The following is a 60,948-nucleotide window of genomic DNA, read 5'->3' as shown; positions in this document are numbered from 1 at the left end:
CCCTGTGGAGTGAACCCCTGACCTATGAGGACTGGGAGCAGTGGGTGCAATTCATACACTTCTCAGGGTGCAGCCCCACAGACCCAGCAGGCCCTCTTGATCATAGGCAGCCCACTCAGGAACACTGTCCCCCACTGGCTCTGCCTCCTTTCCCACCTGACTCACCCACCCCTCACTCCTCCCCTAGGAAGGGGCCCTTTACGCAGCCCTGCCAGGAGTCCTCTGCCACAAGCTTCACTTTCTGTGGTTGAAATGTGGGAGTTAGATTATTCACTAAAATAACAGCAATAAAAACACTATTATAAACAATGAGGTCCTACTGTATGGCACAGGGGACTATATTCGACATGCTGAGATAAGCCATCATGGAAAAGATACTTTTAAAATGTGATTAGGTCATCTGAGAGCCCCCATGACTGGGATCAGTGCCCAGATAAAGGACATCCCAGGGATTTCCCTGGTGGTCCAGTGGCTAAGACTCCACAAAGCAGGGGGCCTGGGTTCAATCACTGGTCAGGGAACTAGATCCCACATGCCGCAACCAAGAATTTGCATGCCGCAACTAAAGAACTAAGAGTTCTTATGCTGCAGCTAAAGACACTGTACAACAGCAACAAATATCCCAAGTGCCACAAGACTTCATGCAGCCAAACAAATAAATTACTTAAATAATAAAATATTTTTAAAAAATAAGTAAAGGAAACCCTAGAGAGCTCTCTTGTGCCTTTTGCCTTGTGAGGACACAGAGGAGAAAACAGCCATTTATGAATCAGGAATCTGGCCCTCAGCAGACACCAAATCTGAAAGAAAAAAATTGAAGTTCACTGGAGCAAACAAAAAGTTCAGAGGAAGACAGTTACTCATTGGCTGAGCTCGTTGCCTTGCTGCTGGGGTAGTTGGGTAGTTACATTTCCTGTTTGGGAATACTTCTCTCCATCTCCCAGTTAAGAACTGATATCTTCCTGTTGGGGTAGTTAATTGTGAGGGGCAGGGTGGGAGAGCTCGCTCTGCAGGCCTTCCTAACTCCAATTTTAGTTGAGGTTTCCTTTTATTATTAATTTTCAGTTATCATATTAAAAATAATAATAAAAATCAAAAAGTAACAAGTAAAATTAATAATACCTGCATTTACTTAGCCCGATATATCTAAAATATTATCTTTTCAACATGGAGTCAATATAAAATGTTAATGAGCTATTTTACATTATTTTTTCATTCCAAGTTTTGGGATCTGATGTATAATTTACACTTACAGCATATCACATCTTAATTCAACTACTCACATTTCAAGTGCTGTAAAGCTGCACATAGCTAGTGGCTACCATGTTGGACAGTACAGGTCCAAAGAACCCTTCATTGTCTGGATGTTCTGCAGAACATCCCACTGGGGCACTGTTGATGACATCATGCTATCTACACCCAGTGAGCAAGAAATCACAGGTATTCTCGATGCCATGGTAAGACACATACACGCCAGAAGGCGAGATCTAAGCCCTACAAAGATTCAGGAGCCTGCTACGCTGGTGAAAATTTTAAACCTGTTAGACATTTGTACTGAAAATAATTTAACTTGCCCAAAGGAAAGTCTGACCTTAACCCTGGGCTGCTGGGAAGTCATCTCTTGCCCTTGGAATGTCGTGTCTGATAGGAGTGTTCTGTTTTGTTTGGCCTTTGGCCAGTCGTATAATAACAAATGATTTGAGGTAGGGACTTTGGGTCATGTGATGTCAGTGTGATCTCTTGAGGATCTGGAGACTGAGATCAACCACAAGGGCAATAACCATGCTTATGTGATGGAACCCCCCCCAGAAAAGCTTTCAACACCAAGGCTTGGGTAAGCTCCCCTCATTGGCAGTCCTCCACGAATATCATTATAATTTAAAGCTGGAAGTCATGCTGTCCGACTTCCTGGGGAGAGGATAAACCGGAGCTCTGTGTTTGGTACCTCCCTGGATTCTGCCCTTGGCATTTCTTCCCTTGTTGATCCTAGTATGCATCTTTTAGCAGTAATAAGCTACAGCCATGAGTATGTAACAGCTCTCAGTGTTTTGCAAGTCCTTCTAGCAAGTTATCAAACCAAAGGGTGCTTGATATAGACAGTTACATGCGTTTGAATATTTGTTGTAGAACACAGTTCACTCAATTTGTAAAGAGTATTTATTTCTTGATTTCGATGGGTCTTCCCTGCTCTGAGCAGGTTTAGTTGCACTGCAGCAAGTGGGATCTTAGTTCCTCGACCAGGGATTGGACCCACATCCCCAGCATTGGAAGGCGAATTCTTAACCACTGGACCACCAGGGAAGTCCTCTGTAAATAGTATTTGTCATAGAAGATTGGTTTTATGCACTGGCTTTGTGATAATTAACTTGCTGATTTTACCTCACTGGCTTGTTGTATAATTAATACAACTGGTATAAAAAGCCTGTAAGGGTTCTCTTAAAATTAGGAACATAATGAAAGAAATTCCTTCTGGTAAAACTCAATTTTGTTTCACAAAAATTAAATTTGTTTTACGTGTAAGTTAAAGTGGCTCTAACAAATTAACTTAGAAATGCAAAGTATCAATTTGTCACAACTGGGCATTTGGGCCAGTGGAATTTTCTTGTTTATTTCTATATTCTTGTTTTAACTCTGTTCCTATGTGGATCATCACATTCCAGAAGATTAAATGATAATACCCTTAAAGCTTCCTTAAGCGTATAAACACTTTAAGGGGTGATGATTCAGAAAGCATCTGCTCTGCTAAATAGCATTCATCCCCTTATGCTTGCCCAATAAATAGACATCTTAACTAGAACTTGGGATAAATGGGAATTAGCAGCAGATTAGGGGTGTGGGGGAGACAGGAGGAAGTGCTACAAGCAAATAGTTTTGGAGTCAGAGGGACAGTGACTGAAATCCTACCCCTACCCCTTACTAGCCTTGTGATCCTGGGTGGGTTTCATTGAGCCTCTGACTTATCCTCTGTAAATTGGGGGTAATGATGGTAGCCACCTCACAGGGTCTTTGGTAGGGGAGAAGGAGAAGGATTGGTGAGACTGTGATTATCCATCACTTAGACCCTTGAAAGCACATGATAAGCACTTTATAAATAACGACAGGTATTATTAACTGACTGGGATGCTTTCCGTAGAAGGCAATGGCACCCCACTCCAGTACTCTTGCCTGGAAAATCCCATGGACGGAGGAGCCTGGTAGGCTGCAGTCCGTGGGGCCGCACAGAGTCAGACACGACTGAAGTGACTTACCAGCAGCAGGGATGCTTTCTGGTCCCGGGAATAAAAGTGGCAGAATTTCTGTTGGGGCGGGGTGGGATGGGGCCTCCAGAGCAGATATCACACTGGAAGGCGCGGAGTTGGAGAAAAGAGGAAGGAGATTTAGAGGGACCGGAGCGCTACCCCCACATCCCTCGTGCTCCCCTCGCAGAGATATTGGGGGCATGCCTTGCAATCCTCGATTTGGACTCCCGAGAGAGGGCGCCGCACTTTCCTACTTGGAGCGCAGCCGCCTCGCACTCAGACTCCTGATGGAAGTCCCTCACCGCTTACACCGACCAAGCAGGGAACCTAGAGACCCACCCCCGCCCCACTGGCCCTGGACGTCAGCCCAACTCCCCTTCCCGGAAGAGGGGGCAGGAACCCGGGTTTCACCCACCACAGACCTTAGAGAGTGGTTCCCCTGCGCCAGGCTGGGGTCAGCGCCCTTCTGATCAGTGGGGGAGCCGCTCGGACCCCTTGAAGACTCCGCGGTCAGACAGAGGTCCATTCCTAGCACCTGCTCAGGTCAGGGAGGACACACTCGGACGCCCGGAGCCGCGGCAGCCTCTTGCTCCCGCCCGGACACTGTCCTTACCCAGGAAGAGGTTTGACCTTGGCTCTGGAGCCAACTCTCTAGGTCTGAGATCCCACACACTTCGCCTCTGGTTAGGCCGTGACCTTGGGCAGGTTATCTATCTGCGCCTGGTTCTCCCACCGAGACTTCCAAACGGTCGTCATGCGTCGGGAGGGTTTTGGCACCTGCGCACAGTGATCTTTCCATACATATCCGCTATCGCTACCGCACATGCCCCTGTGGTTTGGTCGCTCAGTCGTGTCCAACTTTGCGACCTTTCGGACTGCAGCCCGCCTGGCTCCTCTGTCCATGGGATTCTCCAGGCAAGAATACTGGAGTGGGTTGCCATGCCCTCCTCCAGGGGATTTTCCCTACCCAGGGACCAAACCCTGACAAATCTACTAACCTGCTTTGATTATATTGTGACTAGATCCCGGGTTCTGGTTATAGTCTCAACACCCACACCCTGAATAACCTTGGACCAGTTGCCTCTTCTCTCTGGACCTCCGTTGCTCTGTCCATCACTTGATGGACTTCACAGACTGAAAAACCCATTTATTGATTTGCTACTTTCTTTCAGGCTCCTCCACCGCACACGAGCGAGGCTAAAGGGATTCCCAGTCCTGTGGGAGAGGACCCACGGGTGGGAGGTTCGCTCTGCTTCTAGGGTCGAGGGAGGTCAGAGGTTCCTAGGAAAATGGCATTTGAAGAAGGCTGGAAGGATGACCCTTGGAGTCCGCCCGGTAAATACTGGCGAGGTTTTAATGTTGCTGTCCTTTCAGAGCTGAGCGTTCTCAGCGATCGCGTCTTATAATAAGCCCAACGCACCTCCTCCACGGCCGAAGTCGCGGGGACAGGGGGTGCCTCGAGTCCGCATCCCGGGACCCAGTCCGCCACGCCAGGGTCCGATCCCTGAGAGCGCGGGGTGCGGGTCACACTCGGCCGGCTCTCCAGGGGCCACCCTCGCATCGCCCAGGAACAGGAGAGCCGCGGGGTCCAGGGCTGGGTGCAGGTAGAGCGCGAGCCCCTCGGGCGGCGCGGGTGCCGGCCCCGCCGCGGAAGGAGGCGAGGAGGCGAGGAGGCGTGGCGGGGGGCGGGGCCGGCGCGCGGCCTCCCGTGAAGCCCCGCGCGGCGAAGAACCGGAACTCCGGGCGGGCGGCTTGGTAACATGGCGGCAGGAGCTACCCGCGCGTCTCGAGGAGGCGGCGGGGCCCACACCCGGAAGACGAGTCTCCTTTCGGGCTAGCGCGGCGGCTGCTGCGGACCCGGAAGTCCGGGCCGGTTGCTGAATGAGGGGAGCCGGGCCCTCCCCGCGGCAGTCCCCCCGCGCCCTCCGCCCCGACCCGGGCCCCGCCATGTCCTTCTTCCGGCGGAAAGGTAGCGAGGGGCGCGGGGCCGGGCTTGGGGCGGCGGGCGGCGGGCCCTCGGACAGCGAGGCCTCGGCTTCCGCGCGGTGGGACGGCCTGCGTGCCCGGCCAGCGGGCTTGTGGGAGGGAGCTGGGCCTCCGCGCGGGCCAACGCCGGCCGCTCCTGAAGTGTGTGCCGGGACCCGCTTGGGGCATGCCTTCTGCAGAGACACAGCTCTTTCGCGGGGAGTGGGGTGGGGCTAGTGCGTTGATCGCAGAAAATGGAAATTTCTTCAGTATTACGGAAGTCTCCGACTTTGCAGAATATCGAGGGGTTTGTGTCTAAAAGCAACACGTGAAGAAATTGTTTTCTTCAACGAGTGCTCTTTTCCAGTTTCCCCTTTATGGGGGGAGGGGGATTCTGCTGTTCCTAAAATGACATTACTTGACTTAGGGCTAGAAGTTCCCTAATGAAGAAGAGTCCTTCTTTTGATGACTTTGCAAGTTTACTTGCTACGGGAATCCTAACTTTATAGACAAACTGCTTATATTGATATTTCTAGTTTTCAGTAGTAGAACTGCCCAGTTTTTTGAGTAGAGGCAACTTTCTTTTGAGTCTGGGTAAGGTTTTTGGCATTTCGTTACGGGTACGTATCCAGGGTGGACGAGTGTGGATCTTTTAGGATGATAGTGATTCTTGTATCGATTCTTGTTGCTTCAGGGAAAATTTCCCAGACAAGTGCAGGTTTGGGGAAAGCACTGAACTAAATCAGACTTGGGTTTATGTGACAGCTCTGCTACTAACTCTGTCATCTGGGACGGAAAAATGTTGACCCACTTTCCTCTCAGCTGAGAATTCGATGATTCCTAAAGACCCCATTCAACTCTATAAAGAATTCCTTTTAAGTACACAGGGAGTTTTAGTAACTGATGCCATGTGATCAGTGAATGAAACCATGATGAATGAATGAAAACCTCTCTGAATGAATGAAAATGGTAAAATGGTACAAGGAAGCTGTGTTGGTAAGGTACTTTGGTATGGTTGATAGCTCTCTAATTTGTTTGACAGTGTTGAAATGGTTGGTGGTTTTTTTTTTAGGGTAAGGAGTGTTCTGTGTATAATGGTATAATGAGGCAAATTGCTTTGCTCATAGCCTGTTGTCTCTTCAGCAAATACTTCTGAATGTCTGCTCTTTGCCAGGCACTGTTTTAGGCCCTCAGTATTGAGCACTGCACAAGACAAAATCTGTATTTCCAAGGAGCTTGTTGTCTGCTGGGGTAGACAATAAACCTCTCTCTCTCTCTGTTTACAAATTGAGTAAAGAGTTATGAAAGAGAGAGCTTGAGAGAAGAGACATATTTTGATTTGATGTTAGTCAAAGGCCTCAGCAGACGACCTTGAAACTTAGGGCTGAAGAAAAGCAAGAGGTAATGTATAGAGGCCAGGGAAGAGCATTCCAGGCACAGGGAATAGTGTTCAAAGGCTGGGTGGTAAGAGTTTGGTGTCCTTCAAGAGAGAAAAGAAGCCCACTGTGACTGCGGTTCTGAGAGGTACACAAGGATCAGATGATTCAGAGCTTTGTAGGTCACGGCAAGGTGTTATTCCAAGTGCAGAGACAATATTTTAAAATTTTAAAGAGGAGTGATTTGATCTCATTTTGCTTTGAAAAGATCATTCTAGATGTTTTTTGGAGACTGAATGTAGCAAGAATAGAAACTGGAGATGGTCCTATTTAGAGCTCCCATCCAGTTTCTAAATACCATTTTTAAATACCACATATCTGCTGATGACTCCCAGATTTACGTCTCCAGCTTGGATTCTCTTCCCTGAATCTAGACTCCATATCCAACTGTTGGTCCACTTTTTACCTCTACGCATAGATGTCTGGGCTTCCCAGGTGGCTCAGCAGTAAAGAATTCACCTGCAGTGCAGGAGATACGGCTTCAATCCCTGGGTCAGGAAGATCCCCTGGAGGAGGAAATGGCAACCTACGCCAGTATTCTTGCCTGGGGAATCTCATGGACAGGGGAGCCTGGTGGGCTACAGTCCTTGGGGTTGCAAAGAGTCAGACATGACCAAGCGACTAAACAACAACAACAACAATAGATGTCTAAGAGGTCAACTAATAAACAACTTACTGCATCTAAAGTTTCACTTTAGATTTAGCCTTCCTTCATCTGTTTTTGAGTATCTTGATAAATTGCATTTCTGGTCTTTTAATTGCTCAGGCCAAAACTTTAGTACTTTCTTCAACCTCTTTCTCTCCTACTCTATGTCTGATCCATCAACAAATCTGTTAGGTTCACGCCAGAATATAGCTCAAATCCAGTCACTTTTCACCATTCCTGACCATGAACACCCTGGCATCTCTATTTAGTTTGGGTGGTTAATGAAGTCCTCTGAGGGGATGTCATTCAGATCTCAGCTTAAGTGTCAAGATGAAGCCGGTTTTATGAAGATCAAGGAAACAGTGTTGTTTTGCATTAGGCTTCAATTTGGTTTCCCTTCCTCCATTTTTGATTCCCCTGGTGTGTTTTCAAACTGCATTATACCACATCTCTGTTCAGATGCCCTCAGTGGTTTCCTGTATATGGCCCTACACAATCTATGTCCTGTTTCTCCTCTGTTTTCATCTGTTCCCTTTCTCCAGCACTCTTCCTTGTTTGTTGGCCACCTTGTTGTCAAATAGATTCCCACCTCAGGGCCTTTGCACTTGTTCCCTCTGACTGGAAACCTCTTCTTACAGATGCAAGCCTATTTTCTTCCCCCTTCTCCTCCAGGGTTTTGATTAACTGACATCTTAGTGAAGGGTTCTCTGACCAGCCTGCTGAAGATTGCAGCCCCCAGCCCCGGCACTCCTTACTGTGGCCCTGCTTTTTTATTTTTTTCTTGCAGTGTTTATCACCATCTGCTGACTCATGTGTTTTGTTAGGAAGGAAGCTTATGTTTGTTCATGGCCGTATCTTCGAGTCCTGATCAGTGCTTGGGATATAGTTAGGAATTTAGTAAATATCTGTTGAGTAAGTGAATGAAAATAAGAAAAATTCCAGAAGGTATTAAGTGCTGTGCAGGGAATTTAACAATGATATAGGAGCAGCTTAGCAGATGGCAGTTTGTATTTGGATAGAGAGGAAAGGCTTGTCTAGGAAGATGGTATTTAAACAGGTCTCAATGAGGAAAGAGCCAACCTTGAAAAGGTGAAAGGAACTGTATTCTTGCTGGAGGGAACTGGTAGTACAAATGTCCTGAGGTAGGAATGAGCTGGCTTTGTTCAAGGACGGAGAGAAGGCTGCAGTTTACTGGGAGTAGAGGGCAATGGGATTGTCTTGGAGTTAGAGAAAGCATGGCTTGAGTAAGTGACTGGAGTGAAGGAAAACTGGGAAAGCTGTGGAAAACTGAGAGTTTGGGGTAGGAAGACTCCACAGTTCTCCTTTGGTGGATGTGAGTCCATGTGGATCTGCCAAGGAGGCAGTTGGATGTACTAGTCTGTAGTTCAGGAAAGAGCTCAGAACTTGAGTTCTCTATCTGAATTTAAAAGTATTTTGCATAAATAATGATTAAAGACATAGGACTGGGTGACATCATCTAGGGAAGGCATACAATATATGAATTAGTTAACGTTGAAAGGCTAAGCTTCCATGACAGAGAGACACAGAGTACAATAGCTCAAACAAGATAGGCCTTTATTTCTCTCTTGTGTAACAGTCCAGGTCCCTGGTCATCAGGTGGCTTTCCTTCATGATCATTCAGGGATCATTTTCCTACTGTTGTCTTATTCCTCTTTCTCAAGGTATATTGCATGTTATAAAGCCAAGTCATAGCCCCTTCTGTCAGCTTTCTGACCCACGGTAAGGGAAGAGAGAAGCTTTGGCCAGAAATGGCACATACTGCTCCTGTTTACATTTAATTGCTGAGAACCTAGTCATGTGGTCCCAGCTAACTTAAGGGCTTTGGGAAATGGAGAGAAGCTAGCCAGCTGTGTGCCAGGCTACGACCCTCTTGCTAAGAAGGGGAGAATGAGTTCAGTGGTGAGGTAACATAACCTGCCGTACTGTAGACAAGGAGGGAGTGCTAGAGTTAATTGAGCTTTTAGAAGTTAAGTTGAGGAACATGAGCCATTGGCAAAAGAAAATGCCAAGTGATACAGGAGTGGAGTGTCTTGAAAGCTAAGAGAAGATAGTACTTCAAAAAGTAGGAAGTATTGTATTCAATGTCACTTACAAGGTTGAGGTAAATAGACATAGCTATTCACTTTGATAACATGGAAGTAATTGATGACTTATAAATGTAATATCAGTGGAACAGGTTGAAGGGAGAATGTGAAGTGGGGAAAGTAAAAAGAATAACCAAGAAAATTTGCAGTTAAGAGGGAAAAACAAGGCCAATAACTGCAAGGAGCCTTTAGGGTAAGGGGTGTTTTTTTGTTGTTATTTTTAAAATAAAAGATGCTAAGCTTGTTTGTCTGCTGATAGAAAGAACTCAGTAGAGAGAGAGAAAATGATACAGAAAAGAAATGTTACTTGCAGGAGTGAAGTTCTTGAAAAGACTTAGGAGTTGAGATTAAAGCCTGAGTGTATCAAGATTTAATTAGGATATACTGCTGCTGGAAATAGCACTTGTTTAAAACCTTCAAACAATGCTATATATTGCTTATGAATACATAAGTGTGTTAAATAGTAAAAGTGTGGATGGAAACCTTAAGCATTCACTTTCTGAAATTGTTTCTCTATGGAGAAGGGGAATGAGGTCACAGAGGGACTTTAGTTGTACCTGCGATGTTTTATTTCCTTTAAAAATTTCTCCAAAGCAAATATGGTGTAATGTTAAGTTTTGCTAAACCTAAGTGTCTTGCTTCTGTTTTAAATGTTTCATAATAATTTTTAAAAATACAGGAAGAGTCAGTAGTGCGAAATAAGGTGGTAGAAATAAACGACAGTAAATGTAAATAAAAATCTAGTAAAAGTCCATCGAAAGGTGGACAAAAAGTAATGACTTGGGTTGGATAATAATCGAAAATCCAGCTATTTACCAGAAACACAACAAAAACATAAACACAGAGAGAAATTGAAAATAAATGGATGCAAAGAGAAGAAAGCTTGTGAAGTAGCTGAAATACTTTAAAGCATAAAATACTAGTAGGGTTGAAAAAAAAAGTCTATAAAGTATGGTAAAATGAGTAGAGTACTAGGAAGATAAAATTCTGAACTGGTTTGCACCTAAAATCAGTCTCAAAATATATAAAGTAAAATCAACAGAATTACTAGGAGAAGTCAATAGGTGTGTAAGTTGTAATTGAGTTTTAAGAACATTCTGCTTTGGAAATAAAGAACAGTAATCACAATAAACAGAAATGGGTGACCCAGCCAATAAAGAAATGGTTATCTTCAGATTGGTTTCCTAATCTATGCTATTTAAACGTTAAAAAGAGCATAGGAGAGTTAAAAGGATGAGAATATAGATCAGGGTTATACAAACAAAAAGAAAACTAACATAGTCTTCACTATAGCACACATGAAAAAGAATAGAAAAGTTTTGTGAGGGAAAGGGAACAAGAGTCATTATTCACAGATAATATGATTGTGTACAGAGAAAGTTTAAGAAAATTTACACATATACCATTAGAATAAGTAGTTGAAACTCAGTTGTATCCCTGTAGCCATTAAAAATAAAAAACTGAAATCTCTATGGAGTTTACAAAATATAAGTGGACCTAAAAGGAGACCCAAATAAATAGAGGTATACTATGTTCATGAATAGAAAGACTCAATACCAGAAAAATGTGAACTCTATCCCAAATTGATCAAGTCAATGCTTAATGTTTAAAAAGAAATTACCATGAGGGTTTTAGGATCAGGACAAGTTGGTCCTACAGTTAATATGAAAGATAGTTTTGAAAAAAGAATATGATAGAGGGCTTGGCTCTGCCAGAGCCTATTACATAGTTAGTAATTACAGTAGTAGGCCCAGAAACAGAGACCCACGTATGTATGGGAATGTAGTATATAAAGAGTTCCTATTCATTTGGGAAAGATTGGACTAATCAGTAAGTTGTGTTCATTATCCCACTGGCCCAAAAAAAAGAAAGGAAAAATTAAGACTTCGTCATTATGTACATCGGGGTCAGCAAACTTTTTCTGTAAAAAAACAGATAGTAAATATTTTAGGCTTTGAAGGCTATTTGGTCCACCTCACTCTCCTCTATCCTTGTAGCCATAGACTATACAGAAACACTATGAAAAACTGGTGGTGGGCTGGACTTGGCCCTTGGGCTGTAGTTTGCTATCCCTGATAATACAGAAATAAATGCCAGATGAGTTGGAGCCCAGAATTTGAAAAAGCAAAGTTTGAAATCATTTAGAAGAAAATATAGGGGTAAGAAATAAGACATAGGAAAATTTAATCAACATAGTTTGACTACATTAAGATTTAAAGTTTGCATACAATAAAATATACCTCTAAGGTACTTGGTGGTGGAACCCGTTGTTCTTAGAAGTGGTTTGGCGGTGATTGAGAGACAGTGGAAAATGACTCCCGGAGTTTTGGCCTGAGAAGCTAGTGGGCAGTGACACATTTATGAGAGGAGAAAAAGATTGACTTAGGAGCAGGTTTGGAGAAAGATGGTACATCCCATTTAGGCAGTGGGATTATGAAAGATGGCAGAAAGTTAGTAAACTATGAATTTGAGATCAAAAAGTACCCAGACTAGAGCGAGTACTTTGGGAGTTACGGCATGTCTGTGGTATTGAAAGCCTGAAGAATAGCTGAGATCAGCAAGGAAGTACATATGTACATGGAGTGGAGAGAAGGGTGACCAATCTTGTCCCTGAGAAACTCCCAGCTGGCAGAGGAGAAGTCAGCCAGGGATAAGCTGAGAAGGAGCCCCTGGAAAACGAGGAGTGGGGTTTCACGGAAGCCATGCCAAATTCGTGTTTCAAGAGGGAGATGAAGTCAGTTGCCAGATGCAGCTGAGGCGGCTGCAAACACCAGTCATCCCAGCACGGGGCTGGGTACTGAGACACGATGCTGGAAAAGTACATGTTGAGTTCTGGTGTATGGGGTGGGAGGTGCCTCTGAGATACTCATTTACACACGTTATCTTAATCACACGGTCATTCTGCAGGCTTTTAACCAAGGGTAGAAGAGTGATTTCTCTGGTTCCACAGACCAAGGTTGAAATCCTGCCTGTTGAAATGACTCTTTACTAGCTCATAAGAATGACCAGGTTTTGTAAATCAAGGAAATTGAGACCCTGAGAATTAAAGTAACTGGTTCAGGATCACATGGGAGAGCCCAAATTTGAACCTCGGTGTCCTGACCTCATCTCACTTTAAGCACTCAGCCTTCTTGACCAAGTGCCATTCAGAGGGCACTTCTCTGAGAAACTTCCCCTGACAGCTGCCCTGCCCTGCTCCACGGTGGCTTGCCCTTTTGTGTAAAACTTTGAACACGCTCACCTATTGGAATAGAGCTGGCCTGAGTTTTACAGTGTGTGGAGGTGGCATTTGGCTGAAGAAGTTGATCATGCTGCCCTCCTCTCTTGCAGTGAAAAGCAAAGAGCAGGAGAAGACCCCAGATGTCAAGTCAGTCAAGGGTGAGTCAGCGCTTCGCAGTTATGAGCTCTTTAATCCTGTTGCGTTCTCCCTTGTTTATCATCTCTGCCTTTTATAATTACTCATGGTTGTGACTTATTGATGTATCTTTTAACACCCAACATGCTAGGCTTTTACTGAGCATTCATTGGCTGTCCTGGTGATTCCAGGGAACCAGTGTCCTCCTTGCTAATCACACATTTCAGTGATTCCCTAAAAGCAATTGATTGACTTTATTTTAAAAAACTAAAAGCAGAAAATACTCTTTACTGAGCAGTCTGACCACTGACTTATAAAGCCTGGTTTTCTGAAGTTTATCTGGGATCTGGATGCTCACTGTTTTCACTTCTTTATTACTTTGAATGAATGGCCCTAACTTAAAATTTATTCAGAGTTCTTTATTGGAATCAATATATTGTCCTTATTTGTAGGTAAGAGCCTTCTTTTTTTAGACTGTAATTTCTGCTGTAGTTGTGACTGATTTCATTATGTCAGTGTACAAAAATTTTGGAATGGGGGAACTCCCTGGTGGTCCAGTGGCTAAGGCTCTGCACTCCTGATACAGGGGGGCTGGGTTCGATCCCTGGTCAGGGAACTAGATCCCACATGCCACAACTAAGATTCTATGCAGCCAAATAAATAAAAATAAATGTTTTAAAAAAAAATTTTGGAATGGGAAAATTGTAATGAAAATTACTTCCATGTCCATGGCATATAATTTTCATAGATGTAATTTATTTACACAAATACTGTAGATTGCTACTTCTTTAGATTTTTCTTTTAAATGTTTGCATGTTGTGTGGTTAGCATTGAGTATTAACTCCACTTGCTCAATTTGTGAGAGGGACACTGATTATAACTTAAGAGGTTTGTAAGATTAGAGAATAAGGAGGGTACCTCACAGCCTTATTCTCTGCTTGTTTCTGATCATTTAAAGTCAGGTGGATTCCGTGTTGGTTCAGTGCACTAAACCAAAACCTCTTAAAGACCTTTCATGACAGTCTTTTGATATTTGTGTGGAACAAGTGGGATGAGTGGAATTTTAATTCAACTATAGCAATGAATTCATAGGGTTACTTTGACCATGTGAATTTGATGAGTTCCTCTCTATCCTGAAGTCAACAGGATATTATTTTTTCTTTAGGCTATGAAAGAAAATAAATTTTGTGAATTTTTAAGTGTGCTTTATCTTTAAGCAACTTGAACTTTGATCAGTTTTTAATTAGATGGTGAAATTTTGTTACTCAGTTAAAAAGTAAAATAAACAGAATTGTGTTCGTTAAAAAATAAAATAATACCGAAGAGTATTGTTCTAATTCTTTTGATAACCTAAAATTTTATTTTGGAATTTAATTTCTCACTTGCCAGCTAGCTAGGATTAGGAAATTGCAGAAGGTCCGTATTTCGGGATGTTTGCTGCCTTTGGTACTTTCTTTACTAGAGGTTCTCAGAGAGAACTTTCTCAAAGGTCTCTCTTCTAAGTTCTGCTTTTGGCACAGTATTTTGAGAGTTAATATATAAGTAATAGGGAGTCTCTTTCCAATTTTCTGCTGCTTGGTTAATTTACCTTTTCCATAAGAATTTTTTGTTGAGTGTGTGTGCTTACTCAAGAGAGGTGTTACAAAATCTAATTTTTAAAGTTCCTTAAAGCCCTTTTAGGAGACAGTTTTAGACTATCAAATTGTATTTAATTTTTAACAATTTTTTGAAAAATTATAGCTTCAATATCCGTACATTCCCCACAAAAAAGCACTAAAAATCATGCCTTGCTGGAGGCTGCGGGACCAAGTCACGTTGCAATCAATGCCATTTCTGCCAACATGGACTCCTTTTCAAGTAGCAGGACTGCAACACTTAAGAAACAGCCCAGCCACATGGAGGCTGCTCACTTTGGGGACCTGGGTGAGTGACTCTCAGTTTTTGTTAACTTCTAGGAGGAAGGATTTGAGTATAAAGTGTGAAGTTCCTGCCAGAGGATACTGACCCGTATTATTGGCTGGGCCTTTGAAAAAAAAATGTTTAAACTGGACTAACAGCTAGTGTAATGGATGGCTCCATGTTGTTCTTCTGTAAATATAAAAAGTATGCCCAATAGGAAAAAAAAAAAAAGTATGCCCAGTAGAATAATGGGCCATTTCCAGAAGAAGAAATACATTTGGCCACTGTGTGTGTGAAAAGGAGGCCTCACTGCACTAATACTCAGTGCAATTCGAATTAAAATAACGAGTTTATGTTCTCCCAGCACATTAGCAAGCATTTAAAGCTTGATAATTGGAATGTTAATGTAGATGCAGAGAAATAGCCACTCCTGTTTACACATAGCAGCTTGGATGAATCTCAAAGGAATTATTTTGAGAGACAAGTGTTATTCCATTCTTGAAATGACAAAATGATAGACATGAAGAATAGATCGATGAGCGTTGGCCAATGGTTAGGGATGGCGGCTGGTTATAAAAGGCCTCACAAGAGATCCTTGTGTCACTGGAGCTGTTCTCTGTCTTGATGTTTATACAAGTCTACTTGTGTTTCTACATGATAGAAACACAGAAAACGAAATGCACATACAGTGAGTACTGGTGAAACTGGGGAAGTCTGGATAAGATGGATGGATTGTGTCAGTGTCTTAGTGTGATCTTGATACCGTAGGGGAGACTGGGTATGTGCATGTTAGTCGCTCAGTCATGTCCAACTCTTTGCGACCCCACGGACTGCAGCCCCCCAGGCTTCTCTGTCCATGGAATTCTCTAGGCAAGAATACTGGAGTGGGTTGCCATTTCCTTCTCCAAGACTGGGTAAAGGGTACTTAAAGTTCAGTCTTACAGAGGCTCGAGATTTCCTGAAGTTCATTAAAGAGGTGTTGACGCAATGGACTAGTTAACACTAAAGTTAGGACAGTCAGCAGGGGTGGTACATGAAGTGCTTCAGAAGAAACAACCAAGGGTGAAGAAAAGCCCTTTTGAAAAGCCGATGAGGCCCTCGGTTAATTTTATAAAAATGAGTCTCTCTGTGTCGTGCTGTGAAAGTATTTTCTTAGTTTTTTCTGTCTTCTAATAATTAGCTTATGTTTATAGTCATAACCTAAATTTAGTTAAATGTGAAATAAACTTTTGGTTGTATTGTTTGGTTTTACTTTTCAAGATAAAATCCCAAATCTAACTATTCTGTTATAAATGAGACTAAGAGTTCATAACATCTTTATAGTTATATCCACAATTTTTCCTCAGGATAAGGTCCTAGAAATAGAGTTACTGGATTGAAAATTGCCCTGATTGAAAAAAAAAAAATTATCCTGATGACTAAGGCTTTGCTGTCTGTTTCTCCAAAAAGGTTTTGTTATTTTACATTTTTCATCATCTGTTTTGCTGTGCCCTTGTTAGTTCTTGTTATTTTTTTTAAACCCATCTTTCAGTTTGATGGGCAAAAAGTGGTATGTATTAATTTGCTTTTTTGAGACTTTTAATGAGGTTGAACTTTTAAAATATTTTTATTGGTCTTTTTTTCCTTTGGAACTGGTATCATAAGATTTTTTTCCCTTAAGAATTTACATGATTTGAATTGCCATGAAAAGAGATGCGAGGATTAATTAAGTTAACAAAGATCCTTCTAATAATTTAAATAAGCTTTAGTGGCTGTTTAGTTGTTTAGTGGAGAAGGCAGTGGCACCCCTCTCCAGTACTCTCACCTGGAGAATCCCAGGGACGGCGGAGCCTGGTGGGCTGCCATCTATGGGGTCGCACAGAGTCAGACACAACTGAAGCGACTTAGCAGCAGCAGCGGTGGTTATTTGTTATTGAACTGCTAACTCTTTTCTTCTTTTAGGCAGATCTTGTCTGGACTACCAGACTCAGGAGGCCAAATCAAGTCTTTCAAAAACCCTTGAGCAAGTCTTGCATGACACCATGGTCCTCCCTTACTTCATTCAATTCATGGAACTTCGGAGAATGGAGCATTTGGTTAAGTTTTGGTTGGAAGCTGAAAGTTTTCACTCCACAACTTGGTCCCGAATAAGAGCACACAGTCTGAACACAGTGAAGCAGAGCTCATTGGCTGAACCTGTCTCTCCATCTAAAAAGCCCGAAACCACAGCAGCTTTTGTAACCGAGTCTCTTAACAGGAGGTTGGAGGATTCTGGCTCAGCCCATCTGGAAGGAATTGACTTGAATAATAGAACTAGCAACAGCCAGAACCACTTGCTTTCCCAGGAGAGTGACAGTGCCCATTCTCTCCACCTAGAGACAGCCAGGACAGGAACTCATCGGGGCTGCCTGGAAACCCAGGAGTCCTCCAGGCTCATGGTAGCCAGTAGAAGTAGTCCATCTTCTCCTCTGAAGGAATTATCAGGAAAATTAATGAAAAGTAAGTGTGTGGTGTTGTCTCTTTATCCTGTTTTTGTTTGTTTTTACTATCTGTTTATGGGCTTCCTTGGTGGTCCAGTGACTAAGATTGCAGACTCCAAATGCAGGAGGCCTGGGTCTGATCCCTGGTTGAGGAGTTAAAGATCCCACATTCCACAATAAGATCTGTTGGAGCCAAATAAATAAAATAAATACATATATATTTTAAAAAATCTATTTACAAAGTGGAACTTGAATGGGGATTAAAAGGGTTAGAGTAATTTTCTCCCAAATTTGGGAGTTTTAGAAGAGGATTGTGTATGAAAAAAGGACAGAAGAGCCAACCAGCTAAGAAATAGAAATAATTAACAAAAATGAAGAAGGGCCCAGGGTCATCACAGATTTTGAAATCAAATCCTTATCCAGAAAAGCTAATGGCAGCCTCAGTCTTAGTTTTCTTGCTCTTTTACTGAACTTTGCGGGTAAAGTTATTTGTTAATTGACAGCAGGCAGCATTAATCAGGTTCTATGTCAGGGGCTGTACTTGAATTTCATGGAGTAGTCACAGCAGCCCTGTGAGGTAGGCAGTCACCCCATTTTACATCTGAGGAAGTCATGGCTTGGGAAGGTCGGGGAGCCTGTCAGGTCATACACCAGGCAGGACCTGCGCTTGAAGTCCTGGCGTCTGGACTGCAGCTCCTCTTTTCTTTTTTCTTCTCTGTTAGCTTGAAAGCTACACACTCTTCATTTTTCAATTATCACCTCTTGGAATTCTGATTAGACAGCTTCCAACCCATGCTCATCATCTTCTCTCTTATCTTCTCTTTGTTTTTCAAAGGTCCAAGTCAACATTCCTTTTTTGATTTTTCCTTGTGTGCTTTTTTATTTTTTTTTTCTAGTAAGACGTTATGAAGGCAGTTTTTTGTTTTTTTTTAAGGTTCATAGCAAAATTGAGGGGAAGGTACTGGTGTTTTCTATACACCCTTCGCCCCTGCACATGCATCGCCTTCCCCATTATCAACATCCCCACCAGAGGGAAACACTTGTTACAACCAGTGAACTTACCTGAGGGCGTCACAATTAGCCAAAGTTTACTTTCAGGTTCACACCTGGTGTTACATGTTCTGTGAGTTTGGGGAAGTGTATAACCACTTGTAACCATTGTGATACCAAGCAGAGCATTTTCACTGCCCTAAAAACCTCTGTGCTCTACCAGTTTATCTCTGTACACCCACTCATTTCACTCTGGCCACCACTAATCTTTTTCCTGTCTCCATAGTTTTGCGTTTTCTGGAATGTCATATACTTAGAATTGTGTAGTATATAGCTTTTTCAGTTTGGTGGTGACATCTTGAGATATTTTAGTTCGTTGATTCTTTTTTTTTTTAGTTCGTTGATTCCTAAAATGGATCTAAACTGCTATTAAAACAGTCTTTTAACATGTTATTTTAATCTAAAAGTTAGTAAATTCTTTCATTTCTAGAAATATTTTTCTTCAGGTTTGCCTGGTCATTTTTTAGTTTCTTGTTCCTTTATCCCTCTGTCTTACTTTTGACTCCCATTTTTTATTTATTTAAATTTATTAAACACGTATTCAGTATCTCATAACCCCAGTGCCTATAGCTTTTGTGTATCTGATTCAGGGTTTGTTTCTGCAGGTTCACACTTCTGGTAGGCTGTGGTTTTAGTGGGTTTTGGCTGTGAATACATATGTCTTTGAATTTTATCTTTGGTAATTCTTCAGGGACTCTGATTAAATTGGGTTCTTTGTGAGTATCTTTGCGTTTGCTTTTGCCAGGCATCCAGGACCCGCTTCATTGCTACCCTGGTACCACTGAAAACTAAGTTTCTGTCTTGGGGGTGTGTGTGTGTGTGTGTGTCCCGCCCTCTTAGAGCTGTGTGTGTGTGTGTGTGTGTGTGTGTGTGTGTGTGTGTGTGTGTGTGTGTGTGTGTGTGTGTGTGTGTGTGTGTGTGTGTGTGTGTGCGCGCGCGCGCGTGCGCACATGTCTGCCCTTTTAGGGCTGTGTGTGTGTGCGCGTGTGTGTGCGCGCGCGCGCCCCCTGCCCTCTTAGGGCCGTGTGTGCGCGCGCACGCACGCCTTCCGTGTGTGTGTGCGCACGCGCGCGCCCCCTAGCCTCTTAGGGGGGGGTGTGTGCGCGCGCGCACGCGCACCTTCCGCGTGTGTGTGTGTGTGTGTGTGTGCGCGCGTGCGCGCGCCCCCTGCCCTCTTAGGGGGGTCTGTGTGTGTGTGCGCGCGCCCCCTGCCCTCTTAGGGGTGTGTGTGTGTGTGTGCGTGTGTGTGTGTGTGTGTTTCAGGCCCTGCCCTCTTAGGGCCTTCTCCCGGGGGGGTGGGGTGGGGGGGTGTGTGTGTGTGTGTGCGCGTGCGCCCCCTGCCCTCTTAGGGGGGGTCTGTGTGTGTGTGCGCGCGCCCCCTGCCCTCTTAGGGGTGTGTGTGTGTGTGTGCGTGCGTGTGTGTGTGTGTTTCAGGCCCTGCCCTCTTAGGGCCTTCTCCCGGGTTAGGGCCTTCTCCCGGAGGGGGTGTGTGTGTGTGTGTGTTTCAGGCCCTGCCCTCTTAGGGCCTTCTCCCGGGTTAGGGCCTTCTCCTGGGTGTGTGTGTGTGTGTGTGTGCGCGTGCGTGTGCGCGTGCAGGGCCTTCTCCCGGGTTAGGGCCTTCTCCCGGGGGTGTGTGTGTGTGTGCGCGCGTGTGTGTGTGTGTGTTTCAGGCCCTGCCCTCTTAGGGCCTTCTCCCGGGTTAGGGCCTTCTCCTGGGTGTGTGTGTGTGTGTGTGTGCGCGTGCGTGTGCGCGTGCAGGGCCTTCTCCCGGGTTAGGGCCTTCTCCCGGGGGTGTGTGTGTGTGTGCGCGCGTGTGTGTGTGTGTGTTTCAGGCCCTGCCCTCTTAGGGCCTTCTCCCGGGTTAGGGCCTTCTCCCGGGGGGGGGGGTGTGTGTGTGTGTGTGTGTGTGTGTGTGTGTGTGTGTGTGTTTCAGGCCCTGCCCTCTTAGGGCCTTCTCCCGGGGTGTGTGTGTGTGTGTGTGTGTGTGTGTGTGTGTGTGTGTGTGTGTGTGTGTGTGTGTGTGTGTGTGTTTCAGGCCCTGCCCTCTTAGGGCCTTCTCCCGGGTTAGGGCCTTCTCCCGGGGTGTGTGTGTGTGTGTGTGTGTGTGTGTGTGTGTGTGTGTGTGTGTGTGTGTGTGTGTGTGTGTGTGTGTGTGTGTGTGTGTGTGTGTGTGTGTTTCAGGCCCTGCCCTCTTAGGGCCTTCTCCCGGGTTAGGGCCTTCTCCCGGGGTGTGTGTGTGTGTGTGTGTGTGTGTGTGTGTGTGTGTGTGTGTGTGTGTGTGTGTGTGTGTGTGTGTGTGTGTGTGTGTGTGTGTGTGTGTGTGTGTGTTTCAGGCCCTGCCCTCTTAGGGCCTTCTCCCGGGTGTGTGTGTGTGTGTGTGTGTGTGTGTGTGTGTGTGTGTTTCAGGCCCTGCCCTTGAAAGTGTAAGCCTCCTGTCTTATGGGTGTGGGGGTCTTTCTCAGGTAAATCACCTCTCTCTCTTGTGCTTTTGCCCATCTTGATTGGGACTGGCTCCTACAGTCCACAGTTACTTATCTGCAGTCGAGAAATCCAGAAAGCTTTGCTTATCACAGGTTATTTTTTGAATGAACAGAAGTTGACCTGAAAGGATATAAGCTTATTATAGCTCTTAGCTGATATGAATAGCATCATGAACATGGTTGTCTCACATGCTGCTGGGGAATTAAAGTGGTGTAGCTTTGTAGTGAGTCTTAAAATTGGATAGTTTGAGTCCTCCAAGTTTGTTCTTTTTCAAAGTTGTTTTTTCTGTTCTAGGTTCTTATTTTTTTAATATAAATTTTAGAATAAACTTGTCTATATCTACAAGAAACCCTGCTGAGATTTTTTTAAGTAAATTAACTGGAGGATAATTACAATACTGTGGTTTTGGCCATACATCGACATGAATCAGCCATGGGTGCACATGTGTTCCCCTGTCCTGAACCCCCCTCCCACCCCGCTCCCTACCCCATCCCTCTGGGTTGTCCCAGAACACTGGCTTTGAGTGCCCTGCTTCATACGTCGAACTTGCACTGGTCATCTGTTTTGCATATGGTGATATACATGTTTCAATGCTATTCTCTCATAGCATCCCACCCTTGCCTTCTCCCACATAGTCCAAAAGTCTGTTCCTTACATCTGTGTCTCTTTTGCTGCCTTGCATATAGGATCATCATTACCATCTTTCTAAATTCCATATATATGCATTAATATACTGTATTGGTGTTTCTCTTTCACTCACAGTGTGGTAAGATTAGATGTCAACTACAGGGAAAAAACTATAAAAAACACAAGCATATGGAGGCTAAACAGCACGCTTCTGAATAACCAGCAGATCACAGAAGAAATAAAAAAGGAAATCAAAATATGCATAGAAACAAATGAAAATGAAAACACGACAACCCAAAACGTATGGGATTCAATAAAAGCAGTGCTAAGAGGGAGGTTTATAGCAATACAAGCCTACTTCAAGAAAAACATCAAATAAACTACTTAACTTTACACCTGCTGAAATTTTTATTGGAATTGCATTCAACCTATGGGTCAGTTTGGAGAGAATTTATGTTCGTAACTGTATTGAGTCTTAAAACTTGCAGATTTAATCTGCTCCATTTACCTACCTCTTTGATTGCTCTCTTTCACATTGTATGGTTTTCAGCATACAGATCCCTAATGTTTTGTTATTCCCCCTTTTCTGGTACTATTGCAAATAGTATGTTTAAAAAGTTTTTGTTTCTATAGTTTTTTTATTGCTAGTATATAGAAATATGATTGACTTTTATATGTTGACCTTCTGTGGCCTCAATTTACTCGTTATTTCTAGGAGCTTTTGTGTAGATTGCCTGAGATTCTTGTCTTCTCCCTGGTTTTAGAGGCATTTTTGTAAATGCCCTGTATCAGGTTGATGAAGCTCCTTTCTCTTAAAAGTTTACTAAGAGTTGTTTAAAAGTTTACTGATAATTGTCTAAATCAAGAATGGTGTTGAATTTTCTCAAATGTTTTTTCTGTGTCATTTAATATGACCATGTGGTTTTCCTTCTTTTGTCTGAGGGATTATATTGATTACAAAAAAAAAAAAAAAATACTGAATGAGCTTGCATTCCCAGAGTAAGCCTCATTTGCTTGTGTGTATTAGTCTGTTTATGCTCCTGGACTTGATTTTCTAATATTTTGTCGAGCGTTTTTGCACCTGTGTTTATGACAGAAAGTGGTCTGTAGTCTTCTTATACTGCTTTTGTCCAGTTTTGGTATTAGTAATTCTGGCCTTGTAAAATGAGTTGTCATTTCATGGAAGACAGCTGGCAGTGTTGTTGCCCAGTGATAAAATGTAAGTTTTCAAGTGAAACTTAGAATTTGGAAAACTTCCATTCACTGCCACATGCTTTGACAGCTTTAAAGAATGTTCTGAAAAGATCATTGTGATGTTAATGATGTGATTTCTTTAAACATGGTACATAGACCAGTAGATTCTAATGTAACAGAATATAACCAGTTTATTAATACGATTTCTGATTCTACATTCTGATTAACTTTTAAGAAACTACCACTTTTTAAGTTTTGGGTATAGTACCAAAGAAGAATGCTTCCCAGGTGGTGCAGTGGTAAAGAATCTGCCTGCCAATACAGGAGACGCGGGTTCAATCCCTGAGTCCAGAAGATCCCCTGAAGGAGGAAATGGCAACCCACCCAGTATTCTTGCCTGGAAAATCCCATGGACAGAAGAGCCTGGTGGGCCACAGTCCATGGGGTCATGACTGAGTACGCCCAAGGAGGAGGATCAAAGAAGAATGTAACCACAGTTACTTCAGACAGCTATTAAAATACTCCTGTTCACAGCTCTGAGGCCAGATAATCTTGATATAAAGAAAGCCATTTCTCTGTTCACAGCAAAGCAATGTCTGTCCAAAATCAAGCAGTTCTCCATTCTCATTGGATTGTAACCTAGTGTTCACTCTCACACTACCTGGAGTTAGTGCCGACCCTGCAGGTTAAAGGCTCAGTTCCACAGCAGTGTCCCCCACTTCAGATGCCAGTCACGGGCCCCAGGTTGTCACCTGTACGTCAGATTCCTGCTACCTCTTCCTCTTTTGGTAATTTGCTGTCAAGGCTCAAAGAACTTAGGGAAACACGTTATATATGTTTAGTGATGTAAAAGGGTATTATAAAGGAGAGAAATGAGCTTCCAGATGAAGAGGTCCGTGGGGCGAGGTCCAGTAGGATCTCAAGTGCAGGAGTTTTTGTCTCTGTGGGGTTGGGGCAATCTCCCCTCTGGCACATGGAAACATTCATGAACCCAGAAGCTCTCTGAGCTGCTTCATTTAGGGTTTTTATGGTCTCATCATGTAGGCATGATTGATTAAATCATTAGCTGTTGGTGATTGGCTTGATGGTCCACAACCCACTCCACCCTCCCTGGAGGTTGGGGAGTGGGGCTGGAGTTCTGGTTCCTTCTCTGACAACCAGCCCCCTCTCTGCAGGAGTCACTTTGTTTCCATAAACTTTTCCTGTGGTTGAAAGAGCTTTATTATGATTAACAAATGATGCTCCTCTGGCCCCTACTGTAACTCAGGAAGCTGCAAGGGATTTAGGAACTCTGTGCCAAGAACCAGGACAGAAACTGTACATACACACACATATACACACAGGCTTCCCTTGTGGCTCGGATGATAAAGCATCTGCCTACAATGCAGGAGACCCTGGATTGGGATGATCCCCTGAAGAAAGAAGTAGCAACCTACTCCACTGTTCTTGCCTGGAGAATCCCATGGGCAGAGGAGCCTGGCAGGCTACAGTCCATAGGGTCATAGAGAGTCGGACGTGACTGCGTAACTAACACAACATACACACGCATGCTATATATGTATATATATATATTTATATACACACACATATATAATATACATACATTTCTTCTCATATCCTGATAGCACTATATAGATTTGACTCAAATAAGCACAACAGAGTGAATGCCAAAGCAGATTTGAGAATCTTAAGTTTGCTATCAAGAAAAATAGAGTTGCAAAAATGTAAAATGGCACCCTTTTATTAATTTTTTCAGTTTGGGAAATAGTTATTTTCTATTTTAAAAAAATGGTGTTTATGTTAACTTTTAGCAGATTTAATATTATTCATTTAAACTGGATAATTTTTTCTCATCTTAATTTTCAATATCTTACTATCTATAGGTAAAACTCAGATAAATGGAAGGTCAGTAATTTTTAAGATTGCAGAGTCCCAAGACAGAAAGTTTGAGATTCTCTATTTTAACCTTCCGGGGTTCTTGAAGGTCAGATGAATGTATTGGTGAATGTGAAATTTGGTAAAATATTTTCAACATGGATTTGTAAATAACTTGAGCCCCCGCTGTGTAAATTCTTCAGGTTCTGACTTTGGAGAGGAGATATGGAAAGAGGGTGTGTGAGAATAAGTACTTGCGGTTTCTTGTGAGCTTGTTAGCTACGGGGAGGGCAGGGGGCTTCCTCGTAACTCCTCTGCTCCACCAACCAAAGGGTGTAAAAGCAACTTTGTGATAGAGACTTGTTTTGTCCTAAGTTTATTTACAGATATATTTATTTGTAATAAACTATTTGTGTATGTTTGTGTGTGCTTGGGTGCACAGCAAAGCCCTGCTGTTGATGAATATGCTCTGTTACTGGTGCAAGTTGCTTTTTTGGTTTTGAAATTGTCTCTGTCTTCCCTTGCAGGTATAGAGCAAGATGCAGTGAATACTTTTACCAAATACATATCTCCAGATGCTGCTAAACCGATACCAATTACAGAAGCAATGAGAAATGACATCATAGGTAAGCAGTGCTTGAAGCTATGGCCAAAAAAAAGGGCTCTTTTTGGTTATTAAGAGAATTCTTCATGAATATGAAATTCAGCATCTCCCTTCCGTGTCTGTTTTCAGTGTACTTTATTATATCTGACTGTCGCTCACTTAAAAAGTTTCCCTCTTATTCATTATTATTAGTTTTTGATTTGAAAAATAGTAGCACATGTTTACTGAGAACTTACTGTGTCCCAGACAATATTCTAAGCACTTCCCCTGGACAAGCTCATTTAATCTTCTAAAGAACCTTTTAGCATAAATACAGTTATTATTTTATAAGTGAAGAAGCACAGAGAAGGTAACAGCTCCCAGTGCACACGTGCTGTCTATAACATTTGCCCTCGATAACGCTCAGACATGGCAGAGTTAGGCTTTGAAACCAGACCCTACCTGGTAGGCTATTTGGCAGTGCTTTTCAGGCTACAGATTAGGACCAGTCTCCTCTTAGGTCCTCACCACCTTCCAAAAAAAGACTAGAAAAATCAAAGTGCTTCACAGTAGTAAGGACAAACAAACAGCACTTCTGAAAATTGTTTCTTTTTTCCATCATGTGTAGGTATATAAATTTTTCTGTTGCTCGTAATTTTTTAAATGTTTGAAAGGTTTTACTATGGTGTATCAGAAAGACCTCAAGTATGCCTATAGTCACAGATAAAAGTGGTTCATTATACATTGAACAGATATTTATTATATTCCTATCAAGTCCCAGTACTCAGTTTTGAGTTTTTGATTACAAAAATTGTTTTGATTTATGAAGTATAGCCTGTTATTCCTCTCCTAGCAGGTTCTTCCCAGCATGGGGCTCTTTGGGTCTTTACTCATTGTTTGGGGACAGCAGATCCCCTCCCCAGGCTCAGCTAAGCTTCAGTCGGTCGCCATACTCTCGGTGCACACCTTCTGTCTGTGTCAGGCCGACAGCTGCTGCCCATGTGTTTCCCTTTTCCTCTCCCACACAGACACCTGTAACGCATGGGCCTTGTGGCTGTTGGTGGCTTGTCCCCATCTGCTTGTATTTTGGAATTTTCAACCAGTTTCATTCCAAGTGTCGTTGTGCAATTTTGGGTTTTCTATGTCGTTCCTCTCTTTCTACGTGAAAATTTGTTGCTGCCATCTTCTAGACTTTCCAAGACCACCTGTGTCTAATGATAACAACTGTTAGGTATCTGAACAGATTAGAATGTGCCTATGTGGGAAATCGTTCGCTAGCAGTTCCTTTAGGTGTTTGTACCAATTGATAACTAACCTGTCTGGGGTATTTCAGAAAAGGAGAGAGTTTTTGATAAAGAGATAAACTCTTTTTCATAAATCTATAGTTCCTTAGGTTACCATCCTAGAAACAGAATTGCTGATTGAAAGAAAGGGTATGTTCATATTTTGAGGGATGGGGCTATGTTTATTTTTAAAGCCTGTGCTAGAAACTGTCAGATTGCCCTCCAGAAACAAATACACCAGTTTATATGCCCACTAACACAAGGGTCAGTTTTCCCATGCCCATGCTCAAGTGTGTGTATCATTAAACAATTAAGCATATGGATTGTTAAAACAATTTTGTGCCAATTTACTAGACTAAAGGTGATGTGCTTCATTATCGTAATTCATTATTATATTTCCTTGGTTACTAATGAGCATGCGTATTTTTTAAATTGGCCATTTTATATTTGTCCTTCAGTGAATTTTCTTTTCCTGTCCTTTGTTCATTTTTCTTTTGAGACTTTCTTGTTAGTTTGTAAGAGCTCTTGATACATGAATGAAAATAATCTATCATTCTTAAACAGTCATATATGCTGCAAATCTTTTCCCTCAGTCTGCCCTTTTGTTTTGAGAGTGTTTTAATTTATAGAAGTTAATTTCATTATTGAATCTTTTGATTTCTGCTTTTGCATGTATGCTTAGAAAGACCTTCCCTACCTAATGATCAGCAGTTTACCTGTATTTTCTTTTAATTGCATTAAAACCTGCTAATCTTTATGCCTTTACAGTTATTCCCTGCTTTGATTTGCAGATGTATATAGTTTGGATTTAGAGAAAAAGTTATTTACCATTTCTTTTACAGCAAAGATTTGTGGAGAAGACGGGCAGGTGGATCCCAACTGTTTCGTCTCTGCACAGTCCATAGTCTTCAGTGCAATGGAGCACGAGTACGTCGGTTTCACACTCCCACATTCTGTGTTCTTGGGAATTTCGGTTCAGTCTCAGGAAAAAACCAAGTTATCTTTGAGGGTTTAAATACTTAAATACTTTGAATGTTTACAGGATCTTATAGGCATCCTCTCAGACTATCTTGGGCAATGGTTTCTTTTAAATACAAATTATGTGAATCCTAGTAAAAGTAAAACAGATTTGTATTTTTAATGTTGATATTTCTTAAGTTAAAAGAGTTTGTTTTTAATTCTGAAGTCACTGGGGGTGATTGTGACTGTAGTGTGATATAGTTTATCTGCTTAAACAACACGTGTCTTCAGGTGGATATCCTGATTGTTAGTACATGCTCTCAGCTTAATGGATGCCATAGCACTAAATCCACATGCCCTCAAAAAAAATCTCTGTTTTCATTCTTTCATTTAACATTTATGGAAAGGGTGCTGTGCACGGTTAGCTATAGTACCTGCTGAAGGAGATTACAGCCTGAGAGTAATAGGGCATGTTGCTTGGTTACTGCAGTAGGAGGTAGCATGTGTTAGATGCCAGAGGGGAGCTGCAAGCCAGTAAGAGAGGGGAGAGGGTGCTGCAGGGAAAGAGTCAGGGAGACCCCGTGGGAAGGGAGGGCATGCTGACCCAGGCTGTGAGGCATGGCGGGCACAGCGTGGAAAGAGTGTGTGCTTCCCAGCGGAGCTCTTTCCTCGGTCGGTCCCTCAAATTTTACCTTTTTGTCCACATGCAGGCACTTTAGTGAGTTTCTACGAAGTCACCATTTCTGTAAATACCAGATTGAAGTGCTGACCAGTGGAACTGTTTACCTGGCTGACATTCTCTTCTGTGAGTCAGCCCTCTTTTATTTCTCAGAGGTAAATTCTGCATTTCCTTTCACACCCTGTTAGAGTCCAGCCTCTAAGCTGTAAATGCTGGGGCCCTGCCTGTGGAAAATAACATAGAGGAGACAAGTTGTTTCTAAACACATCAATTGGGTTTAAATACCTCGATTACTGTGTTGTATCTAATGGCAAGAGTACTTGAATGGCATTAAAGAGAACTTGAAAATTCAGTGTAAAATAACTATAATTTTGAAAAACCTAATTAAACTGCTTATAAGAGAATGCAGATTTTTAACTATTTAGAGCTGTTTTAAAACCACGGAATTTGATACTTGATTTCAATGCATAAATGTTTGCAGACCAGACTTGAGAAGAGAACGTAGTGAATTTTTTCCTGCTGTCATCATTCTCCTTTAGCCATGTGATAGGATTACCCAGTGAAGTATTTGCAAGGAGCAGTGAGTAAACTCATCTCCTTGAGGCATGCAGTTTAGTGTGGTGGGGTGTGTTAGGCTTCAGCTAATGAAATTGTTGCAAAGCAAGTGACTTTGAAGTCAGGGTAAAGGGTTCCTAGTCTCACAGAGTGGTCACTTAGACCCACACCTGCATCCTACCTCCTCACCAGAGTACAATTACTTAGCTGATTTGAGTTCTCAGCCCCTCTCTTTGCCTTGAGTTTAGTTGAGCATTTGTTCAGGTTGCTGTGGCCTCATGGAATGGTGGAAACAATCAGGTGTTCGAGGTTGGGTCCAGTTGGTTTATTCTTTATATGCTTGGCAGCAAGGAACCACTAATCCACCTTTAATTTTAACTCCAGTTCACTGAAGTTTGCTTTCAGCTGTGTGGTGGTAGGGTTTCTGGTTGTTGCTTAGAGTTGTTTGTTTTTTTGTTTGGGGGGTTTTATGTTTGTTGGTTTGGTTTGGTTTCCCCCCCCCAAACAATATTTTAATATTTTTTCCATCTCATATGACTGTAAGTTGCTGACTGGCATTAACTGAGCAAGTGTATCTCTTTGGGCAGTGGGTGGTTTTGTGGGGGTTTCTTCTCTTGATATCCTGTATTTTAATAGTTGGTGCTTATATACAGATGAGAAATGGTGAGAGAAATCTGTTTACAGATTTTCAGTCTGATTTTCCTCTTTTGTATGTTTATTTCCCAGTACATGGAGAAAGAGGACGCAGTGAATATCCTACAGTTCTGGTTGGCAGCAGACAACTTCCAGTCTCAGCTCGCTGCCAAAAAAGGGCAGTACGACGGACAGGAGGCACAGAACGATGCCATGATCTTATACGACAAGTGAGTCTAGTTGGTGGAGGACTTTGGCACTTAGCAGATAATGAGCATTTGATGTGCTCTTGGGTAGTAAAGGTGGGTCACCTGGGTCTTTGCCATCAGGGAGCTTGCAGGGAGCCTTGGAGGAGCTGCTGCTTACTGGTGTGTGCAAAGTAGGGGTTCTTAGAACACAAGTTGCTGGTGGGAAAGGGGGGTGTGTAGGGGAAATGCAGGTCAATGATGGTGGAGGTCACGGAGGACTTCACAGAAGGAAGATTTGAGTGCATCCTGAAGAGTGAATTGGATTCTGTTGCCAGAGAAGGTGGGAAAGAATGTTCTTGGAGGAGGCACAAGCATGAGCAGACTCATTGGAGCTTTGGGTGATTGAAAACTTGGGTTGGGACATGAAAGAAGGTGAAACCAATGGGAATACATTGCAGAGGGCTCAGTGGCTACTGAGCCAGACTGACTGCTCAGCGGAGAGCAGTTTTTCATTAGCTTTCCCTGAATATGAGATGGCAGCGCAGTCTGACAGGGAATGGAACTGGAAACTGTGTCCGCTCCGTTTCATCCAACTTTTCTCCCTTCTGTGAAGAAAAGCAGTGTGGTGTTTTATCATAAGCACTTGCTAAGAAGAAAGCTTGAGGGTAAAAAAAAATCCATGGAACCTTAGAGTTGGCAGAGAGCTGAGAGCATCCGGGTCAGGGGTTGCTGAGCTTGCTGGGTGTGCTCGTGCTCCTGTCAGTGCAAGTGTCACCTAGAAACTTGTCAAAAATAGCTTTCCTGCCCTCTTGTGAAAGAGATTCTGACTCAGCGGGTTTGAGGTATGGCCCAGGAATCTTTCTCTGTAAAGACATCTGGTGATCCTGATGAATAGCCAGGTGAGGGTCTGGTCTGATTTTCCCAATGTGCTGATGAGACCACCAGGGCCCACACGGGTGGTGAATTTCTCAAAGTCACGGGGCAGGTTAGCGGCAGGACTTGGATGTGGTTCTAATGTTTGTCCAGTGTTTATTTTAGTATAATATATTTGTGGGAAAATACTGTACAAGAAACAGTGTTATATGGACATTAACATGGCAGGCATGTACATTTAGAAATTCGGGGGAGTTCCCTGGTGATCCAGTGGTTAGAATTCTGCAATTTCAGGGATTGAATCTGGGGCCTGGGTTCAAGCCCAGGTCTAAGAACTAAGATCCTGCAAGCCACATAGTGTGGCCAAAAAAAATTTTTTTTTGGTCTGTGTTGCCCCACAATTCAAAGCATGGAGGAATATTTGCCAACTTATTTGTTGCAAGGTGGGAGGAAGCTCACTTTTTGTTAAGAAAATACTGATAACAAGAAAAAGGGCGGAGAAGGAAATGGCAAACCACTCCAGTATTCTTGCCTGGGAAATCCCATGGATGGAGGAGCCTGGTGGCTACAGTCCATGGGGTCACAAAAAAAAAAAGAAAGAAAGAAAAAGGGGTTTTCTGTGCTGGAACAGAAGTGTGGCAGCAGTGAGGACCTGGCAGGAGCTCAATGCCACCCATAGCAGAGATGCCGTCTTCTCACTGGATCCCATTTTCAAACTGAGAGCCGTCTTTAAATGAAGACGCCCACCAGCACTATTGTTTTATCAAGCTCATTTTGCCAAATTTGACTTTACCCATTCCTACTCTTCGGCTTTTCTATCTCTTTTTTTCCTAATATCGTGTCTCATTAGCTTTTCTGTATTTGCATCAATAACAGGAGCTGGAAGCCACAGAATGCTCAGATGTGGTGGGATAGGAAAGGTCGCTGCAGAGCTGCCCTCCACCCAGCTCTGTAAGCCTAGGTCTGCATGAGCCTCAGGAGGGTCTCTGGTGTCAGTGCTAGAAGGCGCTGTGATTGCTGGGATACGGGTTGATTTTGGCCGTCTTTCTGCTGTAGGTACTTCTCCCTCCAGGCCACACACCCTCTTGGATTCGACGATGTTGTGCGACTGGAAATTGAATCCAACATCTGCCGGGAAGGTGGGCCACTCCCTAACTGTTTCACCACTCCGTTACGTCAGGCCTGGACGACCATGGAGAAGGTAACCAAAACCCCAGAAGTGTTAAACTGTAGGAAGTTTTTCCTGGTGGAAGTCAGAAAATGAAATGTGGAGAAAAGCAAACACAATAGTGGATAACTGAAACAATGGTGATTAAGAGCAAAGGCTTTGCGTCTGGCTTGGTGTGTATTAACCTCAACCCTGTAGGCCGAGGGACCCAGGCAGCTCCCAAAGTCCTTTAATGCCATTTTCCTTGTCTCTGAGGTGGGGCTCATACAGGTACTTAACCTCAGAATTGTTTTGAGGATGAAAGTGGGGTAAGATGTGTAGAGTGCTTACTAGTAACATAACCCCTGACACATCATAAGCATTAAAGAATGTTAACTGCTATTATTACAGCTTTTAGATAACTGATAGTACTAAGCAAAGTTAGCTTAGGGATGATCCAAATTTTTCACCAAACCCTCCAACAGGATTGGAACGCTAGTTTTTTGTATTGTTATCACTTACAGGGTAAGTGCTCATTGCTGCTTATTATTGATAAAGAGTTGGAATTGTGCCTCAGTTATTCTCTGATGAACTAGAGCAGTTTTTCCTGGGAATGGCACAGAGCCCAGGATAAGCCCGTGAGGTTTCTCTCATGTATGGCTTGTGCATCAGGTGGAAAGGGATTAATTACACAGCTGCATGACCACCCCTCAAACCTGAGTGTCAGGAGTGTGATGGGTTACATGGAAAAATCAGATCATCAGGGAGTTGCTGGGAAACTAGATAGACTGTTAGCTCTTGTCCAGGGCTGATCATTTTTTCATGATTAAAATAAACATTGTCTAATCTTAGAGGGGAAAGTTCAAAATCTGTATCATATAGAGGATGTAAACTTTCTGGGTAATAAAAGAGAAAAACAGAGTATCAGAGTACAGTACTATCAAGTAGGTAAATGGGGAGAAGAATGTGTGCCTCCTTCACTAATACTTGGAGTGTTTCTGTGCTGGGTGGTGGTGTTACAGGGGTAAACAGAAGAAAAAGCCTGGTTCTGCCCTCCTGCAGCTCTGTCTAGGAGGAAGGCGTATGTAAGACACAGACATCAGTATTTACAGTTGTGCTGAATACTGTAAGGGAAAAGTTGAAAATAGGAAATGCCAGTAATAATGATGGGAGCTTAGGCTCATTAATAGTTTTAAATGCAAATGAAAGCATCTGTGTACATTAGATGTTTATTTAACGGTGATTTGAGAAAACAGAAGCCAGTTTTGGAAAGCCTCTGTCAGAACAGATGCCTTGATAATAGTCTAGTGATTATCCTTAGGATTTATCAAAGCTGAAGTTTTCATGCGTTGAACTCAGTAGTCACACTCCTGGTAATTTATCTTAAATAAATCAGTCCAGAAGTCAAAATCAACATATACACGAAAACTTAAGTATTTATAACAAACCAGAAAAATCTAGTTTCAAACTACATTCGCTCCCTGCCACTAAGACGTCCAGATTCAGTAGTTTCATGGCTAGTTTTCCGGGGGGGGCCTATAAATCGTACATGTTGTAGTTTTAGTTACAGTGTAAACTGTGTCCAAAGGTTTAACACTTGGAGTACAACAAGATGTAAGATCAGGCGTGGTGACTGGTAGCTTTAACAAGGTGTCTTCTTTTTCAGGTCTTTTTGCCTGGCTTTTTGTCCAGCAATCTGTATTATAAATACTTGAACGATCTCATCCACTCAGTTCGCGGAGACGAGTTCCTGGGAGGGAGTGTCTCACTGACGGCTCCAGGCTCTATGGGTCCACCTGATGACTCCCATCCTGGGGCAGTCGACAGCTCCACCTCTCAGGTAGTGACCCGTGTGCCCAGCCATTAGGATCCTTTCACTCAGATCCTAGCATCAGACCCCGTTTATACGCTTTAGGTTGTAGAAGAAACAAGCAGAGATAAAATTAGCCTACTTACTAGATATTCTAACCAAAATCTTTCTGATGATTGAGAAAGGCGAATTAACTTTTTGGCCAACCCAGCAGAATGCCGTTTTTGTTTAGACTCAAAGGCCTAGGTGCTAACCATAAAAACTATTTTTACAGTTTTGGTTGAAGTATAATAATATGTTACAGGAAAGTCTACATTTCATAATCATGTACAGCTCGAAGAATTTAGATAAGCAAACCTAACCCATGTGACCAGCATCTAGATCAAGAAAGAGAACACCTTACCACGTTGTCAGACACTGTTGTCCCCTTCCTGTCACTGTCCTCTTTTCTTTCCTTTTTTTCTTTTTTTTTTTGTACAACCTTATTGAGATATACTTCACATACCGTACAGTTTATCCATTTACACTGTATAATTCAGTGGTTTTGTAGTTTATTTATAGAGTTGCTTAACTCACCACAGTCAGTTATAGAACATTTTTTTCACCCAAGAAAGGAGGCCTTTACCCTTTAACTCTTAGCCTCCAAGTCCTCGTTCCTCCAGCCCTAGGTGGCTGCTAGTTGACTTTCTGTCTCTATAGATTTGCCTGTTCCAGACATCTCATATAAGTGGAACCTTGTGATATGTTGTCCTTGTGACTGGCTTCTTTTTTCAAGGTTCATCTGTGTTTTTAGCATGTATTGGAACTTTGTTCTTCTATGGCCGAATGACACTCCATCATATAGACACACCACATTTTGTTTACTCCTCAGCTCGTGGATGTCGGGATTATTGTTTTTGGCTGTTAGGAGTCACGCTGCTGTACAGTTTTTGTGTGGATGTATATTTTCATTTCTCTGGTGTACATACCTAGGAGTAGAATGGCTGGGTCAAATGATGACTAACTCAGTCTTGATTACTGTTCCTTTGTAATAAGTTTTGAAATCAGGAAATGAGAGTCCTCCAACTTAGTTCTAGTTTATAGGTTTTGAAAGCTTTGAAATCAGGAACTGTGTGTGTGTGTCCTCTGACTTTGCGTTTTTTTCATTTGCAAGATTGATTTGGATGTTCTGGTTCCTTGTAGTTTCATGTGAATTTCAGGATCAGCTTTAACATTTTGGGTCAGAATTACATTGAATCTGATGGTTCCTTTAGAAAGTGTTGCCATCTTCACAGTATTGAGTCTTACAGTCCATGAACATGGAATACCATTCCATTTATTTATGCCATCTTTTATTTCTTTCAGCAGTGTTTCGTAGTTTTAAGTGTACACTTTTTACACCTCGAGTCAGGTTATTCCTAAGTAGTTTATTATCTTTGATGCTATTATAAACAGAAATTGTTTCCTTAATTTATTTTTCTGATTCTTCACCAAATGTGTAGAAATGTTGTGGTTTTTGTGTGTTTATCTTGTACCTTCAACTTTACTGAATTCATTTGTTAGCTCTAAATAGTTGTCTGTGGATTCTTTAGGGTTTTCTATATCTAAGATCATGTCAGCTGCAAATAGAAATAATTTTCTTTCTTATCAACTTTGGATGTCTTTTATTCCTTTTCTTGCCTAACTGCTCTGGCTAGAAATTGCAGTACAGTGTTGAACAGAAGTGGTGACAGTGTGCATCTTTGCTGTAGAGTGTTCTCTAAGTGCCTGGTCCATTACTTTTTTATATATGTATTTTTAATTTAACCTGTGCTTTAGTCATTGATGTTAAAGGTATTCCTATCTGTTGTTACTTTAAACAATGCTGCAACAAATAATCTTGTGTATAAGTCATTTTGTATAAATCTATTTATGATTGAATTTTAGAAGTGGAGTCACTGGGTCAACCCATGCCTCTATTTCATAGAGGTACCAATTCTGACTTGCTTTCTTTGTGGGCATGAGGAGTGGGAGGTAAAATACTATTCGTTTTAGCAAGTTTCCTCCATCTTCTGTTTTGTCACATGGCCACACTAAGAATCAAAAACATGTTGATACTGTGAAAGCCGGGCTTTATATTTATCAGCCAAGATACATGTGCATGGAAGAAGGGAGTTTTGCACAGTTGGGAACATAAGCTCAGTTGTTGGAACTCGATTTCTTAGGGAAAGCACGTGTGGCATACGGATGCACGTGTCATATGTGTCGGTATTGTGCATCCCTCCTGCACTTAGGTTTGAGTCTCAGGATCATTGCTTTTAAGCATCTCATTCATGACGGGGTTGAGTGAAACGTGTGTGTTTTAAAACACTGAAGATTTTGTATAGATCTATCGTTCCAAACCCAGGACTGACTTGACTCCTGAATAACATACACTAATTTCGCAATTTCTGTTGTAGTCCAGTATGAAAAAAGCCAGTGTTAAGATTCTGAAAAATTTTGATGAAGCGATAATTGTGGACGCTGCAAGTCTGGATCCAGAATCTTTGTATCAACGGACATATGCAGGGTAAGCATCTTTTTAAAAGAAAATATTTTAATTTAAAATGTAAAAATTGTTTCCACTGTCTCATCTATGCCCTTCCCTTTTACATGTAGTGTGGTTGAGGGTGAAGGCTAAGGAGTGACTTCCTGGGTTTAATCTTGGCTCAGCTGCTGATGGCAAGCTGCCTAATGCTCTCCAAGTTTTTCATCCGTGAAACGAGAATGAGTCCTGCTTCGTTGGGTTGGTGAAGGGGATTAAATGAGATAGTACATGAAAAGCATTGAAAACGTTGCCTGATAGCAGTGAGCACTCAGTGGATTCCATTGCCATCCTCATTTCCACCGCTGTGTATGACACTGATGCATGTCATGTTTACATAATGTGTGCTAGGCTGTCTTGTCCACGTTTCATTTGATTCATATGTTAACTATTTTGAAGTCTCTGTTTTAAACTACAAAGACGCTGATAGCATTTATCATGGACTATATAACTAGAACCGTTGGCTGTCAGTAACTGCAGGGGATTGCAGGACCGCTTCAGATACCAGAATCTGAGGATGCTCGAGTGCCTTGTATGAAGTGACCTGGTATTTTAAACCCATATAAATCATCTCTTGATTACTTATAACACCTAACAGAATGTCAGTGCTTTGTTAAGTAATTGTAAATACAATGTAAATGCTATGTAAATAGTTGCCAGTGCACAGCAAATTCAAGTTTTGCTATTTGAAACTTTCTAGATTTTTTTTTCTCTGAATACTTTAAATCGGTCATTGATTGAGTCTGTAGGTCTGGAGCCTTTAGATATGGGGAACCAGCTGTATTTGGGGAAACAGAATAGAATGATTCCTTTGTATTTTGGAGTTAACTTGGTTGTTTATTTTATTCTGAAACAGAAAGGCAGTGATACAGCACTTCTCGATCTTTACCACAGATCAAATCATATTATCACTTCCTCTTCCCTGAAGATGGCTTGAAAACACAGAAACCTGTGTAAAGGCATGCATGATTACCCCACCCCAGTCCTGGCAGTAGCATGAAAGGGGATTTCAACATGCTTATTTGCTTTTACCAGAAAGTAAAGTGATAGTTGGGAGACCAAGGAGTCCAGAAAATACTTTGAAGTAAATAGAAGGTTATTTTGGGGACTCAGTCTTCAGCTGTGTCAGTGTTGTAGTAATCTTTCAGGAAATGGTAGACAATAAGGCTAAATGAGTTAATTCCCGAAGATGCTATTTATTCTTAAGTAATGATTGGTTCATTTATTTCAAATCTTAAGAAAGACTGTCAATTGCAAGATGTTTTATTTCTATAGTTTTCTTGTATGTAAAGTAAATACATGTTAATTTATAAAATTTAAATTTGTAAAATAAATATATGTATAGTGTGAGTGAAATAATGATTTTTTCCCCTCTATCTTTAGAGATAGATTTTAGTGTTTGTTTTAGTTTAATGGTTCTAACATCTTCCTGAAATTTTTCTAAAGGCCAACAAATCTATAGCAGTTGGTGTATTGGCACCCACATGTTAACTGAATTATTAGGAAGGCTGTTTCTAGAATAAGATCTGCTTTACCTGAGATGAAATAATATGTAGGCATCAGAAGATTTTCTTTCTTTAACTAAGTTTAACTGATACAAATATATTGATCTCGTCTTCCAAAAATGAAATTTACAAATAAGGCTACTGTGCCCTTTGATTACTAATCAATGCCTGTTTTCTCCCCTTCCTTCTCAGAATAATCACTGTTATGTTATGATGTATATTTTTGTTGGCTTATGTTTATATGATTGAAATTACACTCCATTCTGTCTTGTGCTTTCATTCATAGTGAGTTTGGAGATTTTTCTGTGTTAGTCTACACATATTTACCTCATCTTAACTGTGTTGTTACTATTCCATAAATAATGTTAATTATAGCTCATAACTGTTGCTAAATATTTCACAATGTCTTATGTTACTATTTGGCATTGATGGTTATTGGTATTAACTGGGTTTTGGTATTAATAGGTTAGAGAAAGTTTACTTTCTGTGGGGGACAATTCTTTTTGAAATAATAAGCCCCACTCTGAGTAAAATGGATAGGTATAAATTGTATTTCTCGTTTTCTAGATCTAGATAAGATGCTTAAATTTAATTTTTCTTAATTTCAAGTGGATTGTTAGACATTGTGTTCTTTTCATACTTATTTAGGAAGATGACGTTTGGAAGAGTTAGTGACTTGGGTCAGTTCATCCGAGAATCTGAGCCTGAACCTGATGTAAAGAAATCAAAAGGTTTGTGGTGTTTTTATACATTGTATCACACCTTTGGTGGCTCAGACAGTAAAGCGTCTGCCTACATTGCAGGAGACCCAGGTTTGATCCCTGGGTGGAAAGATCCTCTGGAGAAGGAAATGGCAACCCAGTCCAGTATTCTTGCCTGGAAAATCCCATGAGAGGAGCCTGGTAGGCTTCAGTCCATGCGGTCACAAAGAGTCGGACATGACTGAGTGACTTCACTTCACTTCTTTAATCACACCTTTACTCACATTAGTCATTGCCTGTAAGTGAAGGGTTGTTGAAGATTTAAACTGTTTATTTGACAAAATAGCTGTCATATCTTTATTCTTGTGTTTATAGTCAGGAGTGAGTCCAAGGGCTTGGTGTAATCAGGTCTCCACACAGTTTCTATCTCTGAATCAGAAGTTACTGAACTTGCTTTCCCATTACAGAAGGCACGTCTGCATGAAACAATGGCTCAGAATACCATGCTGACAGCAGTTTGCTGTTCAGCTCTACTTCCTCTCCCTTCCTCTCCTTGCCGAGGCAGCTGCAGAGAGTGTCATTTGCCAACCTGTAGTTTTATTTTGGATTTTAAAGCTCTGATGATAGAGCAAATAAGGAAGGGCCACATTTTAAGGCGGCTATAGCTCAGAAACTTCTGAGAATATGGAAACTTTACTTTCAGGTCAAGCAAGGTTAATTTTAATAGTCACCTTCAACCATCTAGGAGAAAGTGTAACAAGAAGGAATTGTAAGGGATGTTTTGAGCGGGTGGTCCCTGCAGTGGTGGTGCACTGACAGGAGATTGAGCTGTGTGTGCCCTGTGAACACCCTCGTGTGTTTCTAGGAAACCTGTGGTCATGTCTTCTGGGCAGCAGGGATTTCTAAGCAGAGTGCAGTGAGATGCTTCTTTCTGCCGTAGTCTGGGAATGAAGTGCAGCTGGGGAGAGTCTGGTGTCAGAGAGGCTACTCAGGGAGTAGGATTCACTAGTAATGTAGGTAGAAGAAAAGGAGGATTTTGGGGTAGGTAGTAGTAGCAGGAATTAGGTCAGATTTATAACACTTAGGAAATTCAGGAGACTACATCCAACGTGGAATTTGGTTACAGATTCATGGAGAAAATAAATGAGAAAGGCAGATGAGGTTTTAACATGGGTTCTCTAAATAAAATGTTACGATGTTGACTTTCAATAGAGGATTAAATTATTGTCTGAGATGAAGGCTACAAAAAGGTATATGCGAGAAGAGCTCTACTTGGAGCAGGTTAAGTTTGAAATGTCTTAGGACAACTTTTAAATTAAGTATTGATATGACACCTAAGAACAAATTTTTGAGTTATTTGCATTTTGAAGGAAGTTGAAGCCAAGGAGGGGATGAGATGCCCCAGAGAAAGTGCTGAGGGAACAACGGGATCCTGAAGAAGCTCCTCTGGAGCGGGGGAGGTGCTTCTAGAAGAAGAGAGGGAAGCCTTCGCAAGTAGAGGCTGTCAATAGCCTGGAGAAAGAGCTGAGCACCAAGAAATTCAGTGGGTTCAACAGCCATTTGAGACTTTAGGCAGAACATGTAATGTTGTGGCCATGTAATGTTGACTCTGCCTGACCAGAAAGTTTAACAAGATTAGTATTTCGACTTCTGGCTAGTAATACAAATTATTAAGGGGAAAGGATCCAGGTTTTGTATTTTTCATGAATACTACAGTTTACTGTAGACTACCCCAGTCATTGAACTAATCAGGATCTTGCCTGAGAAACAGGCTACCAGACCCTTGGTTTAAGGCTGAGTTAGATGTGAGCCTGTTTGTATTCATGAAAGGATAAGCTGTGTGTTTAACTCACGGAAATAGAGGCTAGCCTCCTTCCTCGGTAGTGCCTCAGTGTTTTAAGTACAGATGTGTGGAGAGGCTGTGTGTCTCCTGGGAAGTTGTTATAGCCTCGATAGAGCATGGCTATTTAAAACAGTGATCTTACCCGGCAAATTCGCAGACCAGAGATTCAACGTGTAGCAACAACATCTGCACTGGGAACCCTTTTGTAGAGGAGCTGGTCTGAAAGATTTATGTCCATCCACCTGTCAGTGGATTATACTTCTTGATGTATTGCTAGATTCTGCCCTCAAGGCCAGATCCTGGTCCTGGTTTTATTTGATCTTTGAATGTTTACTGCAAATTTTAACACTGGTTGATAGTTTCTTTCATCAAGTGAGGAGAGCAGAAGAAAAACCTCAAGCTCTAAAACAACTTTTCAAAGTTTTTTCAAGCCATATTTGCAAGTTAAATATTCTCTTATGGAAACAATATAATCAGTTTTTGTTAATGGCCTTAATTTGAGAGTGAGGTTGTACAAAATATATATATATATGTATATATATGTATGTGTGTGTATATATATATATTTTTTTTTTAAGTATCTTCTGGGACTTCTCTGGTAGCTCAGTGGTGAAGAATCTGCCTGCCAATGTAGGAGACGTGGGTTTGATCCCTAGTTCGGGAAGACCCCATATGCCGCAGAGCAACTGAGCTCATGTGCCACAACTGCCAAGCCTGTGCTGCTCTAGACCCTGGGAGCCATAACTGCTGAGCCTGTGCTCTGGAGCCCGGGAGCCATAACTGCTGATCCTGTGCTTTGGAGCCCGGGAGCCATAACTGCTCAGTCTGTGCTCTAGAGCCCAGGAGCCACAACTGTTGAGCCCATGTGCCATAACTACTGAAGCATGCATACCCTAGAACCCGCGCTCTGCAACAAGAGAAACCGCCACAGTGAGAAGCCCAAGCACTGCAGCTAGCGAGTAGCCCCACACTCACTCCAACTAGAGGAAAGCCCATGCAGCAGTGAAGGCCCAGCACAGCCAAAAATAGATACATGATTTTTTTTTTAAATTTTTAAAGTTTGTATTTTAAAAAACTGGGAAATGGCTTTTAATAATCTTTTTTAATGTAAAATTATGCATGACGTCTACATTCAACTTTGGCTTTGTTTACTAGGATCCATGTTCTCTCAAGCTATGAAGAAATGGGTGCAAGGAAATACTGATGAGGTAAATTCTACTTGTAGTGTAAAAAGATTTCTGTCTTATCAGGGGCACTTATTCTAAGTAAGGTTTCAGGCTTTCTCTCTCCTTAGTTCCTGATGCTTAAGCAGCATGGCACCTATTGCTTCCTTGTCTCAGGTGACAGGAAGGGATGGCCCTTCCAAGATCTCACAATTGCCTGGAGGCAGTGGTCCTCAGTCCAGAGTCTCTGACCACAGAAAACAGTCAAGCAGTCAGGTTCCCATCAGTCAGCAGGCATCAGTGATTAGTGCCACAACAAAACTCAAATATTTCCTTCCTCACTGTCAGGTATACTTTCAGAAATAGAGGTTTGCTTTTTTGAATAGTTAGGTACATTGAAAGACGAGAGTGGAAGAAGAAAAATGTTTGATTTTGACCATCTAACATGAAACTAGTCATGCTGTTGGCTGGCCTGTAGCTGACTCTGGGGACCAGTGAATCATATGTAAACATACCAAAACCAGAGGGCGGCCTGGGTCCTTTGATGCATAGGAATGTGCTTCTTTCCAAATACGTAGAAATGATATGTATACACAGTTGTGTTTAGAGCACTAATAATGTTTGTTGGTTTTTCTAGCAAATAACTGTTATCAACAACTTAATTACTTTTTTAGGCCCAGGAGGAGCTAGCTTGGAAGATTGCTAAAATGATAGTCAGTGATGTGATGCAGCAGGCCCAGTGTGATCAGCCATTAGAGAAGTCCACAAAGGTAAGGACCCAGCCTGCATGAAACAAAAGAGAATTAGATCTCGATACAAATGTGCAGGACGTAAGGGAACTTCTGCTCCAGCCAACCATGAATCAAAAATACATTTCTTTAAAAAAAATTTCTGAAAAGCAGAACTTGATTTGCCGTGCCCGGCAACTATTTACATGGCATTTACATTGTATTAGGTAATTATAAGTAAGTGAGAGGTGATTTCAGGTACTCAGGATGAGGTGTGTGAGTTATATGGAAATTCCACGCCCCACACTGTGTCAGGGGCTCGAGCATTCTCGACTTGTTGTTATCCGCAGGGGCCCTGGAAACAGTGCCTCACCATTCCTGGGGGATGGCTATGCCTGTGGGGTACTGCTGAAGGCATTCTTACAGGCAGATTTGTAGCATTAAATGTTGATATTAGATGATAACCCAGCAAGTTGGAGAGAGCCGCTTAGCCCCCTGGTGTTTTCTTCAAGAAAAGACTCCCAGTGTTCTTCTAGCTTTGTGTTCTGTAACCTGGGTTGACTCAGGAGGACTTCCCGTGACAGGAGAACTTCTGCTCAGACTCCTGATGATGGCGTTAAACTGCTCTGTGTCGTTCACGTTAGCAGGAGTTAGGAACCCGAGCTACCTGTGTTCACGTGACGTCCCCTGTGACCCTCCATAGTTTGGAGGCAGGAATTGAGATGTGGGTCCAGCATCACCCGTTCCTTGCCAGCTTTTTACTCTAAGAACTGTCGTTATCAGAGCTTGGTGTAATTTTGAACTTTTCACTGAGCTAATTCAGATCAAAGCTCTGCTCACTTTTGCAGACTCTGTTCTCTTTTCTGTGTAAGGGTGATAATTTGTACCTATATTTATCCTTACTGGCTTAGTCAAACCCAAAATAACAAAGAGCAAGATAAAGATGTAGAAAGAAGTGCAGGATGGTTGTTTCTGTGATCCCCATTACCATGTTGGTGATCAGATGTTCCACAGTATGAAATTGTTCTTTAGAAACCATTTTGGAAAGCAGATTTTCAGCTTAAGGCTTTTCATTGTTGTGTGTTCAGCTTTTATTATCATGTGTGCTTTTCATGTCTAAGATATGCAGGAATACTTTGCTTCTAACCTTACTTGGCCTTCTCTTTGGTTGGCTGAGATGACGGTCCTGCAGGTGTGGTCAGAGCCCTTGATGTGGTCAAAGCCCTGAGCCACTGTCCATTCCCGGTCCGTATGTGTGACCTTATGCGAGTTGCTGCTTTCTGGTCCCTTCATTTCCTTATCAGCAGATCAGAGAAGTTGGACAAGAAAATCTCCTAAGATCCCCTGTAATTCTCAGTCCATGACTGTGTGAATGTGAAAGTCCTGCCCCCACAGATGACGTCACAGCTTCTTCTTAACCCACATGGATATCTCTGCTTTGAATTGACTGCCGGGCATTTGTCTGTAGAAAGCATTTGGGCATTTAAACTCAGGGCATTAATGACTTATTTAGTGTATGTATGTCCTATCTCACAGATAGTAAGGACTGTGTCTTCTGTAATGTTTGTTTCCTTGTCAGTGCAGTGAGAAGGTGGACTCAGCCTCAGAAGCTTGGTCTCAGGTAGCCAGAAGATCACAAGTCTCTGTTTTCTTGCTAGAAGCTCTGGAGAATTCCATGTTATGGTTCTGTCTCCATCTTGTTAATCCCCAACAGATGGTTATTTGGTTGTCTGGGATTGTTCCCTGTCACAAAACAATGCTTTAATGAATAATGTATGAAAGTCTTTGTCCCTTCTTATGAGTGTGCCTGTGGAGTTAGTTCCTAGAAACAGAATTATTTGTCAAAAAGTAGATATTTCATTCTAATATCTATCACCTAGATGGAAAGATAGAAAAAGCAAGTCTGAACAAAAAAAAGCAAGTCTGGTTGTCAGTCCTCGTCATGTTACCTTTGGGTGGGCCGCTCGGCATCTTCAGCCTTTCATTGGCTCTGCTGTAAATGGAGGTGATTGTAGTAGGGTCCTGAGGTGGTACACAGTACCTGGTATGCAGGAGGCACTCACTCAGCACTGCATCCCCTTGTGATGGTAGTGTGTCCCTGGTTGTAGAAATGTACCTTACCTTTGTCTTTTCCTTCCTTTTTTCAGATATGACTCAGACCTGAGATCAAGGAAATCTGCTTTTGGAAAATAAGAAAACTTTTTTCCTTTGGTTGAATTCCTCACCACAGCCAATGAAAACAGCACTGTATTTCTTCTCACTGTCATTCCCAGGAAAGAAGGGCGGACAATCCCGGACTTGCACCATGGAGAGCGGCTCGTAGATGCCCTGCCACCCAGATGATTGCAGAGTGACAGTCAGAGAGACCAAGGGGCACTGTTTACACTACTAGAGATTAATCGTTTTCCAATGGCAATAACCCATCTACAGAAGAATTTAGCCCACGGGGATCTGCAGGGCCAGGCGCCATGGGAGGCGGGTGGGCGTGGAGCTGGTATTTGATGCACTGCCGTGGCGGTCTCCCACTCCAGCCGCATCATGAGGTGGGTGCCTGGGGTGCTTTGCTCCATCTTCTACACAAACAGGTGAGTTGGTCTGGCCCCAGCCAGGCAGCACAGTGCCGGCAGATGGCTTTCCTTCCTGGGAATAGGGCCTGCACAGAGGCGTTCATCTGGAAGGAAGCTGAGAGCTCACGGGTCAAGTCATGGTGACATTGTCCTTCCCTTTCGTGGCAACTTGCCATTTTCACATTTTAATTGCTCCCGGGATGCAGTACACGTAAACCAGGTCCCCTGCCGGAGGGGCCACCCTCTGCACTGTGAGCATCAGGCCCTGCTCCTCTAACTTCTATGCTCCAGAGATGTCCTTCCCCTCATAGCACACAAGGAAAGGAATTTGCAACAACCGTCACTCCAGTTTTCCCCTGTGGTTCCTTGAACAAATGTTTGTTCCCAGTTGTACACTTCTTTAAAGCAGGTGGTGGGCAGGGGTGTGGGCGGGCAAGGGTGGGGGGGAAAGGCCCTCGTTTCTGACCCCCGCCGCCCATCTTTGCTGTGCCAGCAGTGTGCAGCTCGTGGTCTTTCTCCTTCATCCATGGTCATGAGTGGGCCCTCTCTGCACTTCCACTCCGTTGGCCTCAGGGTCTGGGCCACACTGCCCTCGGCAGAGCCACCCTGGCGATAAGCATACTCCATGGTGGGTGCTGCCAGCATGGCCTCGCTGCCCAGACTGTTGGGGAAAGAACATTCTCTTAGGTGTTACTGCTTTTGCTCAGACTTTGCAAAAAAAAAAATATATATATATATATAAACATATAAATATATAATTATTAATCATCTCTGTCCTTGAGAAAGTCTTGAATGAATAGAGTTCCTTCTCCTGCAATACCTGACTGTGCAAGAGGCACGCCATTTCATCAACAGACGAAGCAGAAAGGCTGTGTGTGGGTTTTGGTACTGTGTACCACCTCTGTTATTCTAAAGCCAAGTGTTCATGTACTTAAACCATATTCTATTTAATTGTGTTTGATTTTAAAATATATATATATGAATTATATTTAAAACTGTGTCAACTTTCTGCTTTCAGGGCATTTATGGCTCCTCTATTGAAATGTGTTGATTCTTCCCAGTATTTCCATTTGCTTTACAAGAACCCAGAACAGAGCCACTCCTGGACTCAGCCCTGTGTTTGGAGTGTGTGGCATAGACCCAAGTGTTATTAGTTGCCTGTGCTGTGATTGACTCACTTTGTTCTTTTAACAGAATACTTCCATCCATGTCACTTTGCTTCAGTCTTTAAATAACAGAAAAGCAATATGAAGTTCATAGAATAAACTGTGGTTTTGGGTGACTTGCCGCCTCTGCATGTTTTGGAATAACAATGTCTGTCAGGCTCTAGGCTGTTGACATGCGTGCTTTGCATTAAGATGCTGTCCAGTGCTATACCTGTGTCTGCTGTGTGCTTTCTCGGTAGGGATGTCAGTAGTTGTGAGGTCCTTGTAAAGAGAAGGATAGCAGGCTGGAGACTGACTGGCTCTTCCTGCCTGCCCGCTGTAGGACACAGAAAGTGCAGCCTGAAACTCCTGTCTCTCATGGCGCCTGCACTCCTCAGAATGGGGGAGATCGTCTGGCCTTGAGAGCCAGGCTGTGTGTAGTGTGCCCACGAAACAGGCTTCCCTGAACATCCAGCTTTAATGTCATGCTGACACCCATGCACATTGTTAAAAAGAAAAAAGACTTGTTATGAAAGAGGGTACCTTTTGTGATCGGATGTGTCTTCATCACTCCTGTAAGATGTGATGAAAATAAAAAGCATCAGTCAAGCCCAGTGAGAGCAGTAAAACAGGGAGCAGCTATTTTAACCTCTTCTACTTGGGTCATTATTCAGTAGAACATTACAAAATGTAAGTAATTACATTTCTGAAGCTGTGGCTAGTTCAGTAAGAATTTGGCGGGGGGGGGCGGGGGAGTCACTTGAAACAGAAAAGTATAGACATCTTTGTTTTTGTTGTTGTGTTTAAGTACTGACAGCTAAAGCAACCTGCTGATACACTGAGCACCTCTTTCAGGACACTGTTGTGGGGCCATGTTTATAGACAATGATGCTCCCCTCCCCTCCCCCACACACCAGTTGATTGGATCAGGGTTGATCTTCTGATCCAAAGAGGCCCAGGAAAATGCTTTATCCTAAAAATTTTACAAGGGGAAGAAGTCCCAGTCTCTGTCTGGGGTGATAGTGCACACAGGGCACTTACAAGTCAGGAACCCTGAGCCGGCGCCATGTGGACAAGCAGAAAATAGAGACATGAGAGCACATGGGAGAGAGAGCAGCTGCCTTTGTAGCCAGCAGGCCAGTGAAGGTTTCCTGCATCCTTGCCATGGACTGCATCAATCCCTCAGGTATCCTTAGAATGCATTTTGACTTTTAAAAAAATCAATCGGAAGTGAGTTTTTCTTATGCACAACCAAAAGAACCTTGACTAAAATACTACCAGATAGCTCTAATCACTAACAATTGTGTGTGCTCAGCATGTTTGCAAAATACCACTAAATTCTGGGGAATTTTTCTTCAGCAAACCTTTCTTGGTCATTTTGTGTATTCTCTTAAAGTGTAATCCTAAACTCACAGAACTGAAAGACACTCCCTCATTTTTCCAGGGAGAAGCTACTCTGGCCTGGTAAAGGGCAGGGCTTGCTTTGCCTGTTGTGGGACCGTCACCTAGACCAGGGTCTTTGAACACTTCCCAAACATCCTTCTGAAAGATAAACTCCATTTCCTCTTTAGCACCAACGGACAATAAAACCCAGAAATAGAGGGCATAAAATAATGCCCATTTAGTGAGTAGCTAATAAAGGCTTCAAATGAGGGAGGGCAGTGATTATCAAAGAATTTGTGAGTGCCGACCACTTGATACTGGGCACAGAGTCTGGCCTTTGGCTGGAGCTGGACATGGGGGTAAATTCCAGCAGAATGTTCAGGGTTACAGCTTAGGAGCCTGACTGAATAGCTGCCCTATGGGGCCATCTGCTAAAGAGGCCTCTGCTTAGGCTCAGAGTAGGGAGCTGTGTCCTGCACGGAATTGGGGGTGGGTGGTGGCAAGGAAATGGCTGGCAGGGCGTTGAGGGACCCTTGAGAGCAAAGGCCTAGAGGATGTCCCTGTGCTTGGAGGGAAGCCTGCCTGATGCCTGTCACTCAGGGTTGGACCTCTTCCTGCCTTCAGGTTCACGCTACCAGGTGTCTCCTCATCCGCTCCCTCTGCTCTGGCTGGCGAACCACCCTGGGCACGACAGGGCAACGTCGGGGCTCTCCAGCTGCCCCCTGGGGGTTGCTCGTGAGCCCAGGCAGAGCAACTGGGCCTCAGCGGTGGGCAGGCAGGTGCCAGGAAAGAGCGACTTGTGTTCAGCCAGAGGGAACTGGCATTTGCCAAGGAGCTAGTGAAGGTTGTGGTGGTAGCATTTCCTGACATCTGGGTCCATGATAAGTGGCTTTCCAGCTCACTCCAAAGTGGATCACTCCAAAATGACCTGAGCTGACCTCTCCCTCCATCCCAGTGAGAACCCACATGCCGGCACCTTGTGGGCCAGCGGGAGCTGGGCCTCTAGATCAGGTGTAGCTCCGCCCTGGGCCCATGGACCCCTCATCTTACAAAGAGCCCTTTGTTGTTTTAACAACAGAGCTGCCGGTCACCCACGCAGAAGTACTTTAATGCCTACAAAGTGTTGACAGTGTAGGGACACAGAGTAGGGTGAAACCCTCTGGGCCACTGGAGCTTCCACTCCAACAAGGAGACAGGTGAGAAGCGCATCTGAAGCTGGTGCTGGGGTTTTAGAGCCAGGACAGGTTTTAGAGCCAGAGCCCTGGCAGAGGTCATCAGGGTTCATGACCTCACCCCTCCACTCTTTGAACCCCATTCCCAGCCCCCAGAGGGCTGGCTGTGTGCAACTCTGTTCCCTCATGGCCACTGTTTCTAAAGTGTTGAGCACCTGGCTAACAGCAAGGGGTCAGGCACCTTGACCCCTGGGGCCCCCCAGGCTAGGCCCTGTTAGGGTGGACCTAGGAGCAGCCTCAGCCTCATGGGGCTCTCTGCAGAACTGTGGGAGACGTGAACCTTATAAACTAGAAATGAGGACCCTAGTGTAAAGTTACTACAAGCATGTAATATGAAAACCCCAATCTTGGCAAGTCTCACTCACTGTTGGGCTGACGCCAAGGTGGTCAACCCCTTATGAGGTCCCCTCTAGAGATGGTTTCATACTAACCAGCACTGGGAACTCCCCGTGCCGGGTGCTGTGCCATGGGATCCGTGCAATACTCCTCTAAGCACGCGCCTTTTTCTTGTTATAAACAGGGAGACTGAGGCTTTGGAGGAAAGCGGCCCCTTCAGAGCTGCAACTCAAGTTCAGGCAGCCATTCAAGACATGCCGCCCATTACCTGAAAGCTGTGATCTTATACTTCACATGCATCAGGGCCCCCTGGAGAACATATTCAATCAGATTGCTTCCCCTCCCCCGACCCATCTCAGAATTTCTGGGTTAATGTATGTGGTGGGGGGGTGGGGGTGCGCTGAGGGGGGAGGGTGCTGAGATTTTGCATTTTAGCAAATTCCCAGTTGCTGCTGCTGAGAATCTCAGAGGCTTTCCTGTAAATTGGGAAATGAATGTTTTCATGCCCTCTGATCGGAAGTGCCCACATTACTCAGAAGTGTAACTTGAGACCCGTTACTCACTCAAGCACATAAATCCCTTATCAGCATTAGACGGCTGTCCAAGCCGAGGGTACCTGGGATGCTGATCCCACCTGGGACTCTTTGGCCCTTTCTGTCCCCAAGAACTACTTTCCAGTCACCCCCACAATCAGACTGTCGTCTCCTACTACTGCTCTACCTCTGGTTTCCCCTCACATTTCAGTCCCAAACAACTTCAAATCAGGCCCTCCCATGGGAATGGGTTAAAGGAAGGGTGTGGGAAGGCTGTGAATGATTGTGGCGGGTTTCCCTCGCTGTCAATAGTGGTGGGTTTTGTAAACCAGCTTCTGAGAGCAAGTTCAGAAGCAATAAGCAAGTGGTTTTGTTCTAAGATTGATAAGCCTGTACAGCATGACAAGAGAGGGCTGGGGAAGACTGTCCTGATGCTGGATTGGGTCAGGCTTCCCAAGACCAATGTCAGACACATGTCTTATGCTGCATCTCAGACAGCCTAGGAGGAGTGCCTCCAGAAACTGCGGCTCTGTCATGATGAAGACTTCAGTGTCCAAGGTGTACATGGAGAGTGGGAATAAAGTTGTTACTTGAAATATGAGATGGGAAAAAGCAATATTTTGTACTAATGTATTCTTGTATATATTGTTATTTTAAATATGCACATGTAACTAAATAAATTAGATGTTATAACTAGACATCTGACTGTTTCGTCAACATTCCAAAAGATTTAATCTCTGATACCTTAATTAAAAAAATTTTTTTTCCTTTATAAAAATTGAGATTTGCCTTCAATGTAGGATCACTGATATGATTCATAAACTCCCTGTGGTCTGCTGAAGAAAATCCAGACTTCGTATTTAGCATTGAACGCCCTAGGTGACCTAGCCTCTGAGACCTTGCAACCCTCAGCCTTCAACTTCATGTTCTTCCTCCATGGGCTCTGCAGATGACCTCCTCACCACTGTCCCCGAGGAAGTCCTTCCACTTTCAAGTCTCACTCCTCCAACCACCTTCAAGACTTTCCCTGATATCCAGTCCACCTGAGTCCTCTCCCTTATCCACCGAGCACATCCTCATACAGCATCCAACTTGGGTGGATCAGGGCCTTTCTGCCTGACCCAATGTCAGTGAGCCCTTCCTAGGGAAGGCCTGGTTCTGACATTGGGGATTGTGGCCCAGGAGATACTGGAGAAATAAAACGTTTGCTTTAAATGAACCAGGTCCAGCTCATGGCCTTCCTGGGCCCCGACTGCCCAGAATCAGAACCAAGGCTTCCCATGCCTTTGAGGCAGAAAGCTCCCTACCTGCTCCCACAAGTGAGCTTTCACTCACACAGGTCCAGCAGCTCCCAAGGGGCCCAGTGTCCTGAGACCCTTTCAGAAGGTCTGCACGGTCAGAACCATTTTCATAATAACACTGAGATATGAATTGTCTTTTTCACTGTGTGAATATTTGTATTGATGATGCAAAAGTGATGGTGGCCCCTTAGCAGGAATCTGGACACACTGTGCCAAAGGTCCTTGTATTCTTTCCCGCCATGCACTTGCCATTAAAAAAAAAAAAAAAAAAGAGCCAGTTTCCTGTAAGAGTGAAGTGGTAATGATTATCTTTTAAATTTTGGCCACAACACTCAGCATGCAGGATCTTAGTTCCCAGGCTAGGGATCAAACCTGTGCCCCCTGCATTGGAAGCTCAAAGTCTTAACCATTGGACCCCCAGGAAAGTTCTGAAGAAGTAACAATTATTAACTTTATTAAATCTCGACCCTTAAGTGCATGTTTTTAAATGTCATGTGGGACATCATGGGAGGACCCAGGAAGCCCTCTGTACATCGAGGGGCAACTTGGCACAGGAGAGGTTCTGGTGCCATCATGTGGACGCCCACGAAGGCACACCTGACAAACTGGCTACTCGGGCTTGGGTCTTAAAAGATATTTTCTTTCATGAAAATGAAGGAAGTGAGCCTGTCTGTCCCTTTGAAAAGAAAACACTGTCAGTATTTATTGCCCAGGATGAAATTTGACTTAAAGCAAAAACTGGAATTTTGGAAAACTAATATTCACCATGGTGGCCTTGATAGCTTGCCATCCTGAAAGACATTTCTTATGAGCTCTAATTTATAAATGTGATTCAAAAAATGTTGTATGATGAAATTTGTCATATTTGGAAGATTTGCATAATCCAATGAACCAATATTGTCCAAATGACCGGCATGTGATTCACCAAACCACGAGTAGGTGAAAGACTGGTTCAGAGTGAGACCCACTGATAGGCTATCAAGGGTTGTGAGATGAGAAAGTCTGAGAACTGTCCCATTGGTCCACCCGCAGGCCAGTGCGGGAAGCCACGGACAGGAGGTCAGAGCTTACTTGCACTGTGCTGTTTGCATGAAAGGGAGAACTGGGTCAAGAAGATCCCCTGGAGAAGGGAATGGCAGCCCACTCTGGTATTCTTGCCTGGAGAATCCCATGGTCAGAGAAGCCTGGAGGGCTACAGTCCATGGGGTTGCAAAGAGTCAGACATAACTGAGCGACTGACACACAGAAGTTCCATTCCACTTGGTGTTGCACCCTTGCTGTGGGTCCTCAGCCTTTGCCTCACCTCCCTGGACCTCTGTATCTTCTGTAGAAATGGAGATAATGGTTCTTCAGCACCAGGTGGTGGCAGAGAGCATTCACTGGCTTCGGAAATGTCTGGCAGTGCAAGCGGAAGGTTTGGGTGATGAAGAGAAGGGTGGGGCGTTGGATTTCTTTGCTTTATTATGAAAACAGACCTGCTCTAATCCTCTCCTTCCCAAGGCCGCCCTCACAGTGCAGACCCAGCACTTTGAGAGCAGGCCCGATTCCTCCTTCGAGGCAACTCTAATCACAAGGGTTTGTTTACAGTGGAGCCAGCCCTGGGAAACAAGCCTTCCTTCTCCTCTCCCCACCGTGGGGAGAACTGCTGAGCCAAGGTCTTCAACCAGCACGAGAGGAAGTGAACGTCCTGTCCTGACCACAGGGCCCCAAGCCACCTCTTCTGCCTCTGGGGCCCCAGCCTGCGGTCTGTCTGAGGTCAGCAGCACGGCTGGTGGATCAGCCTCTCAGAGAAGGAAGTCCGGGGAGGCTGGGGGCCTTCCTCAAAGGAAGCAAGAAGCAGAACCAAGGGCTGCAAGAACCAAGACTACATGGGCTCTCAGAGCAGAAGAGCAGAGGTCAGCAAAACCTGACGGAAAGCCCATGACACAGGCGAAGTCAGCCCAGCACAGTGGGTGGGGGGTGTTAGCAGGCAGGGACTGGGGGAGCTGTTGACCTTGCTATCCTCCCCCAGGGAGGACATCGAACTTGGTCTCATGATCCGCCCCCCTCCAGGGTCAAGGCCTCAGATTCAGGGACAGTTCATGTTAATCAAGTTCCCACAGCCATGACAAACAAATCCACACCAGAGAGACCCACTTATTGATTTCTGAGGAAAAGTTCTACTGTCAAAAAGCAAAGCAGAAAGAGCATTTGACACAACCCAACTCTACTTCATGATAAACTGTTAGCAAAATAAGCTACAAGGGCCCACTGTACAGCACAGCGAGTAGAGCCAATATTTTATAGTAACTATAAATGGAGGATACCTTTTAAAAATTGTGAATCATCACATGGTACAGTTATAACTTGTATAATATTGTACATCAACTATACTTCAATTAAAAAAAGAAAAAACTCTCAGAAGATAAGAAGAGAGGGAAACTTCTCTCCACTTTGATGATGTTTTTCCAGATCCACAGAATGCACAACAGCAGGAGTGACTCTCATGTAAACAGTAACTCTGCATGGTGAGGATGTCTCCATGCAGGTTCATCAGTTATAACACATGTACCATCCGGTGGGGATGTTGTTGGGGGAGAGGATGCTGAGATTGTGTGGGAGCGGGGGCGTGTGGGAAAGCACTCTGCTTTCTGCCCACTTCTTTCACTGAGATAGAGTTGACACTGTCCTTGTGTGAGCTCAAGGGGCCAGTCATGTCGATGTGACCCATTTATATTGCAACATGATGGCCACCATAGCATTGACTAACATCTCTGTTGCACCACATAATCATTATCACTTCTTCCTTTTAAAAAATGTATTTATTTTTATTTATTTATGTGGCTTCACTGGGTCTTAGTTACAGCACTTGATATCTTTAGTTGTGGCATGTGGACTCTTAGTTGTGGCATAGTAGGACTAGTTCCCTGACCAGGGATGGAACTCAGGACCCCTGCATTGAGAGCACAGAGTCTTAGCCACTGGACCACCAGGGAAGTCCCCATCATCATTTCTTCCAGTGGCGAGAACTACTTCCTGTTCAGTTTTACTGCCATGATGTTGTTCTTTCTTTAAGAACCTTACAAAGGCTTCTCATCTGACCCAGGGGAAAGTCAAAATCCTTCCAATGATCTCTGAGACTCTACAACCTCTGGCCTGTTTTCTCTGCGACGTCATCTCCAATCACCACCCCCTGATCCACTCAGTCCCAGTCAGGCAGGGCTACAGGCACTCTTCTGCCTCAGGGCTTCTGCACCTGGAATTCCTCCCCTCTGCATGGATCACAGCCTCACTTCCTTCAAGTCTTGACTCCGATGTCACCTCAGTGAAGTCATTCTGGGTCACTTTTTCTTCAACTGGGCCCCTTCCCCCTTGCTTCCTATCTCCCTCCCAGGTTTAGTTTTCTTATTGTACCTGTTGGGCTTCTGTGATAGCTTGGTAAAGAGTCCGCCTGCAATTCAGGAGACCCTGGTTTGATTCCTGGGTTGGAAAGATCCCCTGGAGAAGGGAAAGGCTACACACTCCAGTATTCTGTCCTGGAGAATTCCAGGGACTGTATAACCCATGAGGTCACAAAAAGTTGGACGTGACTAAGCAACTTTCACTTCACTTTGGTACCTGTTGCTAGTGAAACTCCCAGCTATGTTATTTTTCCTAGGCATGGTCTGCTTTCCTCACTGAGAATAAGCTCCTCAAGGGGAGGAACTACATTTAAAAATCCATACACTTAGACCAAGCAATCCCACTCCTGAGAATCTAGTCCAAGAAATAAAAGCACTAATACATAAAGAATTAATGTAATACAGCAGTGTTCATAGTGGCCAACACACACACACATCAGGATACAGTGAATGTCCAATCACAGAGAATGCCTGAATACATTCTGATGCGACCACACCATGGAATGTCATGCAGCCTTGAAAAAGGGTTAATTAGTTTTGCACCAAGTAACTTAAAGGAATCCCATCAGGTAATACCTGAGAAGAGCAAAATTCAAAAAAGGGTATCATATGATGCCCTGTTTGTCAAACTGACATACGGGAAGGATGTTATCCACATACTTGTTTATAAGCAGCAGTTTACATATATTTGTATATAACTGTCTTTGTGTGGGGAAAATCTGTAATAGATTGTTGACATGAGTCTCATGGGCGAGGAGGGGGTGGTGGTGGTCACAAATAAAAGAAAGCAAACAGGGACTTCCCTGGTGGTCTGGTGGGTGAGATTCCGTGCTCCCTATGCAGGGTGTCTGGATTCAGTCCTTGGCTGGGGAACTAGGTACTGCATGCTGCAACTAAGACCCAGCACTGCCAACTAAATAAATGTTTTTTAAATTTTAAAAAGAATATGAAAGCTGGTCCTGGGCATGTATACTACAATACCATTTATACTTTTTTTTTTAATAATAAAAAAGAAAAACTACATAAGTAAACACACAAACTTTAAAATGGCTTAAAATACACATTACCAATATCCCTCTCACTTTCTAAAACTCGTAAACAGATCAAGCAAGAGACTACAAGTATTTCTGCCAAGACTGAACGTCTCTTCTGCAATAATTCGCTCTCGTGTTTATTGTAAGTAAAGATAATATTAGAAACAAGAAAATCAGGGGGGTTTCCTAACACCCGCTGGCTTCGTCTCCTGGTCTGTTTTGCTGCCCCAAGTCCGCCCTCCTCTGTCCGTCTCAGCCCCTTCCCCTGCTTCACCTCCTGCCCTGTCCCTTGACAGCCCCCATCCCCATCCTCCCATTCAGGTGTTAAACGAAGGTTTGTTGAATGAAGTCCTCCTTGGTGTCTCTTTCATCTCCTGGCTCCATCTCCTTCGTCCTCTGCCCACTCCCTGTACCGGCCTCTCCAGGTTAGTCACGGTTGCTGGACCTGGGAACCCCTCCTTCCTCACGTGTACTGACTCACCTTTTTAATTCACTTGAGACCCCACCGCGGCCTCACCTGACTCCATCCAGACATGAGGAGCTGCTCTCCTCCCTGGTTCTGCTCTGGACAGGTTGCCTGGCTGTGTGGAGACCAGCCAGCCGAAGATGGGTACATCAGGAGGCAGGATGTAGTCAGTCAAACAGTCTTTGCTGTGTGTCAGGCCATCTTCCAGGCCTGGGGGCTTGAACACTACATCTTTACATTACAGATGGAGGAGACAAATGGGTCGAACGGCGAGAAGGTAGTGAGGGACCATGATGAAGGAAGAGGGCTCCAGGGGGAGCGAACAACAGATGTAAAGGCCTGGATGGGAGACGTGGAGGAGACCCAGAAGGGCCTGGAGAATCCCGGGTGCCTTGCTGGAGGGGGCATTTGGGCTGGGCCTTTTGGTGGAGAACAGTCATGTCGAAGAAGAGTTATGACAGCAGTGTGAAGGGGCAGTGGGTTGGTTTAAATGACTGATCCTCAGCATGTCTGGTTCATGGTGGGTGACGATGGTGAGCCAGGTCCCCTGACTCAGGGGCTGGGGCTACCACAGCCAATGAGGGAACGAAGAAGACACAGCCACCACTCACATCCCCCAGTTGACTTTCACCGATTTTCACATCACCAGCTGTCCAACCCACTGCCAGGAAGCCATGGTCGCCAAGGCCTGCTCCTCGAAGCTGCAGAGGTGAGGCAGCTGGTCCACCGCCAGTGACACTAGCCCCGGGGTGTCCCTGGGCCAGAGAGTCAACTGCTGGGAGGAGGAGGGTAAGACCAGCCTGTCACACTTGCCAAATGGATAGAAAGGCTGACACCACTGAGTATGAGTGAGAATGCTGAGCAGCAAACTCATACTCTGCCGGGGGAAGGTGTGACCAGCCCGGAGTTCATTTGTTAGTATCGGTCGGTGTTGAGCAGTGGCCCAGCGACCCCACTGCTGGGTGTGAACCAAACAGAAACAAACACACACGGTCACCAAAGTTCACGGACACCGGACACCCCTGGGTGTCTGTCGAGAGCGGAATGGGTCAGTAACTCAAGGTTTCTTCACATGGCAGACCCTGAGAAGAGGCCAGAAGGAGCGATGACTGCAGATGACAAACAGAACGGTGCCCACATACAGACATAACGCCAAGGAGAGAAGCTGGATGTAAACCAGATATGTAAACCAGACAGAACTCAATACCCACTGGGAAAGGGTCACTCTTTTGGGGGCAGTGATGGGATGGAGCATGAGGCGGGCTCTGAGTGAATCCAGCCCTCCCCTGCCGGTCAAGCCGGGACCCAAGAGACTTACCAGACCTCCTTTGCAGTCAGGCTGTTCCAGGTCCTACAGCCCGGGTGATACCGATACCACAAGGGGCAGGGTGAGATTTTCCTGATGGGCCCGTGCCAATCCCTGACCCACAAAACCCGCAACAATTAAAAGAAAAAAAAAAGGTTCTTGTTTGGAATCACTACACTTTGCAAGACAGCAACTGGCTTTTGGAACAATTTTCATCCTTTTTTCTTTTTTTAATTTTTTTTTTTTTTTGGCTTGATGAGATTGAAGCTGGAGACAGGGTCACCGCTTCAGATGTGGGCTGTACCCAGCCTGAACCCAAACTCGGAGCCACACTCCTGGACTGTTAAGGAAGAGGAGATGGTGGAGGATGGCCGGCCCATTGTCCAGAGAGACCAATGAGGTGGCTGGAAATGTTTTGGGCCTTCGTTGCTGGTTATTCGAGACTCCTTTGAAGGAGTTTTTTTGAGGATTGCAGGCCTTTGGCCTGGTCACCCCGCCCCCACCCTTTCCCCATCCCTGTCCGGCTCCATCCAGGGGAGGAAGGGCCTGGCCTTGAGGTAGGGCCTTAAGTTACTGAGCGAGGAGGCCCCTCGTGTGCCGTCTGTACGGTGGGGGACGGATGGCGTGAGCGTTGTCGAAGGAGGAGCTAACCATGATTGACAGCGGGCAGGTGCGTTCCTGAGGGGAGTGGTCCAGCAGAGGACCAGTACTCAGCGCTGGGGAACCAAACTCCATCGAGATGAGCCTGCAGAGGGAAGAAAGACTCCTTGAAGATGTGAATGAACCAAAGTAGCAGTGGGTCCCCCAAATCCCAGCCCTGTTCCCATAAATACACACAGCACAGCTCTCACCCTGCCCAGAACAGGGAACCTTCCAGGAACACGCCCCTCTCGCGGTTTGGCCTCCAGCCCTGGGTTCCCTCAGGAGATCTCGGCCACGTGGTGGACTCGGGGGACCTGGGTTTGTTTTCTGTCTCCTCCAACCATCTCTGAACTCTTCATCCCGCCCAAGTTCAGGGATGAGGCTGAAGGACTTAGTAAATAGTATCTTATTGCTTAATCTGTGGCTGGACCTGGGAGTAGCTCTGCAATCAACCTCTGGAAGCTCAGTAGGGAAGCCTGCCCGAGGCCCACCCCAGCAGCTAGGGGCGTGTGGACAGACTGATGGAAGAATGGGAACACAGCAGTGGGCTCTGAACATTTCCAAGAAAAACTGTGCTTTTCTTTAAAAACAGAACAAGCAAAACAAAAATGCTTGTCTGTGCAACAATAGACTTTGTTGTTGTTAATGGTGGAGGTCTTACAGCCTGACTCACAAGTGTTCCGAAGTTGTAACCTGCGGTTACCTGAGACACGATGCCCAGACTCCTCTGGGAGGAAGGACCTGCCCTGCTGGGGAAGGACAGTCGGCTCCTATCTCTCCCCTGCTGGTCCAAGGCCTCAGCTAGAGCAGCCCAGCCACCCAGGGCCATGCCCTCCAGGACAGCCCCAGAAGGTGATGAGTGAGCTGGGCATTTGGGCTCAACTCCAGAGCGTTCAGCTGGGGTGGTCCAGGCATGGTCAAGCCAGCATCACTGTGATGCTGGTTGCTGGTTATTGGTGTCATGTCTGTTCCCGCCCCTCCTGTCACTCATGTCCATCCCTAATGAGCGTCTCCATCCCAACCCCAGGTCAGAGTCTGTTTCTGGAGAACCCAGCTGGGTCAGCTGTTTTCTCATTTCAGTAGGCATGTAATTTACAACAGGGAGAAAAAATAGGCTGTAATGACACACTGATATTGATCTTCTTCTTGTCTAAAGTTTTAGTAAATCCATCATGGTCGAAGATGAACTATTCTTTTAAAATCACCCAATAGATTCTGTTTAAGTTTTTGAATAAAATTTTTTTAAAATTAAAATATTTTCATTTTCTATATCATCACATCAATCAGATATTTCCCTTAGGAGTTTTAATACTTCAGATGCTTTATTTGGCAATGGACTCGTGATATTCCCTGAAATTTATCCTTGTGACATATAAATATATTCTTAAATTTTTTTTTAATTTAAAAAAACCTTTTTATTTTCTTATGACCATGCCACACAACTTGTAGAATCTTAGTTCCCTAACCAAGGATTGAACCTGCACCCTCAGCAGTGAAAGCACTGAGTCCTAATCATTGGACTGCCAAGGCATTCCCTGAAAATATTCTTCATTTTTATTTCAGCCATTACCATTAACAGGACATTATGGCCATTCCTGTGACATATTTGCTTAGCATTTTAACTTTTAATGGTTCAAGTTTTAAGCGCTCTTTGGGTCTAACAGTTATGGCAATAGTGAAAATAAGCTACTCTATTTTGGGCTGAAATAATCAAGTTGTTTTTCATTTTAGAAATGAAATTTTAAAATTATTTACTTCGTTTTATTGTTGTGCTCAGTCTCCTGAGCGTGGTCTTTCTCTAGTTGTGGCAATAGGGACTACTCTTCATAGCAGTATGCTGGCTTCTCATTGCAGTGGCTTCTCTTGTTACAGTGCATGGGCACATGCAGGCTTCAGTAATTGTGGCACATCGGCTTAGTTGCCCCTTGGCATGTGGAATCTTCCCGGACCAGGGATTGAACATGTGTCCCCTGCATTGGCAGGCAGATTCTTTTTTTTTTTTTCATTTATTTTTATTAGTTGGAGGCTAATTACTTCACAACATTGCAGTGGGTTTTGTCATACATTGACATGAATCAGCCATGGAGTTACATGTATTCCCCATCCCGAATCCCCCCTCTTACCTCCCTCTCCACCCGATTCCTCTGGGTCTTCCCAGTGCACCAGGCCCGAGCACTTGTCTCATGCATCCCACTTGGGCTGGTGATCTGTTTCACTATAGATAATATACATGCTGTTCTCTCGAAACATCCCACCCTCGCCTTCTCCCACAGAGTCCAAAAGTCTGTTCTGTACATCTGTGTCTCTTTTTGTTTTGCATATAGGGTTATCATTACCATCTTTCTAAATTCCATATATATGTGTTAGTATGCTGTAATGGTCTTTATCTTTCTGGCTTACTTCACTCTGTATAATGGGCTCCAGTTTCATCCATCTCATTAGAACTGATTCAAATGAGTTCTTTTTAACGGCTGAGTAATATTCCATGGTGTATATGTACCACAGCTTCCTTATCCATTCGTCTGCTGATGGGCATCTAGGTAGCAGGCAGATTCTTATCCACTGTACCATCAGGGAAGTCCTAGAAATACTGATTCATGCATAACATAGAAAGATGCTCCTTGCTGTTGCCCTGCTATCACAGTATCAGAAAATTCCTGCCTGGAGTCTATTTTAGATGTCATTTCAGAAGATTTATAGTTATGATATTTCCTGAAAGCTTTAAGAAATACATCCAAAGATTATGGTCTCTTCACTTTATGTGCTTATCTCCATATTTTTCTATAAAACTGTACATGTATAAATATCACAGCTCAGCGCATTACCAGTCCCAAGAATTTCTAAGCATCAGCTATAGGATCGAAGTAGAGACAATGGAACCAAAATAAAAGCAAACAGCCATGATGTGATTTGAAGATAATAATAAACGGGTGATTCTCCTAAACTCAGGATGCCTCCCTGCCAAGAGATGGGGTTGTGAACGCTTGTCACACTTACTTGTCCCAGTAACACTTTCACCATCACAACATCATACAGTGTTTGGCTGAGAAGCTCAGTTTATGTGAGAATTTATATTAGCAAGTGATCTTACCTCTTGCTGCAGTTATTATTACACAGTATACAAAGTGAAACATTTCAATAGTGTCAACAGGCATGTTTACACACACACACACACACACACACACGGTTAATAGGCCAAAAAACAATGACAGTGAATCAGATTGGCAACTTTGAGTGATTTCAGAAGTAAAGTCAAAATCTTCCTTGTGGGCATTCCTGAATAAAGCCTAAATCTGACTCCTGATCACCCTTCCTGGGTTGCCCACTCGCCCCTGCTTTTGGGGAAAGTCTTGGGATCTCCATTCTTCTGCTGGCTCCAGCAGGCTTGTACAACTCGACCTGCCTCCCTCAGCCCTAATCCCTGTCTTGAGATGATTGCTCAGTGCACCTCTCCTAAGTGGGGCCATCAGAATCCCTTCCTTAAGAACTTAGGTTTGAGACCGGTGGCTTCCAGTTCTCTGTCCTCCTGCCTTGATGGGGAAAGAACAAAGAAGCAGACACCTCTTCCAGTCCCTGCTCTACTGGGAACCCGAGAGTCACACCTGTGCCTTTATCTTCATTCCTCTTTTGTGTGTGTGTGTGTGTGTTTGCTTTATCTCATTTGCTGTATGTATTTACTGACATAGTCCTAACTAGACATCCCCTTAGCAAAGGTCTCCCACCCCAGTGCTCCCCACTGCCACTTCCCCTCAGGAGTGAGCCTCAAGGTCAGAAATCCTTCTGTGAAAGCCGCATATTTTTTAAAGCAACGATGTGTCCCCAGGGCCTGTGCTTAGCCTATGGGTACAGGAGGGGAAGCAGGTCTAAATTTAGGGCCCCTGGTGGCTTAGGACAGCTCTATAATGTCCTACTGCGGGGATGTAATTTTAATGACATTAAAAAATAAACAGCTTGAAGTTGTGTATTAGTTACTAGCTTCAATTACCTTCGATTCCTAGGGGATGCAACCTTGTGAACAGGGCCGTGTTATGAATTATATCTCGTGCACTGGCTCAGCTGGCAGAGAATACACCTGTCCTCGTCTGGATGGTGAGGTGAC

General features: G+C 43.8%; 1 protein-coding gene across 4 annotated transcripts; it reads left to right on the top strand.

Moving 5' to 3' along the window:
- Positions 1–4,965: 4,965 nt before the first annotated feature.
- AKAP10 (A-kinase anchoring protein 10) lies at positions 4,966–45,086 on the top strand. Of its 4 annotated transcripts, none has more exons than XM_065908742.1 (15): positions 4,966–5,208; positions 12,722–12,769; positions 14,487–14,669; positions 16,587–17,123; positions 24,859–24,957; positions 27,040–27,124; positions 27,868–27,991; positions 29,118–29,254; positions 31,142–31,286; positions 32,899–33,072; positions 35,460–35,569; positions 37,738–37,820; positions 40,789–40,841; positions 41,471–41,566; positions 43,798–45,086. In XM_065908742.1, exons 1-15 carry the CDS (start codon positions 5,121–5,123, stop codon positions 43,876–43,878), a joined length of 2,043 nt encoding a protein of 680 aa, XP_065764814.1. In that variant the 5' UTR covers positions 4,966–5,120; the 3' UTR covers positions 43,879–45,086. The 4 variants fall into 4 exon arrangements, with proteins under 4 accessions (XP_065764814.1, XP_065764815.1, XP_065764817.1 ...); XM_065908743.1 differs by having other exon boundaries at positions 43,672–45,086; XM_065908745.1 differs by lacking the exon at positions 14,487–14,669 and having other exon boundaries at positions 17,001–17,123.
- Positions 45,087–60,948: the final 15,862 nt, after the last annotated feature.

This window comes from Muntiacus reevesi, chromosome 18 (assembly GCF_963930625.1).
Source record: "Muntiacus reevesi chromosome 18, mMunRee1.1, whole genome shotgun sequence".
NCBI lineage: Eukaryota > Metazoa > Chordata > Mammalia > Artiodactyla > Cervidae > Muntiacus > Muntiacus reevesi.
The sequence above is the reverse complement of the archived record's forward strand: the minus strand, read 5'-3'. Positions and strand labels throughout refer to the sequence as shown.

Bases quoted from the DNA above. Each gene is read 5' to 3' on its own strand.
- AKAP10 (XM_065908742.1), top strand. From the start codon at position 5,121: ATGAGGGGAGCCGGGCCCTCCCCGCGGCAGTCCCCCCGCGCCCTCCGC. The intron at 12,770-14,486 runs GTGAGTCAGCGC...GAAAAATTATAG, and splicing joins AGATGTCAAGTCAGTCAAGG to CTTCAATATCCGTACATTCC. The intron at 24,958-27,039 runs GTAAGCAGTGCT...TTTCTTTTACAG, and splicing joins AATGAGAAATGACATCATAG to CAAAGATTTGTGGAGAAGAC.